Genomic DNA, 70,908 nt, shown 5'->3' on the forward strand with positions numbered 1-70,908 from the left:
GCTTCACCCCTCTTGAGCTGCTTTCCTTGCTTAAAACCTGCTCTTTAATGCTGAATAGTTACAAACAGCAATTTGGGTTTCCCATGGATTGCTGTTTGCTCTGATACAGCGGTAAAGAGCGGGTTTTTGAAAGAAAAGTTCCAGGGTTAGGTGGGTGGGTGGGGAAAGAAGGGCTTGGACCCGGCACTTTAAAACATGGTCCTGTGCCCAGAAGCACAGCACAAATGTAGTCTGGATGAGACCTTAGTTTAAGGAACCTTAGCAGAGGGGCTGGAAGCTTCCCTGATGTCCCCATCTGTGTTTGTGTGTGTGTGTTTTTAAGGGGGTCCTCAAAAACCATTGACGTTGCCAGTCCAGTCAGCCAGATATCTTCCAGCAGGGCTTCCTCTCCCCCGGGATACCTTTCTCAATATCACCCACCCTAAACAGACTCCCCAATGCCAGGCATTCCCAGTTCTTAAAATTGACGAGTGGGAAGGGACCCCAAGTAAGCCCTTCACCCCTCCAAGCAACCCCCAAACATACATAGCAGAGCTGCCCACTCACACTGGGCAGGCACAGTTGGCAGCAGAGCCCAGAGGATGAGCGAGGGACCCATCGCAAAGAAGAATCAGAACTTGGTGGACCTCATGCTGGGAGGCAGCTCTGAGTGGTGCTCAGGGCTGAGATCGGCAGCCATATATACTCCTCCCTCCTCCCTCTCCCCCTCCTCTCCTGGGTTGGGCTGGGACAGAAGCAAAGCAGATTTGAGTGTGTGGGTCCAGCTGGCTCCTGGTCCAGATAATTTCCCCATGACAGCCAATCAAAAAGAATTTAAGAAGCACCTGCTGGATCTAGCCAATGGCCGTCCAGTCCAGCATCCTCTTCTCAAAGAGATCCCCAACCGGGATCTGGGCAGAAGAGCAATACTCTCCATTCTGAAGGAAATCAGCCCTGAGTGCTCACTGGAAGGACAGATCCTGAAGCTCAGGCTCCAAGACTTTGGCCACCTCATGAGAAGAGAAGACTCCCTGGAAAAGACCCTGATGTTGGGAAAGATGGAGGGCACAAGGAGAAGGGGATGACAGAGGACGAGATGGTTGGACAGTGTTCTGGAAGCTGCCAGCATGAGTTTGACCAAACTGGGGGAGGCAGTGGAAGACAGGAGTGCCTGGTGTGCTCTGGTCCATCACTGTAACTTGTGATTGGGTCAGTCTATGAATACGTAGTGCCTTAAAGGTAAAGGTACCCCTGACCGTTAGGTCCAGTTGCAGATGACTCTGGGGTTGTGGCGTTCATCTCGCTCTATAGGCCGAGGGAGCCGGCATTAGACAGCTTCCGGGTCATGTGGACAGCATGACTAAGCTGCTTCTGGCAAACCAGAGCAGTGCACGGAAACGCAGTTTACCTGCCCACCAGTGCGGTACCTATTTATCTACTTGCACTAACATGCTTCTCAACTGCTAGGTGGGCAGGAGTTGGGACTGAGCAACGGGAGCTTCGAACTGCCAACCTTCCTATCAGCAAGCCCTAGGCTCTGTGGTGTAGACCACATCGCCACTCACGTTCCCCAATGTAGTGCCTTAAGAGATAACAATTATGTATATTGCTCTGTGCCTGTTTGGCTGGCTTGCAAAACAAAACCCTTTGTTTTCCTCATTTGCTGCATGAGTTTTCTTTCAGCCCCAACATTGATTTTTGCAACACTACCCTCCAGAGCAGGAGAAAACAAGCTTGCTCTATTCTTCATGTGACAGCCCTTGAAATATTTGAAGATGGGCGTCATATCTCCTCTCAGTCTCCTCTTCTCCATACCCAACTGTCCAGAGCTTGACACTGGACTCCAGGTGGTCTGACCAAAGCAGAGTAGAGCAGCACAATTACTTCTGTTCATCTGTTGATGCAGCCCAGAATATCATTAGTTTGTTTTGCTGCAGCATCACACTGTTGACCCAGGCTAAGAACCTTATGTACTTTTCAAATGTCAAGCCGGACTATTAATATTATTTTTAGAAAAACCTGTTTAGTAAGTAAGCATCTTGGAATTGTTTTATTTTAACTTCTAGCATCCTGTTTGCATCTTGATTTAGTTATGCAATTCATCAGTCAGATTGTGTTATATGTGGTTTGTTATTTGGGCCTAGAATTACTGATACGCTTGCCTCTAACTATGTATCCAGAAGGCGTTTCAGTTGCAGTGAATTGTTTATCATTGCGGTGTATTGTGCTGTCATTGTTGCAGAGTAGAGTTTTAAAAAACGAAACATAAATCCATCCATATTGTTTTTCAGGTTAGCGACAGTATCTTTCGCTTCCTCTTTGTATCTTCCTCTTCTTATACGGGTGCCTTAAGGAGTTGCAAATTCACTTCAGTTCCCACTGGCATGGATGTATTTGCAGATATTTGCTCTGTCTCAGTGACACCTGGATGTTGCAATTGTCTTGCAGTTTCAGATTCAGACGTTGCTGTTTTATTAGTATATTTGATGACTGTCTTTTAGCTAAGTTGGCAATAATCTGGGTGCTTCCTTGCCAGACTCAGACCATCACTGTCTCTCCGAATTGCTGTATTTTTCCAGCTAAAGCCTTTGGCACGTGTGAGATGTAAGTCGAGGTATGAGTTTGGAGAGGGGGTGGGAATGAGGAAGGGGCAACATATTGAGGTGTGTCGTGTGCTGATGGCTGAGGGTGATGCGTGGCACGTAGAACATCCACACCTCTTCACATACATATGTGGAGTTTTCAAGTCTTGGTTTACATATTTCAGTAGAGTCTATATACTGTTAGTGAGATATAATAAGGTAAGGAAAGGTTCATAAGATAGCTCTTATGTTAGTTGTTTCCTTCACTGTGTCAGGTTTCATAGGTAGTGTTTTGTTTTGTAATGTGAGGGGCTACAGATAGTTTAAGAAGGTAGAAGTTGTATTTTTCCTAGGAGTCAGAATGTTTTTCTGCTAGTGACAGAAGCATCTGGTAAAGACTGAGTTTTTTCTGCTGGTGAATTGCAGGTCTAGCAAGAAAAGGTTAGGATTTATTCTTGTAGAAGGAAGGTGTACATGCAATTTTTTTTACAGGTTTTTTTTACATATTGATGCTTCCTGCTCCTAATAAATGGGGGGGGGGGAGTGTCAGTTTGCATTTCTTAGTACAGAAAGTATTGATCTGATGTGTAGAGTTCTTTCCTATTCTACTTGGTTCAAGAGTGTTCTGGAAAGTTTTCTTTCCATGTGGGAGAAACAAGCAGAAGGTTCTTGTTTGGGTTATGTCTTCTGGGAAGCTGAGTACAGCTGGTTTAAGCCATTTCTGTTTAAAGCGTCATGCTGACAATTATAGTCCAGAAGGAGCCTGGGCTTCACTTACTTCCTCTTTCTGTCTCGCTGTTCTGGTGTGCTATAGTGTTCAGGTTTAGTCTTATTATAAATCATTGTAAGTTTTATTGTAAGTACTGCAACTGGATTTTTTTATGGACTGTGCCAGTCCTGAATGTATTGGATTTGTGACCATGATGCTCATTTGCCTTCAGAAGCAGTAAAGTAGTAGTAGTAGTAGTAATAGTAGTAACAACAACAACAACAACAACAACAACAACAACAACAACAATAATAATAATAATTTATTGTTTATACCCCGCCCATCTGGCTGGGTTTCCCCAGCCACTCTGGGCGGCTTACAACAGAATATTAAAATACAATAGTACAATTGTCTCTGGTCTATTTCCTGGGAACTCTGCATCATGTCTGAGTTTTCTCCTCCTCCACGCAGGTGCATCAATATGTAGGTTGTTATTTGGGCTTAGAATTACCGATACGCTTGCCTCTAATTATGTATCCAGAAGGCCTTTCAGTTGCAGTGAATGGTTTATCATTGAGGTGTATTGTAATGTCATTATTGCAGAGTAGAGTGTTAAAAAACGAACCCTAAATCCTTCCATATTGTTTTGCAGGTTGGTGATGGCATCTTTTGCTTCCTCTTCTTATACGGGTGCCTTAAGGAGTTGCATGGAAGTATTTGCAGATATTTGATCTGTCTCAGTGACACCTGGATGTTGTGACGAATGTAGAAATTGTCTTGCAGTTTCAGACGTTGCTGTTTTATCAGTATATTTGATGAATGTCTTTTAGCTAAATTGGCAATAATCTGGATGGTTTGTTGGCAGAGTCAAACCATCATTGTCTAGCTGAATTAGTGCATCGTTCCAGCTTTTCCAGCTGAAGCCATTGGTATTTTCTTTTTGTATAAGAACTAGTATGAAAGAGGCCTCCCAGCATTCTCACAGGCCCATATTAGATCAGCGTAAACAGTTGGGCCTGATGAACATTTACTGTTCTCAACCCTAATCCTGTGGAAAGCCATCTAATTAGATTTTAATTTGATCGTGACGTGTTTTTAGGAGGTCATTTAATTATTGTTTGATTTTATACCAACGTTATATATTTGATGTTAGCCACCCTGAGCCTGGCTTTGGCCGGGGAGGGCGGAATATAAATAAAAGTTATTATTATTATTATTATTATTATTATTATTATTATTAGTTAAGGCATGACTGCAGGGAGGGAGGGGTGAGGGAGGGGTGACATCATGGGGTGTGTCGTGTGCTGATTGGCTGAGGGTGAGGTGTGGCACCTAGAACATCCAAACCTCTTCACATACATTGTGCCTGTAATCTTGGCCATGGGGGTGGGACACCTGCAGCCCCCCTAATGCTGCCCCTCCCTCATGTTGACTGGGTCCTGCCTGGCAGATTTCTAAAAGATAGAACAAGAGAGGAAGAGAGCAGCGGAATAAATTTGCTCTTCTAACACAGTAGATTGTGTAGGCTACTTATTTAGACATTCATCAGAGTGCCCTTACCGAAAAGTCTGTGTGTGTCAACTTTGCATTTAGAAACCTGGCTCAAGCATTCTCTGTGTGCTAAGCTCAACGTCTGCTTATGTCACAAATTCCTAACTGCTTTCGCCACGATTATGTATTAATCTTGCAGATCTGTGTCCTCATAGTCTTGCGTTCCTCCTGGATTTCCCCTATATTTAATCAGAAGATGCTTTATTTGCTATGTGAATACGTGCATATTATTCTGGTCCTACAAGAGCTGCCGCCCATTGGGTCAATATCTTCATCAAACCAAGGTCTAGTTCCTGATCCTCCACCACCAGTTCAGACCCCATGAATTCATGTGTGACTCCTGGTCCTCTGAAGGTCAGGGAGGGGGGATTGGGGGCAGCATCTGCTTGGGTGACAAGGCCCATCTAAGGGTCTGGGCTTGTTTTGCAGTCTCCCCTTTTCCCCCACCCCAGTTAGGCAATTAAAAGAAACACGCTGAATAATAATAATAATAATAATAATAATAATTTATTTATACCCCACCCATCTGGCTGGGTTTCCCCAGCCACTCTGGGCAGCTTCCAGCAAAATATTAAAATACAATAATCCATCAAATATTAAAAGCTTTCCTAAACAGGGCTGCCTTCAGATGTCTTCTAAACGTCAGATAGTTGTTTGTTTCCTTGACATCTGGTGGGAGGGCTTTCCACAGCGCAGGAGCCACCATCGAGAAGGCCCTCTGCCTGGTCCCCTGTAACTTTGCTTCTTGCAATGAAGGAACTGCCAGAAGGCCCTCGGCTGAATTGATGGTTTCCATGGCTGGTTAGCAACCAACAGGCATCTGGGATGAGTGACCTGCATTGTTAAACTACGGCATTCATTCCCAGAAGAAGTAATGATGGCCACTAACTTGGATGGCTTTGGAAGAGGGTTAGACAAAGGATGCTGGACTAGATGGGCCACTGGCCTGCTCTAGAAGCTCTTAGGTTCTTCTGGGGCCTCCAGAGGCAGCCTGTCCAGAGGTTCTTGGGGACATCTGACTGCTTTGAGAATAGCATGCTGAACTAGATGGGTCACTGGTCTGATCCTGCTGCCAGGCTCTTCTGATGCTTTCTCTTCTGTCCTAGGGTAACTTGGACTCCAGAGTGGATGAGCCCCTCCGTGAGACTCCTCACCTTGAACAGGCACCGCAGCCAACTTCTCTCTGGCTTCCATGGGAGTAGAAGACTGTACAGTGGCCTGAAACCCTAGGCTCACCCAATAAAAATGATATGTGTTCCCCATGAACCTTGGTTTCCGCCATCAGGTTACTGGGGAGACAAAGGAGAGGTTACTGATCTGCTGTGAATGTATAGCAGTGTGTAAACGGGATGGCCTGTGGGTCTCTGGGGAAACTGGTTCAACTGGAAGGACTTACCTTTGGAGAAGAGGTAGAGCTGTTGCAACCCACTCTGGAGGCCACTCACCTACAAAGGGACAGAGTTCCTGCTAAGCAAGGAGCCTTTGGGTGCAATGAAGGAGAGGTGACTCATTTATCCTTGCAGGTTTATTAGCTTAACATCTGGTTTTAGGAAAAACTCTTTATCCTTGCAGGAGGAGATGCTCACTTGCTCCTACTCTGAGAATTGCATCCTGCACACCTCTGGGCAAATTTGGGGAGGGTGTGGGGTGCACACATAGGGGGGAGCAGTTCTGTTGCACAAGTGTAACTCTTATGCCATCCCGGTGATGAAAGCCAACTGTCACCTTTGTTGCTGAAGTTTCCTCTTGCCCAACCAAGGGCTGTGCTCACCTCTCTCTCTAACTGAGGGTATAAATCTGGGCCGAGATCAGCCACAGCACCCAGACTCTTCTGCTAGCTGCATCAGGAACAGCACCATGAAAGCCAGGCTCTTCCTCGTCTTCTTCCTCATGGGCCTCCTCACCATCTGTGTTGAGCTGCCGTCTGCAGCTGGACAACAAGGTAAGGGCAGAATCCCAGTTCCAGCCAGGCTTCCTCCTCCTCTGGCGGTGTTGCACAGCCTTCCTCTGAAGCTGCTCCAACCTGTCTCCACCCTTCTTAGGGGAAGTCTGTCCCATTGTTGAATAACTCTTACCATCAGAAAGCTCTTCCTATGCCTTGGCCAAAGGCCTGGTCGAACAACTCTGTCTTGCAGGCCCTGCAGAAAGATGTCAAGTCCCGCAGGGCCCTAGTCTCTTGTGACAGAGCGTTCCACCAGATCGGGGCCACAGATGAAAAAGCCCTGGCTCTGTTTGAGGCCACCCTAACCTGCCTGTGGCCCGGGACCTCCTAGATGTTTTTGTTTGAAGACCGTAAGGTCCTCCGTGGGACATACTAGAAAAGGTGGTCCCGTAGGTACGAGGGTCCTAGGCCGTGAAGGGTTTAAAGGTTAAAACCAGCACCTTAAACCTGACCCTGTACTCCACCGGGAGCCAGTGCAGCTGGTAGAGCACCGGGTGAATGCGATCCCGCATCGAAGACCCCGTAAGGAGTGAGAATCTCATTTCTTGTCATTTGAATCTGGAGCAGCAGCAGCAAACCAGCTTCCTTCAACTTCCATGTGACGGCCCTCCAGATATTTGACGATGGTCCACATGTCACCCCTCAGTCTTCTCTTCTCCAGGCGAAGCCTACCCAGCTCCCTCAACTGTTTCTCACAAGGCTTGGTTTCCAGCCCCTGGGTATGTTTAGCCTGGGGAAGAGAAGCCCCACAGTTGACCTGATAGCCATCTTCTGAAATCCAAAGAAGATGGAGCAAGCTTGTTTTCTGCTGCTCCAGAGGTGGGGACCTGAAGCAATGGGTTCAAATGGCCAGAAAGGAGATTCCGACTCAATATTAGGGAGAACTTTTTGGTGGTCAGAGCTGTTTGACATTTTAGGGGTGCCAGCACATCTCTTAGGCTGGCCACTGAGGACTGTGTTGGTGTCTTTGTGATAGATAGTTTCTTTTTTTTATATAAATATTTATTAAGGTTTTTTTTATAAAAGAAATGCACAGATAATAAACAACATTAGTTATATCATAACAAAATTTCATAACTTCTTTGGACTTCCTCACGTCTCCTGCTCCCACTTACATCGTTGAGAAGTTTTTTCAAGCAAATTATCATCTTGTTTACAATCTTATATCCACTCATTTAAATATAATCTAACAATTCTCCAAAAGGTTTATGTTTTCCTTAATCTCACTTATCATCAAATTCCAGTCTAATTTAGTGGTGGCCAATTATTTATGAGGGACGCAGGTGGCGCTGTGGGTAAAAGCCTCAGCGCCTAGGGCTTGCCGATCGAAAGGTCGGCGGTTCGAATCCCTGCGGCGGGGTGCGCTCCCGTCGTTTGGTCCCAGCGCCTGCCAACCTAGCAGTTCGAAAGCACCCCTGGGTGCAAGTAGATAAATAGGTACCGCTTACTAGCGGGAAGGTAAACGGCGTTTCCATGTGCGGCTCTGGCTCTTCTTAACATTCAACCAAATTACAATATTTTTGTAAATAAATCTTAAATTTCTTCCAATCTTCTTCAATCCTTTCTTCTCCCAGGTCTCGGATTCTGCCAGTCATCTCCGCCAATTGCATATAGTCCATCAGCTGCATCTGCCACTCTTCCAGTGTGGGTAGATCTTGAGTTTTCCAGTTCTTAGCGATGAGTATCCTTGCTGCCGTTGTTGCATACATAAAAAATGTTCGGTCCTTCTTTAACACCTTCTGGCCGACAATACCCAGGAGGAAGGCCTCTGGTTTCTTAGGGAAGGTATACTTAAATATATAGTTTAGTGATAGATAGTTTCATCTTCCCATAGGATCTGGTTGAGAAGAAGGTGGAAAGGCTCACAGCATTAGCCCTCCAGGAGATACTGAACCGTGGGGCGCAGGTGGCACTGTGGTCTAAACCACTGAGCCTAGGGCTTAGAATCATAGAACAGAATAGAATCATAGAGTTGGAAGAGACCACAAGGGCCATCGAGTCTAACCCCCTGCCAAGCAGGAAACACCATTGGCTTGCTGATCAAAAGGTCAGTGGTTTGAATCCCCGCGACGGGGTGAGCTCCCGTTGCTCAGTCCCTGCTCCTGCCAACCTAGCAGTTCGAAAGCACGTCAAAGTGCAAGTAGATAAATAGGTACCGCTCCGGCGGGAAGGTAAACAGTGTTTCCGTGTGCTGCTCTGGTTCACCAGAAGCGGCTTAGTCATGCTGGCCACATGACCCGGAAGCTGTACGCCGGCTCCCTCGGCCAATAAAGCGAGATGAGCGGTGCAACCCCAGAGTCATTTGCGACTGGACATGACTGTCAGGGGTCCTCTCTCTCTAGATGCTGAACCCCCATGAGGTCTTGGGATGGGGGTCTGAGTGGGGCTGCCCTGGATTCTCACAGAGGCTTGTGCTTGTTCTGGCCTGAGATCTGTATGGACTCTCAGCTCATGGGCTTCATTGCTTGTGGAAAAGAAAACTTCCACAGCATTGTGGTGTGGGAGTCATCTTTCTCTCCTGCAGTGCGTCCTGGACAGTGTCCTCCGATCAAAGGCCCTGGCACATGTGCAATTTCCTGTCAGAGTGATGAGTTTGCGGCCCTGGGAGCAAGTGTTGTAGTACTGGCTGTGGATTTGCATGCAAAAGAGTCGTTGAAGGTGAGAGAAGCCAGCAGCTGCCAAGCCCATTGCTCTCTCCAGGAGAGCAGTAGCAGGAAGACACTCAGACGCAGGAGCGTGGCCTGTTGGAAGGGAGCAGGGACTCCTCTCATTGGCCACGGGTGATGGAAGGCGGGAGGTTTCTTTCTCACAAAATGATTGGCTGGTATAGCAGCGGCGTATTTGGCCTCCTATCACGGGTTCTCCATGGTCTAGAAAGTTCCTTTTCAAAGAAAGCGTTACAGTAGAAGACACGCCCCAGCTGGCATTGTTAGAATCTGGATAAAATCCAGCCCACCGGGGAACAGAGCCCCCTGAGCAAAATGCAGGCCAGGCTTGTATTTCTGTCCACCACCACTTGCGTCGAGGCCCCCACCCCCCATACCACTCAATCTTCTTGCGGTTCCTGCATTGCTCATTTGGGGATTAGATGACCTTTGGAGTCCCCTGTAACTCTACAATTTTATCGTACCTTATTACACCAATAAATCATAGAAACATTCCGTTTCTCCACAAAGATTATCCGTTGTCTGCCCTCTTGAAAACATTTATTAGCTCAATCATGCATACAGTATTCCATACCTTTATATTTTAATCTTCCAAAGTCCAAATTCTCATTTCCACCCCATGGATGATGGCCCAGGGGTTGTACCCCTGTTCACTTCACTTACCAACTTGCCCCTACCCAACCCCCCATCCTCTTACCCAACTGCCCTCCCCTGATATTTCACCAAACCTTACACCTTGCGCCGTGACACCTCACCATTACCTGTCCAGAGCTCACTAGACCCCCCCCCCATACGTTCCTTAGGCCCCACTGCCCTATTCTTAGAAGCATTCCGGCAGGTCCTGCTTGCGCTGTTGGCCCAGCTGCATCTCTTTCCTCCAGCCCCTCCCATCTCGCTTGCCAGCACTGCTGTCATGGCCCAGCAGCTCTCAGAAGTTATCACACTGTAGTTCACAGCATTACCTGTTGGCAGCCAAGCAAAGTGCTACGTGATGACAACCTTGCCTTTTTATTCTATATCAAGATACAGCATCCTTTCAAAGTGCTGTGTGGAGTTTCCATTTTCATTCCACTGCTTGCTACCCGTTGAAAACCAAATCCCCTGTAGAGCATCCCAGTATGGGTGTCACCTTTTTCTCTTCCAGTGCATCCTGGACGGTGTCCCCGGCGCACTGGACCTGGGCTCTGCGCAGAATTCTGTCAGGGTGATGCCTCTTGCTCAGCTGGGGAGAAGTGTTGCAGCAATGGCTGTGGCCACCAATGCATGAGAGCCATTAAAGGTAAGAGAAGCCAGCGGGTGCCAAGCCCATCACTCACAGCAAGGCCCCCAGAAGAGCTGTGGCAGGAAGGGAGTTAGGCCAGGAGCTTGATGTGTTAGAAGGGAGAGGCAACTCCTCTCCTTGGGTAAGGAGGATGGAAGGTGGAAGTGATTATTCTCCTCCAAATGATTAGATCAGCGGTTCCCAAAGGTTTTGAGTCGTGGAGCACTTCTCAGGAGAGAAGTTTTTTATGGAGCACAGTTGCCTCCCTGATGCCAAAGGCACATATTTATTTATTTTTATTTCCAGTCTCTTTGCGGAGCCCTCGGAGATGCTTCACGGGGCACCAAGCGCTCCGTGGAGCCCAGTTTAGGAACCGCTGAGTTAGATGGTATAGCAGCTGCACACTTTGCCCCCTCTCTTGGCTTCCGCAAGGGCCAGCGGCTTGTTGTTTTATTTAAATTCTTTAAATGAAAGCTGGGGAGATGAGCTAATGGTGATGATGAGCACCAGGTGGCCTCCGAAGCACGGCTAATTAGAGTGCTGATAAAGCTCGTGTCTGTGTCCACAATTGCTTGGCTATAATCCGCCGCACAATACAGCACAATGATTTTGTGTTGTTGGTTTCCATGGCTGGTTAGGAACCAACAGACATCTGGGATGAGTGACCTGCATTGTTAAACAATGGCATTTGTTCCCAGAATAAGTAATGATGGCCACCAACTTGGATGGCTTTGGAAGAGGGTTTGGAAGCATGCTGGGCCAGATGGGTCACTGGTCTGATCCTGCTGTCAGGCTCTTCTGACGCTTTCTCTTCTGTCCTAGGGTAACTTGGACTCCAGAGTGGATGAGCCCCTCCGTGAGACTCCTCACCTTGAACAGGCACCGCAGCCGACTTCTCTCTGGCTTCCATGGGAGTAGAAGACTGTACAGTGGCCTGAAACCCTAGGCTCACCCAATAAAAATGATATGAGTTTCCCATGAACCTTGGTCTCCGCCATCAAGTTACTGGGGAGACAAAGGAGAGGTTACTGGTCTGCTGTGAATGTATAGCAGTGTGTAAACGGGATGGCCTGCTGGTCTCTGGGGAAACTGGTTCACCTGAACGGAGAAGCCATGCTGGTTCTGCTCCACCAAGCTTGTTCTTCTATAGGCTTATAGAATCATAGAATCATAGAGTTGGAAGAGACCACAAGGGCCATCGAGTCCAACCCCCTGCCAAGCAGGAAACGACATCAGAGCACTCCTGACATATGGTTGTCAAGCCTCTGCTTAAAGACCTCCAAAGAAGGAGACTCCACCACACTCCTTAGCAGCAAATTCCACTGTCGAACAGCTCTTACTGTCAGGAAGTTCTTCCTAATGTTTAGGCTTGTTCATTCTGTCTTTAATAATGCTCTAAAACACATGTTAAGGAAATCAACCCGTAATTTCCCGGATTCCCCTGGCTCTTTTTAAAAAATAAATAAATAACATGACATGTCCAGTTAAGGTCCAGAGGCTAATCTTAGGGACAAGTTACACACATATATAGTTATGACTTCACATTTGCATTCTTTAAGTACTGCAGTGCCGTGATTTGACAGGGGATGTACCAGGTATTATTTCCCAGGCAGTAAAGGAAGCCTCTGGGCTGAGCTTGCTGCTCGGGTAATTGGTCCTGCCCACCCTCCTTTTAAATCATATTTATTGATTTTCCAATAAAAAACATCCAATCATAATATTCCAAATAAATAAATAAATAAATAAATAAATAAATAAATAAATAAGATCAAGTTATAGTCCAATTTGTATTTATTAATTTCTTGGGGCTCCCCACGGTCTGGATCTCTGGAGCAGATGTCCACATCTTAGTCCTGCTTCTCCTTGTTAGGTGCTTGTTAGGACAGGATGAACTCCACCTCCCCCCTCCAGTGTGAGATTTAGTCTTTGCCTAACAAGCACATGGAAAACAATGGGTTTGATTTCCCTCTGTCTGCTTTTCCTGGACAAAGAAGGGTTTGCGGGAAACGGATGTGGGGCACGGACAACTGTCGGGGCCCTTTGGGAAGGCCCTGCTCCTGCAGGAGGGGGAGGGGCAACTGCGCCAAAGGCCTTGGCCGTCTCCCCCTCATGTGTGCTCAGGGCAGCTCCTTCACCAGTAAGAGCACCCACCCAGCCTCCCCACTGCATTCCTGCACACCACAAGAGGGAAAGGGCCTCCCTAGAGTCCTCCCAGAATCCAGAATGGAGACAAACGACAAAGAAGGAGTTTCCAACTAAAGATCAGAAAGAACTTGGCCCATTCATCCTTAGAATCACGGAACCATAAAAATCATGGAACTATTGAGTCGGAAGGGACCCCATTGCATCTAGTCCAACCCCCTGCAATGCAGGAATCCATGACAGAGGGCCACCCAACCTCTGCTGAGAAACCTCCAAGGAAGGAGAGTCCAGACCATTCCACTGTCGAATGGCTCTTGCCCGGTGTGGTGTTCGGTCAGAATCTGCTTTCTTGTATCTTGAAGCCATGGGTTCGAGTCCTACTGGTGCATATAGGGACCTCCAAGCCAGAAAAGGCTTCCAGGCCTATTGTCCCAAAGCTGCTTTATCTTGTGAAACCACATTCCAAAGTGTCTGCATAAGAAAGGGATGATTTCCAGTCCCCCCCTTTGTTCTTATTGTACTATGGATGGCCTTGCTGGGGGCCCTGTTCCCTCAGGCATTCCCATATATAGAAAGGAATGCAAAGAGATCACATGCAGAAAGGTGCTGCTTAGAAAGAGTTCTTTCTGCGCTTGCTCAATGAACAGGCAATAGGGAAAGACCACATGCTGCTGGAGGAGACTCTGGAGAGTCCCATGGACTGCAAGAAGATCCAACCTCTCCATTCTGAAGGAAATCAGCCCTGAGTGCTCACTGGAAGGACTGATCCTGAAGCTGAGGCTCCAAGACTTTGGCCACTGCATGAGAAGAGAAGACTCCCTGGAAAAGACCCTGATGTTGGGAAAGATGGAGGGCACAAGGAGAAGGGGACGACAGAGGACCTGTAAAACAAAAACATGTGTATGAATAGGGTGAGCCTGTGACCTGGCTCAGGAACTAAGTATTTGCCATTACTGTACAAAAGACTGGCCAGGCTCCCCAGGCTATCCAATCAAGTAAGCATTAACAGGTAACCGGCCAGACAGGAGATAAACAACACACTCAGAATTCTGTTGTAGACCACCCTTTCTGTGATGTAGGTATGATGTTTCTGGGGGTGGTCTTGGACTCCAAGGCGGGCAATTTAAAATGTCTTTATAAGGGCAGGTACACCTGGGTTTTGGGTCCTCCTCCTTTCCTGCGTGTGAGGGGAGCACCCTGTTGCAACAGTTCAATAAAGATCAGGCTTACGAGCTGCATTGCTTCTCAATATTCTCTGGTTGGCCTCTGTTTTTCCTCTGACCAATGGAGAACCTACAAAGGACTCTATAAGGGCTCTTGTGTCCCCCAGAAAGGAATAAGGGCAGATTTTTCGTTTAATACAGCTATGTGGCTTTCCCCGAGCTGAGCGTTGGAGATGTGGCAAGGACAATGCCTCTCTTAAGCATATGTTTGTACAGCGCCCCATGCCTTGACCCCCACCCTTGCGCCCCCCCTCTAAAGACCAGAAGTGGGCTTATGTGGGAAAGAAGCTGCAAGGGGGAGGTGTTTCAAAGGCCCCTCTAGATTCCTCCATTGCTCCTCCATCCCTTGTGGGACACAAGCCCTACAACCTCTGCCCATTGAATGAGGACGCAGCCACCGTGGCCTGGCCTGGGCAAAGTCCCAGGGTCCAGCGACAGAGGCCTGTGGGGCTGCCTTCTTTCCTCACGGCCCAGAGCTCCTGCCTGGCGGCATAATGGAGGTGAAAGAGGGTCATAGAAGAACAGAAGTGTATGTAGAGTTGGAAGGGACCCTGGGGGTCATCAAGTCCCACCCCCTTGCAATGCAGGAATATGCAACTGGGGATCAGTTGCCCCTCCACCGCCACTGCCGCCCACCCCTGCCGCTTGCAAGGCACAGGTAAGCAGTCACTGGGGCTCGTCCGGTGCTGTGGAGAAGGGAGGGGAGAGTTGGTGGGGTGGTGGTGGTTTTCTTCAAAAGATAGTCCAGCCCCACAAGATAAAAATGGTTGGAAGTGTAAGGAGAAGGAGGGGAATTTCCTCCATATGTGGTGGACGTGTCCTAGCATCACCTGTCCTTTACAGAGCCAGCTTCCTCCACCTTCGCCTCCTCATTGGCTTGTCGAATCTGCCGCCGTATCCCCTGCTGCAAGCGCCCTGCAAAGCCGTTGGCTCCATTGCCTGCAAGGAGGAACCCAGTCCAGGGTGAGGGTCGCGCTCTCCAGCCCACGCCTCCCTTCTTCCTCCACCGGGGCGTAACCACAAATCAAGTAAATAAAAATACTCAGCAAACTGACCAAACAAGTCACAGGTAGCTCGGTTCAGCCCCCCTAACAAAAGTCCTGCCCCCCCCAAATCCTGGCCATGCCCATATGCTCCACACCTCTATGATGGCATCCAGCTCCTCTTTGATGGGCACCTAGCCCAGCACCCTCATGATGGTGCCCAACTGCTTGGTGCTGATGTCTTCACTACCATCAGCATCAAATCATAATCATAATCATTTATTACTTATACCCCGCCCATCTGGCTGGGCTTCCCCAGCCACTCTGGGTGGCTTCCAACAGGAGATTAAAAATACATTAAAACACCAGTCATTAAAAGCTTCCTTCAGAGGTTCTTCCACCACCAACTGCAGCACCCTCCACCTTCCTTTGCTCAGAGATGGGTTGAGATTTGCAGGGGCTAGTTTGGTTTTCGCCGGAGCCCTGAGGTCCACCAGCTGGAGCCAGCTGCACAGCAGCAGCTCAGGGCAGGGGTGTCTACTTAGAATCCCGTCCGTGAAGAAGGCAGGGCATAAATACCCTAAACTGACTCCCCGACTCCATGCCTTCCTGAGTCTTTGCCCCTCCAAGCAATCCCCAAACTTACATAGTATGGATGGCAGCAGAGCCCAGAGGATGAGTGAGGGACCCATTGCGAAGAAGAAGGAGAACCTGGTGGACCTCACGCTGGAAGGCAGCTCTGAGTGGTGCTCAAGGCTCAGATCGGCAGCCATATATCCTCCCCCCTCCTCCCTCCCCCCTCCTCTCCTGGGTTGGGCTGGGACAGAAGCCAAGCGGATTTGAGTGTGTGGGTCCATCTGGCTCCTGGTCCAGATAATTTCCCCGTGATAATCAATCAAAAATAACACAAGAGGCACCTGCTGGATCAAGCCAATGGCCATCCGGTCCAGCATCCTCTTCTCAAAGTGTCCAACCAGGATCTGGGCGGAAGAGCCATACCCTCCCCTGCTGTGTTTTCCAGCCCCTGGTTTCTGAAACATTGCTGCCTCCAACTGTGGAGACAAAGCATAGATGTTGCGCCTGGTAGCCATTGGTCCAGCAACAGGAACCAGTAAGCAGCCCTTATAGAATCACAGAACCATGGAATGGTAGAGTTGGACGTGGTCCAAGGGTCATCTAATCCATGCAAGAACCTCACTTTAGGCATCCATGACAGATGACCATTCGGCCTCCGCTTAAAAACTGCCAACGAAGGAGAGTCCACCACAGAGGGAGTCTGTTCCACTGTCAAACAGCTCTTACTGTCAGAAAGTTCTTCTGGAGAAAGTTACCGTATTTTTTGCCCTATAGGACGCACTTTTCCCCCTCCAAAAATGAAGGGGAAATGCGTGTGCGTCCTATGGGGCGAATGCAGGCTTTCGCTGAAGAGAGAGGCTTCAGGAGAGACGCAGCTCCAGTCCCACAAGGTCGGGGGACAGCGGGGAGGCGGAACGCCGCCATCCCGCTGTCTCCCGATGTGGTTTGGAGGCTGAAGTCGGGGAGATACGTGGTTCTCCCGGCCGCCAGCCCCGCAAGCTCCGGGGACAGCTGGGAGGCATAGCGCGTCCTCCCGCTGCCCCCGGACATGGTCTGCAGGCGGGTGGCGGGGAGAAGAGCTCTTCTCCCCGCTGCCGGCCCCACAAGTGCCTGGGGAAAAAAAAATATACCCCCCCCTTTATTGGTGCGTCCTATGGGCCGGTGCATCCTATGGGGCGAAAAATACGGTACCTCCTGGAACAGGAGAAAAGAAGCTTCCTCCATCTTCCATGTGAACAGCCTATAAGATATTTGAAGATGGCCATCATATCTCCCCTCAGTCTCCTCTTTTTCAAACTAAACAAACCCAGCTCCTTCAACCGTTCCTCATCACGCTTGGTTTCCAGACCAGTGATCGTCTTGGTTGGCCTCCTCTGTATCCATTCCTTCTTAAATTGTGGTGTCCAGAATTGGACACAGTATTCCAGGTGTGGTCTGACCAAGGCAGACTAGAGCAGGACTATGACTTCTTCCCATGATCATGATCCCATGATCTGGACTCTGGACTTCTGTTGGTGCAGCCTAGAATAGCATTAGCTTTTTCTCCTGCTGCATCACACTGTGGACTCATGTTCAGCTTATAGTCCACCAAGACCCCTGGATCCTTTTCACATGTGCTGCTAGTAAGTCAGGAGTCTCCCATCCTATCTTTGTGCATCTGGTTCTTCCTGCCTAAGTGCAGAACCTGACATTTCTGCCTGGTGAAATGCATTGTGTTAGCTTGCACCCAGTTCTCCAATCTGTTAAGGCAATATTGAATTCTGATTCTGTCTTCTGCAGCATTCGCTACCCCTCCCAGTTTGGTGTCATCTGCAAATTGGATGAGCATCTCCTCAATTCCTTCATCCAAGTCATTTATAAAGACGTTTAAACAACAACGGGCCCAGGACAGAACCCTGCAGCTTCTCACTTTTTCCAGGATGACAAGAAACCATTAATGAGTACTCTTTGGGTTCGGACACTTAAAAAATAAAATGTATTATGTACATTGATGGGCCACCCTGGACTGGATGGATAGATTTAAGACTTCAGGACTTTACAAAGAAGCCCAATCCACGTTTTAGTTCTTGAATGGCCTTTCTGAGCAAACTTCAATGCACTCAGGGAAAAGCTTTCTCCAGTTTCTTTTTTTAAAAAATATATTTATTTGTTTTTACAGAAAAAGAAGAAACATCACAAAAATACAGAACAACAAAAACAATCACAAATACACATAAAACAGATGAAAAGAGCAAAATACAGAAAGAGGAAAATTCCATCCATTAAAAAAATAAAAAATAAAAAATAAAAAACTCAAATTTTTAAATTCATGTTTACAAAACTTTCTTTCTTGGATTCCTCGCGCCTCCCTTTTTTGTGTTCCTCTTTGTCCAATCAGATACAACAAATCCTTACCCTCTTTAGAAACTCATTTCTAATTATTAAAATCAATTCTATTATGTCTCTGATCTTTCCTCCTTATGTTTAAACACCTTTAGCATATTATTTACTTTTGACATAATATGACTTTAGTCTTTCACCCTTTTTCTATTACACTTTTGCATACTTTTTAACACTGTATCACTAATGCCATATTATTTTTATATCCAACATCATTTTAGCATTCATAAACTTTGCAGTATTTCTGCAGATAGTCCTTAAACTTCTTCCAGTCCTCTTCCACCGCTTCTTCTCCCAGGTCTCGGAAGCTTTCTCCAGTTTCAAAGCAAGACAAATGGCTGCCTTGCTGAATTGGTTTGTTTTTACTCATTTCTAGGCAATCTGCTGTTTTTGTTTTTATTTTTAAAAAAGATCTGTTTGAAGTTGATGGATTTTTATTTTTTGGTCTTGGTGTATGGATTTTGGAATTTTTGTATCTTACCTTTTAGCAAGAATAGACGTCAAACTCTTCTGATTTAATTCTGAAATTTGTAAGAATGGATTGTTATTTGGGTTTAGAATGACTGTTAGGCTGACAGAAGGCATTTCAGTTGCAGGGAGTGGTTTATCCCTGTGGCATAATTGTGGTGTTGTTGTCGCAGAGTTTGAAACAGGGAGCCATAAATCCATCCTTTTTCAAATTTGGTGATGTTATCTTTTGCTGTTAAGGTGCTACACTCAATATGCCAGCAAGTTTGGAAAACTCAGCAGTGGCCAGAAGATTGGAGAAGATCAGTCTACATCCCAATTCCAAAGAAGGGCAGTGCCAAAGAATGCTCCAACTACCGCACAATTGCACTCATTTCACACGCTAGCAAGGTTATGCTTAAAATTCTACAAGGAAGGCTCAAGCAGTATGTGGACCGAGAACTCCCAGAAGTGCAAGCTGGATTTAGAAGAGGCAGAGGAACCAGAGACCAAATTGCAAGCTTGTGCTGGATTATGGAGAAAGCTAGAGAGTTCCAGAAAGACATCTACTTCTGCTTCATTGACTATGCAAAAGCCTTTGACTGTGTCGACCACGGCAGACTATGGCAAGTTCTTAAAGAAATGGGAGTGCCAGATCACCTCATCTGTCTCCTGAGAAATCTCTATGTGGGACAAGAAGCTACAGTTAGAACTGGATATGGAACAACTGATTGGTTCAAAATTGGGAAAGGAGTACGACAAGTCTGTATTTTGTCTCCCTGCTTATTTAACTTATATGCAGAATTCATCATGCGAAAGGCTGGGCTGGATGAATCCCTAGCCGGAATTAAGATTGCCGGAAGAAATATCAACAACCTCAGATATGCAGATGACACAACCTTGATGGCAGAAAGTGAGGAGGAATTAAAGAACCTTTTAATGAGGGTGAAAGAGGAGAGCGCAAAATATGGTCTGAAGCTCAACATCAAAAAAACGAAGATCATGGCCACTGGTCCCATCACCTCCTGGCAAATAGAAGGGGAAGAAATGGAGGTAGTGAGAGATTTTACTTTCTTGGGCTCAATGATCACTGCAGATGGTGACAGCAGCCACGAAATTAAAAGACGCCTGCTTCTTGGGAGAAGGGCAATGACAGGCCTAGACAGCATCTTGAGAAGTAGAGACATCACCTTGCCAACAAAGGTTCGTATAGTTAAAGCTATGGTTTTCCCAGTAGTGATGTATGGAAGTGAGAGCTGGACCATAAAGAAGGCTGATCGCCAAAGAATTGATGCTTTTGAATTATGGTGCTGGAGGAGACTCTTGAGAGTCCCATGGACTGCAAGAAGATCAAACCTCTCCATACTGAAGGAAATCAGCCCTGAGTGCTCACTGGCCACCTCATGAGAAGAGAAGACTCCCTGGAGAAGACGCTGATGTTGGGAAAGATGGAGGGCACAAGGAGAAGGGGACGGCAGAGGACGAGATGGTTGGATAGTGTTTTCGAGGTTACCAGCATGAGTTTGACCAAACTGCGGGAGGCAGTGGAGGACAGAGGTGCCTGGCGTTCTCTGGTCCATGGGGTCACGAAGAGTCGGACACGACTAAACGACTAAACAACAACAACAACAATCTTTTGCTTGCTCTTCTTATATAGGTGCCTGAAGGAGTTGTAAATTCTCTTCGGTTACTTTTGGCGTGGATGTATTTGTGACGGTGGGATGTTATATTTAAAAAACAAACAAGAAAAAAGAGAAATAAAAAATAAAATAAAAAGTATAGAAATTTTAAAATAGATTTTTTTAAAAAGGGAAAAAAGTAGTAGCAATGAAAGGAAAATAAAATAAAAGGGGGGGATTCACTATTGAAAGTGGATGAAGTGATCTATGTATATAGGTTTGTATTGTTCATTCTTTTGTTTTTGGGGAAGGAGAAAAAAGAAAAAGAGAAGAAGGAGGGTGGTGGGGTGAAAAGAGTAGGGCCATTAAGAGTCTCTCTCTCTGTGTATTTTCCTTTAAAAACAAAAAACAAACAAAAAAGCAAAAAAGAAAAGAAAAATAACACTAGCCATAGCGATAGCAATACCAGTAAGGTGATGTTAGAAGTAAAAAATAGTGATGATAATGATGGGAGGGCAGGGGAAGGGAAACAATGGGAGTTTTTTCCATCCTCATCCTCATCATCATGCTCATCATCATGAGGAAGTCAGGGCTGAAGTGGCGGTCCCAGGAAGTGGCCTGTGTTGGTTCAGGAATCCTTCATCATTCGTGAGAGTTTAAATACTAATAGTAAAGTTAGGAAAAGAGAAGTTTTGGGAAGACCCACCCAGTGCCTGTCTTCTCCTGGGGTGACGGCTGTTGGCTATTTGCAGTATGGTAGCGCTGCAGAGAGCTTGCTGGGGAGACCATGCATTCAAAAGGGACTCAAAAATAACTTAAACAAGGTTTTAATAAGAAAAACAAAAACTCCTTATACACTAAATGCATCAACAACAAACCAGACCCAACCACCAACCCCTCCCCCAGGGTAACGGGGGAGGAGCTAGGTGCTGCTCCTTATATACTACACCCAATTGCTGACACAGCCTAGCAACACAACTCAGCAGCACCTGCCATGTTTCACAGCTGTAAGACTGGGTCTTGTTATTTTGCTCTGGCCCCTTAAAGACATACACATCGGGTGGAACAATGATGAACCTTTACATTTCAAGAAACCATTCACCATTGGCGTGGCTCCCAGTTGGGCCTCTGCCCGCCTCCCTTGTGCCCATCGCCAGATGCGACAGTTAGATGTTGTGATGGGCAGAGATCTGGATAGCCAAGTGGAATTTGCCTTGCAGTTTAAGATGCGGATGTTGCTGTTTGATCTGGGTGCTTTGTTGCCAGAATCAGGCCATCATTGTCTAACTGAATTAGTGCATCGTTCCAGCTTTTCTAGCTGAAGGCATTGGGGCATGTGAGATGCAAGTCAAGGCCCGAGTGCGGAGAGGGGGAAATGTCATGCGGGTGTCATGTTGTGGCCGAGGGTGGGGTGTGGCACGTCGGACATTCAAACCATGCCACCTACGTTGCGCCTGCAATCTTGGCTACATGCGGCAGGAGTGCGGGGAGTGGGAAAGGAGATGTCAGGGTAGGTGCCTGGAGCAGGTCAGGAAGAAGTCACAGTGTCCGTGATGTTATCTCTTTATTCCAAGAAGCAAACGACTCAGAAGCCCAGGCCTAGGGAGCACATCTTCCCAATACAGTCCGACCTCGGGTTACAGCCTCTTCAGGTTGTGCTTTTTCAGGTTACGGACCGCCGAAACCCAGAAGTACTGGAACAGGTTAATTCTGGGTTTTGGCGGTCGCACATGTGCAGAAATGAGCGGTAAATTGTGCTTTGCGCATGTGCAGAAGAGCTGAATCGCAACTCGCGCATGCACAGATGTGCAGACAAGGGTTGCGAACGCTGCGGGTTGTGAAGGTGCATCCCGCACGGATCAGGTTCTCAACCTGAGCATCCACTGTAGGTCTTGCCTCAAGGAGGAGGTTCTGAGGACTGAAGGTCCTCAACTTCCTACAGTTGCCTAAGCATAGCTGTCAACGTTTCCCCCTTTTAAGGGAAATTCCCTTATTCCAAATAGGATTCCTTGCAAGAAAAGGGAAAAGCTGACAGCTATGTGCCTAAGCTTGAATGTGGAGATCAGAAAACGCACAGCGCGCCTTGCTGGGGGAGCCAGCGCCTTGTCACAGAAACCACGTCCCCACAGCCAGAGCTTTCTCTGAGACGGTGCGTGCCGGTGCGCCGTACCGCCCCCTCACTTGCCTGACCCGGGCTCCCCTCCCCCCGCATCCCCGCCCCTTTGCCTCTTCCTCTGCTGCCACACTGAAGAAACCGCTATGGCTGCCTGTCACTGGGCAACTTCCAGAAAGGCGATTTGTTGTTGTTGTTGAGTCGTTTAGTCGTGTGCGACTCTTTGTGACCCCCTGGACAAGAGCATGCCAGGCCCTCCTGTCTTCCACTGCCTCCCTTATGTTGGGAGCCTCAAGAACATTGTCCCACCATCTCGTCCTGTGTCGTCCCCTTTTCCTTGTGCCCTCCATCTTTCCCAGCATCAGGGTCTTCTCCAAGGAGTCTTCTCTTCTCATGAGGTGGCCAGAGTCTTGGAGCCTCAGCTTCAGGATCTGTCCTTCCAGTGAGCACTCAGGGCTGATTTCCTTCAGAATGGATAGGTTGGATCTTCTTGCAGTCCATGGGACTCTCCAGAGTCTCCTCCAGCACCAGAATTCAAAAGCATCCATTCTTCGGCGATCAGTCTTCTTTATGGTCCAGCTCTCACTTCCATATATGACAGTCCTTCTAGATGCCTGCATTTCATGCTTTCTGTAAGGCTTCTCATCTACTTGGTAGAATGGAGTGGTACTTTTACTTCCCTTGGTCTGGACACTCTACTTCTATTGATGTAGCCTAGAATAGCGTTGGCTTTTTTTGCTGCCGCGTCACACTGTGGACTCATGCTAAGCTTGTGGTCCACCAAGACCACTGCATCCTTTTCACACGTACTGCTTGCAAGCCAGGTGTCCCCCATCTTATATTCGTGCATCTGTTTCTTCTTGCCTAACTGCAGAACCTGGCATTGGTCCCTACTCAAGTACATTTGGGCCCCGTTCTCTAATCTGATGGAATCATCTTGCAGCCGGGAGAAAGGGAATGCTATTCTAAGCTGCACCAAGAGACATCTAGTGTCCTGATAAGGGGAAGTCATAGTCTTGCTCTGTTCTGCCTTGGGGATTCCTTCCCCTTGCTCTCTACTGTGATGGCCTGGGAATCCGATTCAGAGGCTGAACCGGAGGAATCCCAGCCTGCACAGGAGTCCGCGCCTCCAGGGCTGGCTTAACTGGGGCAGGGCCTTGATTCTGAAGTGCCTGCACCTGTGCCGGATCCTCAGGAGCAGGCACCAGGTGAATCCACTCTGGCTCCGGAGGTGGTTGAGGACTCAGTGCCTACAGGTGAGTCTCCCCCTGGACCCAGTAACCCTTCAGCCTCTCCTGAACTGCAGAGGCTCAGGGCAGAGAGGCGAAGGGAACTGGTTTCTACCAGGAGGAGTGCTCGCCTTAAGGCCAGGAGAGGCGGGTCTCCTGGGGGCCGGGACCGCCCCTGGCCTCAGAGAAAATAAAGGCCAGTCAGCCCGGTCCCAGGTTGCGGGAGCAACGTCGTTGATGAGCTGTTTCGGCCCACACCCAGTCCTGTTTCCCCCAGAGTTCCTGTCCTTGCCCGGCTTCCTGCTGTGGACCCCACTTCGCCCGAGGAGGACTGTCTGCCGACCCTCAACTCAGGTCCTGGACCTCGCCCCATGGTAACCTCCCCCCTGAACCAGCACATCTACTTTTTAACCAAAAAGCACTTCTAACGTCTTTCAACCCCTATCAAGAAGAGAGGACCGCTGCTTGTGGGCAGGGTTTTCAGTGAACTTTGCCTTAGGAGTTTCGGATTCATGTCTCATCTTGAAAGTCCAATTGGGGGAATAGCTGAGCAAATTTCCACTATGATCAGCACAACAGTTCACCTTCTGATGATTTAGCTGGGCGATACTTTCTTTTCTTTTCATCATCATGACATATCAGCAGAGAGATGGGGATAGCTCAGTCGGTAGAGCATGTGACCCATGTTGGGCAAAATATTCTTGGGCTGCAAGGGGTTGGACTCCATCATCCTTGTGGCCCATTCCAACTCTGCAGTTCTAGAATTTATCTCGGCTGCTTCTTCTGAGATTCATGGCCCAGCCCAAGCCGAGGAGCATCAAGGCTTTGCTGAACTGCTTAGCTGGTGGGTGGAAGAGACCTCCTGCCCCCCAGCTGAACAGCTCTGATGCCTCAGAAGGCCTCCTGGCCCCCAGCAGAGGGAGCCTCGATGCTTATCTGGCTTCTACATGAGCAGGAAGAGCATCAGAGCACCATATAGCTGGGGGGCGGGGAGCACTTTAACTGAGTCCGGGTTCAGTAAAACTGTTCAGCTGGGGCACAGGCAGCCGTGTGCTCCTCAGTGTGCCGGTGTCTGTTGGCATCGGTCGCTGTGATGTTCGGGCTGAAGAAAGCTAACAAAGCTCCTGAATGAAGGAGCGGCAGGGAGAGAACATGCCAATTGGGCATGTGTCTCTACCAGGGTCCTATTTGAGTGTAGGATGAGCTCCAGACAGTCCTAACTGTCCCAGTATCAATTGCATTTAACATTGGGAGAGAATGCATCCATGAATGATTCCCTGCATTTTGTGACTCTTCTGCCTCCCTCCTAGGCTGTATTGCACATCTCCTGTCTGAGCTTGAAAGTGGTGCAAATGGTCAGCCAGAATGTTTTGCTATGTCTGCTTTGAGTTAGCACTGGGGTGTTAATCCAGCGCCTCTCCTGGAAGCTCTTTGACATGTTTTGTGAACAGGGAAGTAAAATATGGGATTGGAAAGTCAATAGTTGAGACCAAATCAACCCCAAGGAAGTTGATACCAGGACGGAGCTATGTATGTTGACATCCCATGACCTGCAACCTTTCTCGGTGGATATAGAAGGATGTTTTTATGTTTCATGACTACTTGTGTGCTGTGTAGAAGTACACTATATAAGCTTTGTTCTGATGTGCCTCATGGTAGACATTTCCTTGACTTGGCAGGGCGGGGCCTCGGCGTCTCATCTTCATCCCCATGTTTGGTGCAGGAGGGGGAAATAAGGAACATTTCAGGAACAAATCCGAATCTGGGATGGTTTTTGTAATTCTGGGCCTGTCACCGGAAAAACAGGACACTTGGGTAGCGCTGGATCTGGGACAGGACCGGAAGGCAGGAGAAGACTTGAAGGTGGGGCATCATTTGACCAGGTGTCTGATTAGGTATGTTGTAAACAACACTGTATCTCTGGAATGAATGCGCTCTGAGGTATAAAATACTGTGATTTCTTTCTGTACTTTCACAGACTTCCAAGTCAGGAGCCTGTTTCTCTCTCTTTTATGCAGCTGAATAAACCTGAGTTCTGCCTCTCAGAAGTTCTGACTCCCTTTCCTTTGTTTGGGGGGTGGGATCAGGAAAACATATCCGGGGAAGAACAGCGTAGATTTATGCAATATGTGCTCCGACACGGCCTAGATCTAGCACAAATAAACCTCAGTAAGGTGGCTGACTCCCCTTGCTTAGAGGTCTTTAAACAGGGGTGGGGGGCATATGTTGGAGATTCCTGCATTGCAGGGGGTGGGACTAGACCCTTGGGGGTGCCTCCAAGCCCTACAATTCTATGCTTCTAAGGTACTACTTAGTGAATACACATTCAGCTCAAGATTCTGCCCACAACCCTCCTACACAAATACTTATTCCTGCTTCCCAACCCCTTTCCCCAAATTTCTCTTAGGGTGCACCCACACTTTGCCCCACACTTTATAGGCACAGGTCTGTATTATAAGAGTCAGTGTCTGAATGCTTCACCCCTCTTGAGCTGCTTTCCTTGCTTAAAACCCGCTCTTTAATGCTGAATAGTTACAAACAGCAATTTGGGTTTCCCGTGGATTGCTGTTTGCTCTGATACAGCGGTAAAGAGCGGGTTTTTGAAAGAAAAGTTCCAGGGTTAGGTGGGTGGGTGGGGAAAGAAGGGCTTGGACCCGGCACTTTAAAACATGGTCCTGTGCCCAGAAGCACAGCACAAATGTAGTCTGGATGAGACCTTAGTTTAAGGAACCTTAGCAGAGGGGCTGGAAGCTTCCCTGATGTCCCCATCTGTGTTTGTGTGTGTGTGTTTTTAAGGGGGTCCTCAAAAACCATTGACGTTGCCAGTCCAGTCAGCCAGATATCTTCCAGCAGGGCTTCCTCCCCCCCGGGATACCTTTCTCAATATCACCCACCCTAAACAGACTCCCCAATGCCAGGCATTCCCAGTTCTTAAAATTGACGAGTGGGAAGGGACCCCAAGTAAGCCCTTCACCCCTCCAAGCAACCCCCAAACATACATAGCAGAGCTGCCCACTCACACTGGGCAGGCACAGTTGGCAGCAGAGCCCAGAGGATGAGCGAGGGACCCATCGCAAAGAAGAATCAGAACTTGGTGGACCTCATGCTGGGAGGCACCTCAGGGCTGAGATCGGCAGCCATATATACTCCTCCCTCCTCCCTCTCCCCCTCCTCTCCTGGGTTGGGCTGGGACAGAAGCAAAGCAGATTTGAGTGTGTGGGTCCAGCTGGCTCCTGGTCCAGATAATTTCCCCATGACAGCCAATCAAAAAGAATTTAAGAAGCACCTGCTGGATCTAGCCAATGGCCGTCCAGTCCAGCATCCTCTTCTCAAAGAGATCCCCAACCGGGATCTGGGCAGAAGAGCAATACTCTCCATTCTGAAGGAAATCAGCCCTGAGTGCTCACTGGAAGGACAGATCCTGAAGCTCAGGCTCCAAGACTTTGGCCACCTCATGAGAAGAGAAGACTCCCTGGAAAAGACCCTGATGTTGGGAAAGATGGAGGGCACAAGGAGAAGGGGATGACAGAGGACGAGATGGTTGGACGGTGTTCTGGAAGCTGCCAGCATGAGTTTGACCAAACTGGGGGAGGCAGTGGAAGACAGGAGTGCCTGGTGTGCTCTGGTCCATCACTGTAACTTGTGATTGGGTCAGTCTATGAATACGTAGTGCCTTAAAGGTAAAGGTACCCCTGACCGTTAGGTCCAGTTGCAGATGACTCTGGGGTTGTGGCGTTCATCTCGCTCTATAGGCCGAGGGAGCCGGCATTAGACAGCTTCCGGGTCATGTGGACAGCATGACTAAGCTGCTTCTGGCAAACCAGAGCAGTGCACGGAAACGCAGTTTACCTGCCCACCAGTGCGGTACCTATTTATCTACTTGCACTAACATGCTTCTCAACTGCTAGGTGGGCAGGAGTTGGGACTGAGCAACGGGAGCTTCGAACTGCCAACCTTCCTATCAGCAAGCCCTAGGCTCTGTGGTGTAGACCACATCGCCACTCACGTTCCCCAATGTAGTGCCTTAAGAGATAACAATTATGTATATTGCTCTGTGCCTGTTTGGCTGGCTTGCAAAACAAAACCCTTTGTTTTCCTCATTTGCTGCATGAGTTTTCTTTCAGCCCCAACATTGATTTTTGCAACACTACCCTCCAGAGCAGGAGAAAACAAGCTTGCTCTATTCTTCATGCGACAGCCCTTGAAATATTTGAAGATGGGCGTCATATCTCTTCTCAGTCTCCTCTTCTCCATACCCAACTGTCCAGAGCTTGACACTGGACTCCAGGTGGTCTGACCAAAGCAGAGTAGAGCAGCACAATTACTTCTGTTCATCTGTTGATGCAGCCCAGAATATCATTAGTTTGTTTTGCTGCAGCATCACACTGTTGACCCAGGCTAAGAACCTTATGTACTTTTCAAATGTCAAGCCGGACTATTAATATTATTTTTAGAAAAACCTGTTTAGTAAGTAAGCATCTTGGAATTGTTTTATTTTAACTTCTAGCATCCTGTTTGCATCTTGATTTAGTTATGCAATTCATCAGTCAGATTGTGTTATATGTGGTTTGTTATTTGGGCCTAGAATTACTGATACGCTTGCCTCTAACTATGTATCCAGAAGGCGTTTCAGTTGCAGTGAATTGTTTATCATTGCGGTGTATTGTGCTGTCATTGTTGCAGAGTAGAGTTTTAAAAAACGAAACATAAATCCATCCATATTGTTTTTCAGGTTAGCGACAGTATCTTTCGCTTCCTCTTTGTATCTTCCTCTTCTTATACGGGTGCCTTAAGGAGTTGCAAATTCACTTCAGTTCCCACTGGCATGGATGTATTTGCAGATATTTGCTCTGTCTCAGTGACACCTGGATGTTGCAATTGTCTTGCAGTTTCAGATTCAGACGTTGCTGTTTTATTAGTATATTTGATGACTGTCTTTTAGCTAAGTTGGCAATAATCTGGGTGCTTCCTTGCCAGACTCAGACCATCATTGTCTCTCCGAATTGCTGTATTTTTCCAGCTAAAGCCTTTGGCACATGTGAGATGTAAGTCGAGGTATGAGTTTGGAGAGGGGGTGGGAATGAGGAAGGGGCAACATATTGAGGTGTGTCGTGTGCTGATGGCTGAGGGTGATGCGTGGCACGTAGAACATCCACACCTCTTCACATACATATGTGGAGTTTTCAAGTCTTGGTTTACATATTTCAGTAGAGTCTATATACTGTTAGTGAGATATAATAAGGTAAGGAAAGGTTCATAAGATAGCTCTTATGTTAGTTGTTTCCTTCACTGTGTCAGGTTTCATAGGTAGTGTTTTGTTTTGTAATGTGAGGGGCTACAGATAGTTTAAGAAGGTAGAAGTTGTATTTTTCCTAGGAGTCAGAATGTTTTTCTGCTAGTGACAGAAGCATCTGGTAAAGACTGAGTTTTTTCTGCTGGTGAATTGCAGGTCTAGCAAGAAAAGGTTAGGATTTATTCTTGTAGAAGGAAGGTGTACATGCAATTTTTTTACAGGTTTTTTTTACATATTGATGCTTCCTGCTCCTAATAAATGGGGGGGGGGAGTGTCAGTTTGCATTTCTTAGTACAGAAAGTATTGATCTGATGTGTAGAGTTCTTTCCTATTCTACTTGGTTCAAGAGTGTTCTGGAAAGTTTTCTTTCCATGTGGGAGAAACAAGCAGAAGGTTCTTGTTTGGGTTATGTCTTCTGGGAAGCTGAGTACAGCTGGTTTAAGCCATTTCTGTTTAAAGCGTCATGCTGACAATTATAGTCCAGAAGGAGCCTGGGCTTCACTTACTTCCTCTTTCTGTCTCGCTGTTCTGGTGTGCTATAGTGTTCAGGTTTAGTCTTATTATAAATCATTGTAAGTTTTATTGTAAGTACTGCAACTGGATTTTTTTATGGACTGTGCCAGTCCTGAATGTATTGGATTTGTGACCATGATGCTCATTTGCCTTCAGAAGCAGTAAAGTAGTAGTAGTAGTAGTAATAGTAGTAACAACAACAACAACAACAACAACAACAACAACAACAACAACAACAACAACAACAACAATAATAATAATAATAATAATAATAATTTATTGTTTATACCCCGCCCATCTGGCTGGGTTTCCCCAGCCACTCTGGGCGGCTTACAACAGAATATTAAAATACAATAGTACAATTGTCTCTGGTCTATTTCCTGGGAACTCTGCATCATGTCTGAGTTTTCTCCTCCTCCACGCAGGTGCATCAATATGTAGGTTGTTATTTGGGCTTAGAATTACCGATACGCTTGCCTCTAATTATGTATCCAGAAGGCCTTTCAGTTGCAGTGAATGGTTTATCATTGAGGTGTATTGTAATGTCATTATTGCAGAGTAGAGTGTTAAAAAACGAACCCTAAATCCTTCCATATTGTTTTGCAGGTTGGTGATGGCATCTTTCGCTTCCTCTTCTTATACGGGTGCCTTAAGGAGTTGCATGGAAGTATTTGCAGATATTTGATCTGTCTCAGTGACACCTGGATGTTGTGACGAATGTAGAAATTGTCTTGCAGTTTCAGACGTTGCTGTTTTATCAGTATATTTGATGAATGTCTTTTAGCTAAATTGGCAATAATCTGGATGGTTTGTTGGCAGAGTCAAACCATCATTGTCTAGCTGAATTAGTGCATCGTTCCAGCTTTTCCAGCTGAAGCCATTGGTATTTTCTTTTTGTATAAGAACTAGTATGAAAGAGGCCTCCCAGCATTCTCACAGGCCCATATTAGATCAGCGTAAACAGTTGGGCCTGATGAACATTTACTGTTCTCAACCCTAATCCTGTGGAAAGCCATCTAATTAGATTTTAATTTGATCGTGACGTGTTTTTAGGAGGTCATTTAATTATTGTTTGATTTTATACCAACGTTATATATTTGATGTTAGCCACCCTGAGCCTGGCTTTGGCCGGGGAGGGCGGAATATAAATAAAAGTTATTATTATTATTATTATTATTATTATTATTATTATTATTAGTTAAGGCATGACTGCAGGGAGGGAGGGGTGAGGGAGGGGTGACATCATGGGGTGTGTCGTGTGCTGATTGGCTGAGGGTGAGGTGTGGCACCTAGAACATCCAAACCTCTTCACATACATTGTGCCTGTAATCTTGGCCATGGGGGTGGGACACCTGCAGCCCCCCTAATGCTGCCCCTCCCTCATGTTGACTGGGTCCTGCCTGGCAGATTTCTAAAAGATAGAACAAGAGAGGAAGAGAGCAGCGGAATAAATTTGCTCTTCTAACACAGTAGATTGTGTAGGCTACTTATTTAGACATTCATCAGAGTGCCCTTACCGAAAAGTCTGTGTGTGTCAACTTTGCATTTAAAAACCTGGCTCAAGCATTCTCTGTGTGCTAAGCTCAACGTCTGCTTATGTCGCAAATTCCTAACTGCTTTCGCCACGATTATGTATTAATCTTGCAGATCTGTGTCCTCATAGTCTTGCGTTCCTCCTGTTTCCCCCTATATTTAATCAGAAGATGCTTTATTTGCTATGTGAATACGTGCATATTATTCTGGTCCTACAAGAGCTGCCGCCCATTGGGTCAATATCTTCATCAAACCAAGGTCTAGTTCCTGATCCTCCACCACCAGTTCAGACCCCATGAATTCATGTGTGACTCCTGGTCCTCTGAAGGTCAGGGAGGGGGGATTGGGGGCAGCATCTGCTTGGGTGACAAGGCCCATCTAAGGGTCTGGGCTTGTTTTGCAGTCTCCCCTTTTCCCCCACCCCAGTTAGGCAATTAAAAGAAACACGCTGAATAATAATAATAATAATAATAATAATAATAATAATAATAATAATTTATTTATACCCCACCCATCTGGCTGGGTTTCCCCAGCCACTCTGGGCAGCTTCCAGCAAAATATTAAAATACAATAATCCATCAAATATTAAAAGCTTTCCTAAACAGGGCTGCCTTCAGATGTCTTCTAAACGTCAGATAGTTGTTTGTTTCCTTGACATCTGGTGGGAGGGCTTTCCACAGCGCAGGAGCCACCATCGAGAAGGCCCTCTGCCTGGTACCCTGTAACTTTGCTTCTTGCAATGAAGGAACTGCCAGAAGGCCCTCGGCTGAATTGATGGTTTCCATGGCTGGTTAGCAACCAACAGGCATCTGGGATGAGTGACCTGCATTGTTAAACTACGGCATTCATTCCCAGAAGAAGTAATGATGGCCACTAACTTGGATGGCTTTGGAAGAGGGTTAGACAAAGGATGCTGGACTAGATAGGCCACTGGCCTGCTCTAGAAGCTCTTAGGTTCTTCTGGGGCCTCCAGAGGCAGCCTGTCCAGAGGTTCTTGGGGACATCTGACTGCTTTGAGAATAGCATGCTGAACTAGATGGGTCACTGGTCTGATCCTGCTGCCAGGCTCTTCTGATGCTTTCTCTTCTGTCCTAGGGTAACTTGGACTCCAGAGTGGATGAGCCCCTCCGTGAGACTCCTCACCTTGAACAGGCACCGCAGCCAACTTCTCTCTGGCTTCCATGGGAGTAGAAGACTGTACAGTGGTCTGAAACCCTAGGCTCACCCAATAAAAATGATATGAGTTCCCCATGAACCTTGGTTTCTGCCATCAGGTTACTGGGGAGACAAAGGAGAGGTTACTGATCTGCTGTGAATGTATAGCAGTGTGTAAACGGGATGGCCTGTGGGTCTCTGGGGAAACTGGTTCAACTGGAAGGACTTACCTTTGGAGAAGAGGTAGAGCTGTTGCAACCCACTCTGGAGGCCACTCACCTACAAAGGGACAGAGTTCCTGCTAAGCAAGGAGCCTTTGGGTGCAATGAAGGAGAGGTGACTCATTTATCCTTGCAGGTTTATTAGCTTAACATCTGGTTTTAGGAAAAACTCTTTATCCTTGCAGGAGGAGATGCTCACTTGCTCCTACTCTGAGAATTGCATCCTGCACACCTCTGGGCAAATTTGGGGAGGGTGTGGGGTGCACACATAGGGGGGAGCAGTTCTGTTGCACAAGTGTAACTCTTATGCCATCCCGGTGATGAAAGCCAACTGTCACCTTTGTTGCTGAAGTTTCCTCTTGCCCAACCAAGGGCTGTGCTCACCTCTCTCTCTAACTGAGGGTATAAATCTGGGCCGAGATCAGCCACAGCACCCAGACTCTTCTGCTAGCTGCATCAGGAACAGCACCATGAAAGCCAGGCTCTTCCTCGTCTTCTTCCTCATGGGCCTCCTCACCATCTGTGTTGAGCTGCCGTCTGCAGCTGGACAACAAGGTAAGGGCAGAATCCCAGTTCCAGCCAGGCTTCCTCCTCCTCTGGCGGTGTTGCACAGCCTTCCTCTGAAGCTGCTCCAACCTGTCTCCACCCTTCTTAGGGGAAGTCTGTCCCATTGTTGAATAACTCTTACCATCAGAAAGCTCTTCCTATGCCTTGGCCAAAGGCCTGGTCGAACAACTCTGTCTTGCAGGCCCTGCAGAAAGATGTCAAGTCCCGCAGGGCCCTAGTCTCTTGTGACAGAGCGTTCCACCAGATCGGGGCCACAGATGAAAAAGCCCTGGCTCTGTTTGAGGCCACCCTAACCTGCCTGTGGCCCGGGACCTCCTAGATGTTTTTGTTTGAAGACCGTAAGGTCCTCCGTGGGACATACTAGAAAAGGTGGTCCCGTAGGTACGAGGGTCCTAGGCCGTGAAGGGTTTAAAGGTTAAAACCAGCACCTTAAACCTGACCCTGTACTCCACCGGGAGCCAGTGCAGCTGGTAGAGCACCGGGTGAATGCGATCCCGCATCGAAGACCCCGTAAGGAGTGAGAATCTCATTTCTTGTCATTTGAATCTGGAGCAGCAGCAGCAAACCAGCTTCCTTCAACTTCCATGTGACGGCCCTCCAGATATTTGACGATGGTCCACATGTCACCCCTCAGTCTTCTCTTCTCCAGGCGAAGCCTACCCAGCTCCCTCAACTGTTTCTCACAAGGCTTGGTTTCCAGCCCCTGGGTATGTTTAGCCTGGGGAAGAGAAGCCCCACAGTTGACCTGATAGCCATCTTCTGAAATCCAAAGAAGATGGAGCAAGCTTGTTTTCTGCTGCTCCAGAGGTGGGGACCTGAAGCAATGGGTTCAAATGGCCAGAAAGGAGATTCCGACTCAATATTAGGGAGAACTTTTTGGTGGTCAGAGCTGTTTGACATTTTAGGGGTGCCAGCACATCTCTTAGGCTGGCCACTGAGGACTGTGTTGGTGTCTTTGTGATAGATAGTTTCTTTTTTTTATATAAATATTTATTAAGGTTTTTTTTATAAAAGAAATGCACAGATAATAAACAACATTAGTTATATCATAACAAAATTTCATAACTTCTTTGGACTTCCTCACGTCTCCTGCTCCCACTTACATCGTTGAGAAGTTTTTTCAAGCAAATTATCATCTTGTTTACAATCTTATATCCACTCATTTAAATATAATCTAACAATTCTCCAAAAGGTTTATGTTTTCCTTAATCTCACTTATCATCAAATTCCAGTCTAATTTAGTGGTGGCCAATTATTTATGAGGGACGCAGGTGGCGCTGTGGGTAAAAGCCTCAGCGCCTAGGGCTTGCCGATCGAAAGGTCGGCGGTTCGAATCCCTGCGGCGGGGTGCGCTCCCGTCGTTTGGTCCCAGCGCCTGCCAACCTAGCAGTTCGAAAGCACCCCTGGGTGCAAGTAGATAAATAGGTACCGCTTACTAGCGGGAAGGTAAACGGCGTTTCCATGTGCGGCTCTGGCTCTTCTTAACATTCAACCAAATTACAATATTTTTGTAAATAAATCTTAAATTTCTTCCAATCTTCTTCAATCCTTTCTTCTCCCAGGTCTCGGATTCTGCCAGTCATCTCCGCCAATTGCATATAGTCCATCAGCTGCATCTGCCACTCTTCCAGTGTGGGTAGATCTTGAGTTTTCCAGTTCTTAGCGATGAGTATCCTTGCTGCCGTTGTTGCATACATAAAAAATGTTCGGTCCTTCTTTAACACCTTCTGGCCGACAATACCCAGGAGGAAGGCCTCTGGTTTCTTAGGGAAGGTATACTTAAATATATAGTTTAGTGATAGATAGTTTCATCTTCCCGTAGGATCTGGTTGAGAAGAAGGTGGAAAGGCTCACAGCATTAGCCCTCCAGGAGATACTGAACCGTGGGGCGCAGGTGGCACTGTGGTCTAAACCACTGAGCCTAGGGCTTAGAATCATAGAACAGAATAGAATCATAGAGTTGGAAGAGACCACAAGGGCCATCGAGTCTAACCCCCTGCCAAGCAGGAAACACCATTGGCTTGCTGATCAAAAGGTCAGTGGTTTGAATCCCCGCGACGGGGTGAGCTCCCGTTGCTCAGTCCCTGCTCCTGCCCACCTAGCAGTTCGAAAGCACGTCAAAGTGCAAGTAGATAAATAGGTACCACTCCGGCGGGAAGGTAAACAGTGTTTCCGTGTGCTGCTCTGGTTCACCAGAAGCGGCTTAGTCATGCTGGCCACATGACCCGGAAGCTGTACGCCGGCTCCCTCGGCCAATAAAGCGAGATGAGCGGCGCAACCCCAGAGTCATTTGCGACTGGACATGACTGTCAGGGGTCCTCTCTCTCTAGATGCTGAACCCCCATGAGGTCTTGGGATGGGGGTCTGAGTGGGGCTGCTCTGGATTCTCACAGAGGCTTGTGCTTGTTCTGGCCTGAGATCTGTATGGACTCTCAGCTCATGGGCTTCATTGCTTGTGGAAAAGAAAACTTCCACAGCATTGTGGTGTGGGAGTCATCTTTCTCTCCTGCAGTGCGTCCTGGACAGTGTCCTCCGATCAAAGGCCCTGGCACATGTGCAATTTCCTGTCAGAGTGATGAGTTTGCGGCCCTGGGAGCAAGTGTTGTAGTACAGGCTGTGGATTTGCATGCAAAAGAGTCGTTGAAGGTGAGAGAAGCCAGCAGCTGCCAAGCCCATTGCTCTCTCCAGGAGAGCAGTAGCAGGAAGACACTCAGACGCAGGAGCGTGGCCTGTTGGAAGGGAGCAGGGACTCCTCTCATTGGCCACGGGTGATGGAAGGAGGGAGGTTTCTTTCTCACAAAATGATTGGCTGGTATAGCAGCGGCGTATTTGGCCTCCTATCACGGGTTCTCCATGGTCTAGAAAGTTCCTTTTCAAAGAAAGCGTTACAGTAGAAGACAGGCCCCAGCTGGCATTGTTAGAATCTGGATAAAATCCAGCCCACTGGGGAACAGAGCCCCCTGAGCAAAATGCAGGCCAGGCTTGTATTTCTGTCCACCACCACTTGCGTCGAGGCCCCCACCCCCCATACCACTCAATCTTCTTGCGGTTCCTGCATTGCTCATTTGGGGATTAGATGACCTTTGGAGTCCCCTGTAACTCTACAATTTTATCGTACCTTATTACACCAATAAATCATAGAAACATTCCGTTTCTCCACAAAGATTATCCGTTGTCTGCCCTCTTGAAAACATTTATTAGCTCAATCATGCATACAGTATTCCATACCTTTATATTTTAATCTTCCAAAGTCCAAATTCTCATTTCCACCCCATGGATGATGGCCCAGGGGTTGTACCCCTGTTCACTTCACTTACCAACTTGCCCCTACCCAACCCCCCATCCTCTTACCCAACTGCCCTCCCCTGATATTTCACCAAACCTTACACCTTGCGCCGTGACACCTCACCATTACCTGTCCAGAGCTCACTAGACCCCCCCCCCATACGTTCCTTAGGCCCCACTGCCCTATTCTTAGAAGCATTCCGGCAGGTCCTGCTTGCGCTGTTGGCCCAGCTGCATCTCTTTCCTCCAGCCCCTCCCATCTCGCTTGCCAGCACTGCTGTCATGGCCCAGCAGCTCTCAGAAGTTATCACACTGTAGTTCACAGCATTACCTGTTGGCAGCCAAGCAAAGTGCTACGTGATGACAACCTTGCCTTTTTATTCTATATCAAGATACAGCATCCTTTCAAAGTGCTGTGTGGAGTTTCCATTTTCATTCCACTGCTTGCTACCCGTTGAAAACCAAATCCCCTGTAGAGCATCCCAGTATGGGTGTCACCTTTTTCTCTTCCAGTGCATCCTGGACGGTGTCCCCGGCGCACTGGACCTGGGCTCTGCGCAGAATTCTGTCAGGGTGATGCCTCTTGCTCAGCTGGGGAGAAGTGTTGCAGCAATGGCTGTGGCCACCAATGCATGAGAGCCATTAAAGGTAAGAGAAGCCAGCGGGTGCCAAGCCCATCACTCACAGCAAGGCCCCCAGAAGAGCTGTGGCAGGAAGGGAGTTAGGCCAGGAGCTTGATGTGTTAGAAGGGAGAGGCAACTCCTCTCCTTGGGTAAGGAGGATGGAAGGTGGAAGTGATTATTCTCCTCCAAATGATTAGATCAGCGGTTCCCAAAGGTTTTGAGTCGTGGAGCACTTCTCAGGAGAGAAGTTTTTTATGGAGCACAGTTGCCTCCCTGATGCCAAAGGCACATATTTATTTATTTTTATTTCCAGTCTCTTTGCGGAGCCCTCGGAGATGCTTCACGGGGCACCAAGCGCTCCGTGGAGCCCAGTTTAGGAACCGCTGAGTTAGATGGTATAGCAGCTGCACACTTTGCCCCCTCTCTTGGCTTCCGCAAGGGCCAGCGGCTTGTTGTTTTATTTAAATTCTTTAAATGAAAGCTGGGGAGATGAGCTAATGGTGATGATGAGCACCAGGTGGCCTCCGAAGCACGGCTAATTAGAGTGCTGATAAAGCTCCTGTCTGTGTCCACAATTGCTTGGCTATAATCCGCCGCACAATACAGCACAATGATTTTGTGTTGTTGGTTTCCATGGCTGGTTAGGAACCAACAGACATCTGGGATGAGTGACCTGCATTGTTAAACAATGGCATTTGTTCCCAGAATAAGTAATGATGGCCACCAACTTGGATGGCTTTGGAAGAGGGTTTGGAAGCATGCTGGGCCAGATGGGTCACTGGTCTGATCCTGCTGTCAGGCTCTTCTGACGCTTTCTCTTCTGTCCTAGGGTAACTTGGACTCCAGAGTGGATGAGCCCCTCCGTGAGACTCCTCACCTTGAACAGGCACCGCAGCCGACTTCTCTCTGGCTTCCATGGGAGTAGAAGACTGTACAGTGGCCTGAAACCCTAGGCTCACCCAATAAAAATGATATGAGTTTCCCATGAACCTTGGTCTCCGCCATCAAGTTACTGGGGAGACAAAGGAGAGGTTACTGGTCTGCTGTGAATGTATAGCAGTGTGTAAACGGGATGGCCTGCTGGTCTCTGGGGAAACTGGTTCACCTGAACGGAGAAGCCATGCTGGTTCTGCTCCACCAAGCTTGTTCTTCTATAGGCTTATAGAATCATAGAATCATAGAGTTGGAAGAGACCACAGGGGCCATCGAGTCCAACCCCCTGCCAAGCAGGAAACGACATCAGAGCACTCCTGACATATGGTTGTCAAGCCTCTGCTTAAAGACCTCCAAAGAAGGAGACTCCACCACACTCCTTAGCAGCAAATTCCACTGTCGAACAGCTCTTACTGTCAGGAAGTTCTTCCTAATGTTTAGGCTTGTTCATTCTGTCTTTAATAATGCTCTAAAACACATGTTAAGGAAATCAACCCGTAATTTCCCGGATTCCCCTGGCTCTTTTTAAAAAATAAATAAATAACATGACATGTCCAGTTAAGGTCCAGAGGCTAATCTTAGGGACAAGTTACACACATATATAGTTATGACTTCACATTTGCATTCTTTAAGTACTGCAGTGCCGTGATTTGACAGGGGATGTACCAGGTATTATTTCCCAGGCAGTAAAGGAAGCCTCTGGGCTGAGCTTGCTGCTCGGGTAATTGGTCCCGCCCACCCTCCTTTTAAATCATATTTATTGATTTTCCAATAAAAAACATCCAATCATAATATTCCAAGTAAATAAATAAATAAATAAATAAATAAATAAATAAATAAGATCAAGTTATAGTCCAATTTGTATTTATTAATTTCTTGGGGCTCCCCACGGTCTGGATCTCTGGAGCAGATGTCCACATCTTAGTCCTGCTTCTCCTTGTTAGGTGCTTGTTAGGACAGGATGAACTCCACCTCCCCCCTCCAGTGTGAGATTTAGTCTTTGCCTAACAAGCACATGGAAAACAATGGGTTTGATTTCCCTCTGTCTGCTTTTCCTGGACAAAGAAGGGTTTGCGGGAAACGGATGTGGGGCACGGACAACTGTCGGGGCCCTTTGGGAAGGCCCTGCTCCTGCAGGAGGGGGAGGGGCAACTGCGCCAAAGGCCTTGGCCGTCTCCCCCTCATGTGTGCTCAGGGCAGCTCCTTCACCAGTAAGAGCACCCACCCAGCCTCCCCATTGCATTCCTGCACACCACAAGAGGGAAAGGGCCTCCCTAGAGTCCTCCCAGAATCCAGAATGGAGACAAACGACAAAGAAGGAGTTTCCAACTAAAGATCAGAAAGAACTTGGCCCATTCATCCTTAGAATCACGGAACCATAAAAATCATGGAACTATTGAGTCGGAAGGGACCCCATTGCATCTAGTCCAACCCCCTGCAATGCAGGAATCCATGACAGAGGGCCACCCAACCTCTGCTGAGAAACCTCCAAGGAAGGAGAGTCCAGACCATTCCACTGTCGAATGGCTCTTGCCCGGTGTGGTGTTCGGTCAGAATCTGCTTTCTTGTATCTTGAAGCCATGGGTTCGAGTCCTACTGGTGCATATAGGGACCTCCAAGCCAGAAAAGGCTTCCAGGCCTATTGTCCCAAAGCTGCTTTATCTTGTGAAACCACATTCCAAAGTGTCTGCATAAGAAAGGGATGATTTCCAGTCCCCCCCTTTGTTCTTATTGTACTATGGATGGCCTTGCTGGGGGCCCTGTTCCCTCAGGCATTCCCATATATAGAAAGGAATGCAAAGAGATCACATGCAGAAAGGTGCTGCTTAGAAAGAGTTCTTTCTGCGCTTGCTCAATGAACAGGCAATAGGGAAAGACCACATGCTGCTGGAGGAGACTCTGGAGACTCTTCACATCTTAGTCCTGCTTCTCCTTTTTTCCATATTTTCCACATCTCGATATTAACGCTTGGTAATTTTTTCCCCCTGGGTCCGGGATTTTCATTCATGTCAAACACCCTATACTTTCATCCACCAAATACAGCTTTGTTAATATATAATATTTTTTCCAACTGCCTTTTTATCAGCTCAGCTTTGTCTGATTTCGTTCTAATTCCGGGATGTTGTCCAAATCTGTTATCTTTGATGGCATAGCAACTTAATTGTCCAACCTTCCTTTTGAACTTCGTTAAACCAAATTAAATGATTCGGCAAAACTGTTTGCAGTATTAAACTGTGTTCCACAATATCAGTTATTTGGGGACCGATCGGCCTTTGGAAACCACACTCTCCCCCCTCCGGGCCCTAGAGGGTCCCGCCCACTCACCTAATCAGCGAATTGTGAGCAGGCGTGTGCCCCCAGGGGTGGGCTCACCCTACCCTTCCGGTATATAACAAAGGGCCCTGGCTTGCACTCCAGCCATGTTTCGTTGGCTCTCCCACCCTCCCTCCCTTGATATATTGCTGTCACTTCTTGTTCTGCTAGACCTTGCTATTGGCGGTTTGGGCATTTCATAGCTGTTTGAACTCAGGGGGGGGGGAGGGGGTTGTTTCTGCAAGACAAGCTGCTGATCCAGTGTCCAGTGCACAGCGGAATGATGAAAAGTACGTGCCAACATGCTCTATATTACTTTATTTACACTTCAAAGCTGGTAATTTACAGAAAAACATCTTCCCTCTGCCGGAGCAGAGAAAGGCATCCTCTCTCCTCTAAAGCACGGAGAGAATCACACTGAACTGCAAAGAACAGTGAAAAACAGGAAACCAGTGTACGTCACATCCAGTCTCCTTTCCCGTGAGAAAACCCAACAGCATTTGACTGTGGAATGTAAACATTGTCTTGTTACAAGCATTTCGCTGCTCAGTGAAGGAAGCAGAAACCAACATCCTCCCCCTTTCTGTGAACATCACTGGGCAGCGTGTTCGTACAATATCAGTACAAACCCAACTTCTGCACATAGGTACAGTGTTGATCCCTTGATACAGTCTTGGACAATACATCAGCAGGAATTTCATTACCTGGCATATAGGACACCGTTACGAGTCCCTTTTGAATACGTTCCCTAGCATGTTGCAACTTCAATTGCAAGTGCTTCGTGCTTTGCTTACAACCTTCAGAATTCAGCAAAGCCAAACATGCTTTGTTGTCCTGGTAAACCTGGATTGGACATTTGACAGGAATTTTTATGTCTTTGCACAATTGTAACAACCATTCACAATCCTTAAGTGAATAAGACAGTGCATTCAGTTCAGCTTCACAAGTACTTAAGCTAACTGTTGTTTGCTTCTTGCATGACCAATCAAATAGACCCTGATTGTACTTATAGCAAACTCCAGACGTACTTTTCCTGTCTGTAGTGTCACTTCCAAAACTTGCATCTGCAAATATCTCAAGACCACCAGACTTCTGATTGTTAAATCTCAGTCTGTAATGCATAGTGCCTTTCAAATACCGCGCTATGCGTTTCAGAGCTTTCCAATCCTTAACAGTAGGATTGTTGACTTGTCTGCTTAGCAAATTACAGCTAACAGCAATGTCAGGTCTTGAACATCTGGCAATGAAGTTTAGCTTGCCTAGCACACTTCTGTACAGTGTAGTATCAGAAAATGCTTCTCCAGTGTCATCTACCTGATAACCTGTTGTCATCGGTGTGTCTACAGGGTTAGCATCCATCAGGTTTAGTTTGCTTAACACATCAGCAATTTTACGTGACTGGTGTACTAGAATGTTACCATCTTGATCTCTCTCTATTTCCAGAGATAGGTAGTTGTTTACCTCACCAAGATCTTTCATGTCAAAGTGCTCTTTCAATTGAGCTAGGGCATTATTGTACATTGTGATATCCTTCCAAAAGAATAAAAGATCATCAACATAAAACAAACAATACAGTTTCTTTTGCCCCTCCTCTTTGACAAATACACATGGATCAGCTTTCCCTTGCTTAAAACCTAGAGAAAACAATACTTCAGTGAGTTTTGTGTGCCAACACCGTGCACTTTGTTTGAGACCATAAAGGGACTTCTTCAGAGCACAAACAAATCCCTGTTTTACCTGTACGCCATCAGGTGGAAGCATATAAAGTGATTCATCTAGAGATCCGTACAGAAAAGCTGTATTCACATCATGGTGACTAATGTGTAGATTCTCTTCTGCAGCTAGCTTGAGCATAAGCCTAATGCTCTCATACCTCACGGTGGGTGAGTAGGTCTCGTGATAGTCTTCACCTGGTACCTGTGCAAAACCTCTGGCTACCAATCTGGCTTTGTGTCTGACTATCTTGCCATTTTGATCTGTCTTCGCTTTGAAGACCCATTTGCTTCCAAGCAGTTTCATTCCTGGAACTACTGGAACAAGGTCCCATGTTTTGTTCCTTTCCAAGGAATCAAGCTCAGCCTTCATGGCATTTAACCATGGCTCAGCTTCCTTTGAATCCAAATCCTGGATTTCTTGGAAACTTGAAGGTTCAAATACCTTCTTGGAGCTTTTAACAGCTGTTACTGCTATCTTAGCAAACTCATCAGCAAATCTCTTTGGAGGTCTGCCTTTTGTTGCTCTCTGTGACCTACGAATTAGTCTTAAGTCTTCAATACTCTCCTCTTCCTTCTTAGGAGAAAAGTGACCTATTGTGAACAATGGTTCCTCCAATTCTTGATCAGAGCTTTCAGAGGGTCGCATAGAGGCTTTCGCACTCTTGAAATCCTCTGAATCACCCGATTCAGTTTCAGACTCAGAATCAGAACCTTCATCAGTGGGTGTGGGTTGTTGCGGTTGCTTTTGACTATCCTCAGTTTCATCACTGTCATCAGGATAACATTGGAAAATTCCCACATTCTCCCCCCACTTGGCATTGTACTCAACACTTCTTGTGAGCTTAATTGTCTTAGAGTCAGTCATCATTATTCTGTAAGACCCTTTCTGATAACCTAGAAAGATACCATGCAATCCACGCTTGTCTAACTTGGAGCTTTGTGGTGAGTGAACCCACATGTCAGAACCAAAAATTTTCATGTGTTTGATGTATGGCTTCTTGCCAAACATCTTCTCATAGGGGGTACAACCAATCGCTGAAGATAACCTGCGATTATAACTGTAAGTGAAACATGAGAGAGCTTCGGCCCAATAACTCTCTGGAAGATTGGCATCATGCAGCAAGGTTTTTAACCCTTGAAGCAATGTCTGATTTGCTCGTTCCGCAAGTCCATTCTGCCATGGCGAGCGAGGACTAGACAAATCGTGTTGAATTCCTTTCTCAGTCAGAAAAGCTTCAAACTGCTGAGAAGTGAATTCTCCCCCGCGATCACTGAAAAGAGTCTTTACCTTCTTACCATGCACATTTCCCAACCAAGCACAGAATTCCTTGAACCTTGGAAAAGCCTCTGATTTCTGCTTGAGATTGTACACATAAATATACCTGGAAAATGCATCAATGAGAACCATGAAGTACCTGTTTCCACCCAAAGAGGGCGCTAGTGGTCCAACCAAATCAGCATGAACAACCTGGTATGGTTCTGTAGCTTGCCTACTAGACACCTTACCTTTCGCAGCCATTTTTACTTTGTTTGCTGCGCATGCCTTGCACTTCATGTGGTACCTGCAGGGTTTAATAGTCATACCTTCAACCAAGGCAGGCATTTTAGATACTGCCTCAAAATGCAAATGACCAAATTTTCGATGAAAATCGTGAATACATTCTGCATGCAAACTTTTGTTAGAACCTGCAATGCAACAAGTGTCATCCTGCACAACATCATCAAAATACAAAACATACAAACGATCAACATATTCAGCATGCAATACATAATCATTTTTCTTTGTGATGATGCACCTTTTGTTCTTAAAGGAAACGTCAATTTTCCGCTCATTCAGCTGTCCAACGCTGAGCAGATTATGCTTGGCATCTGGCACATAAAGCACATCCTGTATCGATAAGTCCAAACTGTGAAGAACAACAGTTCCGTAGCCTTTACTGGGGATTGTGTGGTCATCCGCCTGGTGAATCGCACCTTCCTGCGGTGTAAAAGACACGAACAGTCGCTTATCGTTGCACATGTGATGCGTTGCAGCCGAATCAACAACGAAGAAAGATCTAGACGTCTTCTGGACCTCTGCAACCTTTGGAGTGAAGCGTGAGACCATTGCCTTGTGCTGCGTTGTCCTGGACACCGGACCTTTGCCTTTGCCTCGGCCTTTTCCACGCGATGAGCTTTCGCTGCGCTGCTCTGTCTTGGCCCTGGGATATTTGCATTCCCTCTTCATATGGCCTAGACGTCCACACGTGTAGCATTTCACTGCCTTCAAAGCTTTGGCGCCATCTGGTGGTTCCACTGCACTATGGGATGACGTCTGTGAAGACTCCCCCTTGCTGATGCAGCTATCACCCTGGCGGTCTGCTTCATTCTGAATCATGGCAGTATCACTGGCTACTGTGAGTTGAGCATTTGGCTGATTGGCATCAAATTCCCCACTTGCCTCATCCAGCCTTCTGCAGCTAGCCATCATGACTCTGGCATTAGCCTTCTGCGTCATCTCTGCTGCTTTAAATCAAGCTGCTTTATACAAGCTGCGTCTGTGTACAGCTGCTTCAATCCAAAAGCAAATTCAAAAACAGCCTCTGCTTTGTGAACCTGTGCCTTTCTGCTTAACTGCTTTGCTTATCTGCAGCTGCTTCAAACCGCATTCCAAAGGCAAGTTCAAAAGTGAAAGTTCTCTCTGCTGTCTTAAATTCATGCTGCGACACTGCTGCAGCTGCTTTACTTTCGATTTCCCCCAGCATAGGAAAAATTTATCCTTCTAGCCTTTTGCCTGTGCCACGGCAAAACCGGCTATAAAAGTTCAAAGTCCAGCCATAAAGCCATTAATTAGAAGCTGGCAGGCTGCCCGGAGCTGTAGCACATACCTCATCAAATCATCTTGACGTGCAGAGATATCGTCCGATCCGGCCCTCTGCATTCCGATCCTTTGCCGGCACTCCAATTCTTTGCTCCTTTGTTCCTTTGCCAGGAGCCCGACTTCTGGAGTCCATTCTCAAAACACTGCGTTGTTCTGGGCCCGGAACCAAATGTTGGAGATAAGCAGTGTCCAGTGCACAGCGGAATGATGAAAAGTACGTGCCAACATGCTCTATATTACTTTATTTACACTTCAAAGCTGGTAATTTACAGAAAAACATCTTCCCTCTGCCGGAGCAGAGAAAGGCATCCTCTCTCCTCTAAAGCACGGAGAGAATCACACTGAACTGCAAAGAACAGTGAAAAACAGGAAACCAGTGTACGTCACATCCAGTCTCCTTTCCCGTGAGAAAACCCAACAGCATTTGACTGTGGAATGTAAACATTGTCTTGTTACAAGCATTTCGCTGCTCAGTGAAGGAAGCAGAAACCAACACTGGTTCCCCCCAATGCCTCCAATGGACCCCCTTCCCACAATTCCCAGAGCTGCTTTACACTTAAAATAGAAAAAAAACTGTGTGTGTGATGGGGAACCTGCCATGATATGGGCAAGGGGGCAAGGGTCATGTCTGACCAGGCATTTGATTTGTGAATTTTTTAGTTTGTGAAGGAGGAAGTTGGGAGTTGGGGCCAAGGTCTTGTGAGTTTCTGTTTGCCACTGTGCGGTGCTTTGGAGTCACAAGACTGTTTTGCATTCCACACATTCCAGACTGTTGGAAGTCTCACAGAAGACAGATGTGATGTTTCCTGTTCCTTCGTTGTTCAGTTGCTCTTCTCTCACAGAGAGAGGATGTGTTTCTTTTCTGTCTGCGTAGCTTAGCAATAAAACTCTTTAGCCATGTAGCTCATAAATCTCATCCCTTTTGCTGCTTTGATTGTCTGCGTAATGGGAACGTGCTTGAGAGCCAGTGTGGTGTAGTGGTTAAGAGCGGTAGTCAAATCTAGGGAACAAATCTAGGGAACCGGGTTCGAGTCTCCGCTCCTCCACATGCAGCTGCTGGGTGACCTTGGGCTAGTCACACTTCTTTGAAGTCTCTCAGCCCCACTTACCTCACAGAGTGTTTGTTGTGGGGGAGGAAGGGAAAGGAGAATGTTAGCCGCTTTGAGACTCCTGAAGGGGAGTGAAAGGCGGGGTATCAAATCCAAACTCTTCTTCTTCATCATCATCAGAGGCTCAGGTCATTAATTATTGTCGGAGGCGATTGCAAAGGACTTGACCGGACGAGAAGGAGTAGCTTGGTCATAGGGGAGGCTCCGACAGTCTCCTCCCTCCTACCTCCCACTCCCTTTTAATCTTTGAAGCTGATTAGGAAATAAGTGTGAGTCAGATAGCTCCTGGGGCCACGTGAAATCCAGCCGTGGGCTGTGTGTTTCTGAGTGTTCCAGGCACATCACTTATGTTATCTGGGGAATCCTCTGCGCTGTTCGACTTTGGAGGAATTGCTGAGATAATTCAGGGCGTGGGGTGTGAGTCTTGTCCAAACAGACCTGTCTAGGGCAGTTTGAAGTGGAACAAGGGGCCCCATCCTGGGGCAGGGCTCCTTAACTTCTTGGCTGCTGTGCTACACAATATCAGTTTGCTCACAAGGAACCAGGGTGCTATAGGGGGGCTGTTATCTCCTGGCAGATGCAGCGCTTGTGCCAGGCTTTGGAGAAATGGCAGGGAGATTTCAAGGGAGGGAGGGTGAAATATTCTCTGCTGGGGGAGCATCCTGCAGGTCTCACAAGAGGGCAGATTCTGGCTACACTTTAGGAAGAACTTTCTGACAGTAAGAGCGGTCGGACAGGGGAACGGATGACCTCAGGAGATCGTAGACTCTCCTTCCTTGGAGGTTTGTAAGCAGGGGCCGGATGGCCATTTGTCAGGGGTCCTTTAGCTGTGATTCCTGCATTGCAGGGGGTTGGACTAGATGACTCGTGGGGTCCCTCCCGATTCAATGGTTCTGTATGCAAATGGTGGTTCACAAACAGTCAACAACAATAGCAACCCTACAATGGCACAGGCGGGTTCTTTTTATTAATTCCTCACACACATACAGAGCCCAAGAGGCACCTGGTTTCAGGGGGTCGCTGGTCAAAGGGAGCCAGAAGCATTTTAGGATTGTTTACTGGGTCTTCCTTTGCACGCCTGGAGAGGGGGGCTTGCTCTGAGCCCCCCTGCTAATGGACTGCGGAGGCCTCCATCTCTGTGGACAGGATGAACTCCACCCTCCCCCTCCAGTGTGAGATTTAGTCTTTGCCTGTGGAAGGGAGGTGTGAGCCGTCCCTCTCTGGCTGAGATCTTGCAACTCTGCAGCTGCACTGAGCTCTTGCTTAAAGTGCGGGTGGTGCTAGCTGGGTATTTTGCCCCGGGTGAAGCCTCCAGAGCATGGGTAGGGAAACTAAGGCCTGGGAGCCGGATCTTGCCCAATCGCCTTCTAAATCCGGCCCGCAGATTGTTCGGGAATCAGCTTGTTCTTTATATGAGTAGAATGTGCCCTTTTATTTAAAATGCATCTCTGGGTTATTTGTGGGGCATAGGAATTCGTACATCCCCCCCCCAAAAAAATAGTCCGGCCCCTCACAAGGTCTGAGTGACAGTGGACCGGCCCCCTTCTGAAAAAGTTTGTTGACCCCTGCTCCAGAGGAACGCCAATGAGGCTCCCAGCCTGTGTGTGTGTGTGCATGCGCAATTGTGCATGGGAGTGTGTGCCAAACTGGGTCTTTGACTGGGGTGAAACAAAGTCTGGTTTTGCCCCTGGTTAAAGCAAGCCTAGCTGGAAAGTCTGGGAAGGGAAAGGGCATGCCAGAAGCAGTGCCACAGGAGGCCAGAGGGCCAGAGGGTGGCAGGAGAGGGGAGCTCCCCATCTGGAAAACAATGCACCCCAAATGGCTGCACTGGATTTGGGGGGACCCTCCTGCAGAAGGCCCCCTCCCCAATGCTGTGTTCTGGACGGAAAGTCGTCAAGTCGACGGCCAGACCCAACAGTCCTTGGAGTCTTCCTTTAAGAGGTGCTGGATGTAGGGGACCCTAGAAGAGAAAGCTGAGTGGTCAGGGGGGGTGCTGTCCTTCACCCTACCAGGCCTCCCCACAAAAAGCACAGAGGCTGACACCCCCACGGGCCTTTGGAGCTCTGCCCCTTCCTCTTGTTTGTTTGTTTGTTTGTTGCATTTCTGTCCCACCTTCTCCTCCAAAGAGCTCAGGGTGGTCTGCATGGTTCTTGCCTTCTCCTTCAATCCGCACCACAACCTTGCAAGGTAGGCTAGGACAAAGGGCAATGAAGATCACACCTCATGAGCTTCATCCTAGCTGAGTGGGGGATTAGAACCCTGCCCTTTCCCGGGTCCTGGTCGGACACTGTAAACCCCTGCACCCCGTGTCTTCCCCCAGGGGTGCCTCAGCTAAAAGGAAGCAGCCAGCCCCACCAGCAGCCCTGGACGAGGAGCTGCTGGTCTGCCCTCCCCGTCCTTTCACTCTAATAATAATAATAATAATAATAATAATAATAATAATAATAATAATAATAATTTATTATTTGTACCCCGCCCATCTGGCTGGGTTTCCCCAGCCACTCTGGGCGGCTTCCATAAAAACCAGAAATACACTAAAATATCACAGATTAAAAACTTCCCTGAACAGGGCTGCCTTAAGATGTCTTCTGAATGTCAGGTAGTTATTTATCGCTTTGACATCTGATGGGAGGGCGTTCCACAAGGAGGGTGCCACTACCGAGAAGGCCCTCTGCCTGGTTCCCTGTAGCTTTGCTTCTCGTAATGAGGGAACCGCCAGAAGGCCCTCGGCGCTGGACCTCAGCGTCCGGGCAGAACGATGGGGATGGAGACGCTCCTTCAGGTATACTGGGCCGAGGCCGTTTAGGGCTTTAAAGGTCAACACCAGCACTTTGAATTGTGCTCGGAAACGTACTGGGAGCCAATGTAGGTCTTTCAAGACCGGTGTTATGTGGTCTCGGCGGCTGCCCCCAGTCACCAGTCTAGCTGCCGCATTCTGGATTAGTTGTAGTTTCCGAGTCACATTCAAAGGTAGCCCCACGTAGAGCGCATTGCAGTAGTCCAAGCGGGAGATAACTAGAGCATGCACCACTTTGGCGAGACAGTCCGCAGGCAGGTAGGGTCTCAGCCTGCGTACCAGGTGGAGTTGGTAGACAGCTGCCCTGGATACAGAATTGACCTGCGCCTCCATGGACAGCTGTGAGTCCAAAATGACTCCCAGGCTGCGCACCTGGTCCTTCAGGGGCACAGTTACCCCATTCAGGACCAGGAAGTCCTCCACACCAGCCCGCCCCCTGTCCCCCCAAAACAGTACTTCTGTCTTGTCAGGATTCAACCTCAATCCATTAGCCGCCATCCATCCTCCAACCGCTTCCAGACACTCACACAGGACCTTCACCGCCTTCACTGGTTCTGATTTGAAAGAGAGGTAGAGCTGGGTATCATCTGCATATTGATGGACACCCAGTCCAAACCCCCTGATGATCTCTCCCAGCGGCTTCATATAGATGTTAAAAAGCATGGGGGAGAGGACGGAACCCTGAGGTACCCCACAAGTGAGGGCCCAGGGGTCTGAACACTCACCCCCCACCACCACTTTCTGAACACGGCCCAGGAGGAAGGAGCGAAACCACTGTATGACAGTGCCCCCAGCTCCCAGCCCCTCTAGACGGTCCAGAAGGATGTTATGGTCGATTGTATCAAAGGGCGCTGAGAGATCCAGCAGAACTAGGAAACAACTCTCACCTTTGTCCCTAGCTCGCCGGAGATCATCAACCAGCGCGACCAAGGCAGTTTCAGTCCCATGATGAGGCCTGAATCCTGATTGGAAGGGATCCAAATGGTCCGCATCCTCCAGGCGTGCCTGGAGTTGTTCAGCAACCACGCGCTCAATCACCTTGCCCAAGAATGGAAGATTTGAGACTGGGCGATAGTTGGCCATACTGGCCGGGTCTAAAGATGTTTTTTTAAGAAGCGGTTTGATGACTGCCTCTTTCAGTGGAACTGGGAATGTTCCCTCACAGAGGGAAGCATTCACCACCCCGCAGAGCCCATCGCCCAGCCCTTCCCGGCTTGCTTTTATTAGCCAGGATGGGCAAGGATCCAGGAGACAGGTGGTTGGTTTCACGCGTCCAAGCAGCCTGTCCACATCCTCAGGGGTAATGGATTGAAATCGATTCCATGCAACTTGACCAGACAGAGCTCTAGCACTCTCCCGCCCCAGCCCTGCTCCCATGGTGGTGTCTAGCTCCTTCCGAATATGAGTGATTTTATCTGCAAAAAACTTTGCAAAATCGTTGCAGGAGATCTTGGAGTCTTTACAAAGCCCCGGTGGTAAAGGTGGTTCCGTTAAATTACGAACCACCTGAAAAAGTCTCCTGCTACTATTTTCTGCAGATGCAATAGAGGCGGTGAAGAAAGTCTTCTTCGCCGTCGCTATTGCCACTTGGTAGGCTCGACGATGAGCTCTAACCTGTGTCCGGTCAGATTCGGAGTGAGTTTTTTGCCACCGACGCTCTAGCCGTCTCAGCGATTGTTTCATCGCCCTCAGCTCCGAAGAAAACCACGGAGCTGTCCGGGCTCCATGCAATCGGAGAGGGCGCTTCGGAGCCAGACAGTCGATAGCCCTGGTTAACTCCGCATTCCAGCGGGCCACCAGGGAATCAGCTGAAAGGCCATCAACGTGGGATAAAGCATCCCCTACCACTCTCTGGAAACCATTTGGATTCATTAAGTGGCGGGGGCGGACCATCCGAATTGGTCCCACCTCCCTGCAGAGGGGAAGGGTCGCGGAGAAGTCCAGTTGCACCAGGAAGTGGTCTGACCATGGCACTTCTTTTGTTTCGCTTTTACTTAGTGTCAGATCACCAACATCGAGGTAAACACCAGGTCCAAGGCATGTCCGCTGCTATGGGTTGGGCCAGACTTATTCAGGGACAGCCCCATGGAGGCCATGCTTTCCACGAAGTCCCGAGCGGCCCCTTGTAAGGTCGTGTCGGCATGGATGTTAAAATCCCCTAGGACAACCAAACTAGGTGTCTCCAGGAGAAAATCTGCCATGACCTGAAGCAGCTCAGACAGGGAATCCTTGGTGCAGCGGGGAGGTCGGTACACCAGTAGGAATCCTGTACTGCCCCTATTGCCCAACTTCCAGAACATGCACTCAGAAAACTGGATCTTCCCAGTAGGACGCCTGGTGCAAACTAATGACTTCCTAAAAATCACTGCAACCCCCCCTCCCCGCCCACATGACCTGGGTTGCTGTGCGTAAGAGAAACCTGGTGGGCAAGCAGCGGCAAGGACAGGCCCATCTGCTTCCTCCAACCAAGTCTCTGTTACACATGCCAGGTCAAGTCCTCCATCCATGATCAAGTCATGGATGGCAGTGGTCTTATGAATCATTGACCTGGCATTGCACAGCAGCACCTTCAGGTCATGTGGGTATCCCTTGCTGATTCTACTATCCATCCGGTCAGGACCAGACCCGGAGGCAGGAATAGTCCTCAGACAACGACTAAACCTGCCCCCTCTGTAATGACATGGTCTAGTCTTAGCATAACTCCTCCTCCTACCCGTGATCACCGAGATCGGATGTCCCAGTGCTTCCCCCCCTGTGGAACTTGTCCCAGCCATCGTGTTGGCTGGGGCCCCACTCCCAGGCAGCCCTGATCTAGCCCCTTCAAAACAAAACACAAACTATACAGAACCACTAAAACAACAACAACAACAAAAAGGAACAGAACAATTATACTAAAATTAATCCCCAACCAAATATCCATCCCACCCACCCCCAACAATGGAAAAAAAGAAATAAAGAAATAAAAATTTAAATTGCCACCGACTGCTTGAGTACATTTTAAAGCACATTAACCACCTGGAACAGGGAAGCAATGGTAGAACACTTCCCACCCTTCCCCAAGAGTTTGTTCCAAAAATTTGTTCCTGGGCCACGCCCCCTGGGCCAGTTGGAAAAGGCCCTGGAAGGGAGCAGGCCCTGCAGTCCTCACCCAGCCGATGGTCCGAGGCCTCACCGCAGCAGGAGTCCCTTTATAGCCAGGAGAGAGGGCCTGGCCCCATTGGGGACCCTTCCTCTCTTATCAAACCCACCAGACTGTTTGAGGGAGGGATGTCCCAGCTGCTGGAGAAGAGTGCCGAGACCCCTGCCCCAAAGCCCACCCCTTATGCTCTTCCTAGGCCAATGGGGGCTTCGCGTGATGGATCCCCAGGGCAGCTGAGCCAAGTCCCTCAGCCCAAACAGAGGTGGAAAAGCAGGGATTTTAGCTGCATTCCCTGCATTGCAGAGCCCTGGGATCCCTTCCGACTCTATGAGCTTCCTGAGCTTCGCCAGCCAGGGTTGACCATCTTCCCATGGTGCCACCCCCGCCTCTGGCAGCTTCCTCACCTGGCCTGCCCCCTCCTGCCTTGGCAGCTTGGGGAACGTTGGTGCATTCCATGGAGAAGCCCGAGAAGCAGCACTTCTGGTCCCCCTTGCACTGCCAGTCGTGGGCACAGGTGTCGTTGCACGGCTCTCCTCCTCCCGAGGGCGTCTTCCGTTGCACCAGGGGGCATTTCCCAGGCTTCTCTAAAAGACACAGAGAGGCAGAGAGTGAGAGAGGGGGCGAGTCTTCTTGGCACTAGGCAGATGGAGTTTCAGGAAGGAACGGATTGTGCATGAGCCCAAAGTTTTTCCCAGGGCTGTGGCTGGATGAGAGACTTTGAGGAGCTGGGGTGGCAGAAGGGGATTGGCAGGAGAATAAGCAGCCAAGACGGCACGTTTCTTTCCTGTAAAGGGCGTGCCCTAATGGAAATTCTCTCACAGACACTTATGGATTCCATCTGGTAATGTATTTCTGAATCACGTCTGGCTAGTTGGGGATTTGGGGTGAACCTCTGTACTTGAACCCCCAAAAGGGAATTTTCTCCCACAGGTTTCCTTCCACCCAGGGCAGTCTTAACTATAGGCTCCAGGGGTGCAGGGCACCCAGGTGCCAGGCTCTCAGGGGTGCCAGGCTGAGAGTCCGGGGCCTGAGAGTTGAAGCCCAGGGAAGAGCTTGCCCGTCGATTGGAGCACCGCAGTGGGCTCTTCTGCTGCGAGCGGGTCTGCGCCGCGAGTTCAGGGGTGAGCAAGCTAGCGAGGTGCTGAGGCGGCCGGCCAGAGCTAGGTCTTTTAGGACCGGTGTTATGTGGTCTCGGTGGGCACATGCCTTAAAGAACCTAGGAATTGAGATAGACTACCCCTGGACCTGGAGGTTCCACCAGAAGATCAGAAGAGCCTGGCTGCTGGATCAGGCCAAAGGGAGCCCACCTAGTCCAGCCTCCTGTTCTCCCTGTGGCCAGCCAGATGCCACAGTGGCACAGAGTCCTGTGGGGGCCTTCAGCCTGGCACATGCACATGAAACGATCACGCCCCCACCTGACAGGAGCAGCCGAGTCTGGAGCTGATGCAGCCTTCAGGAGAGAGACCTGATGCCCTGGCAATGGGCACCCATTGCATCTCTTCCCCCGGGGCACAGCAGGGGAAGCGCCTATGTTTTAGAGACTGGCCAGTTTCCAGCTTTGCTACCATGCATGGTTTTCCCAGCAGTGATGTATGGAAGTGAGAGCTGGACCATAAAGAAGGCTGATCGCTGAAGAATTGATGCTTTTGAATTCTGGTGCTGGAAGAGACTCTTGAGAGTCCCATGGACTGCAAGAAGATCCAACCTCTCCATTCTGAAGGAAATCAGCCCTGAGTGCTCCCTGGAAGGACAGATCCTGAAGCTGAGGCTCCAAGACTTTGGCCCCCTCATGAGAAGAGAAGACTCCCTGGAAAAGACCCTGATGTTGGGAAAGATGGAGGGCACAAGGAGAAGGGGACGATGGAGGACGAGATGGTGGGGCAGTGTCCTCGAAGCTACCAGCGTGAGTCTGACCAAACTGCGGGAGGCAGTGGAAGACAGGAGGGCCTGGCGTGTTCTGGTCCAGGGGGTCATGAAGAGGCGGACATGACTAAACGACTCAACAACAACCACCCTGTAGGCACAGCTGAGCCATCCTAGATGGCCACTGATAGCCTTCATGGGCCACACCCTGTGGCAGAAACAACAACTGTCAGAGACATTGAGTCAACAGGGTGCAAGCAAAACAAAGCAGGGTGCTGGATCAGGCCAGTGGCCCATTTGGTCCAGCATCCTGTGGCCAACCAGATGCCTATCTAATCCTCTTGTAAAGACATCCAGGTTGGAGGTCCTTGCCGCTTCCTGTGGGAGAGAGTTCCATAGTTTAACTGCACTGCATGAATAAAATTGGTCCTGCCCCGAATAAGAGTGTAAGAAGAGCCTACTGGATCAGGCCAATGGCCCACGTAGTCCAATAATCCTCTCCCTTCTTGTAGCTTCCAGCAACTGGTACTCAGATGCATTGCTTCCTCTGACGGTGGAGGCAAAGCAAAGCTATCCTGGCTCGTAGCTACTGATGCCCCTCTCCTCCATTACCATATTTTTTGCTCCATAAGACACACTTTTTCCCTCCTAAAAAGGAAGGGGAAACATCTGTGCATCTTATGGAGCGAATGCATGGTCCCTGGAGCCAAATTCACCATCGGATCACATAGCATGTCCATGGCTATAGCCTGCACCAAAAAAAATCACGCATCCACTGTTTCGTGGTGCAAAAACGTGGTTACAAAGCACAGATCCACATGGATTCTCAGGATTTTTGCATTGAGCTACCCCAAACTCACCGTCAAATCACATATCATGTCTGTGGCCATAGCATGAACCACAAAAATCATACATCCACTGTTTCGTTCAGAATATTTATTTTCTTGTTTTCCTCCTCTAAAAACTAGGTGCGTCTTATGGTCAGGTGTGTCTTATGGAGCGAAAAATATGGTACTTTGTTAAAGCCATTCAGGTGGTTGGTCCTCACTGCCTCCGGTGGAAGGGAGTTCCATAGTTTAACTATGCACTGGATGAAGAAGGACTTTCTTTTCTCCATCCTGCCCCAGGTCAGGGCCGGTTTCCTCATTACCTTCAATGGGCATCCTGCACACTTGGCTCCCGCAGCCTGAGTCACAGCACTTCTGCGCCCCGGGACAGCTGGCGTCGTCCATGCAGGAAGAGTCGCACACCAAAGGCGCCTGGAGCTTCTTCAGCAGCGGTGGTGGGCAGCTGCCAGGCTTCTCTGGGAGCAGATAAAAAACAGAGAATGAGCAAGAGAGGGTCAATTCAAAGTGTTGGTGCTGACCTTTAAAGCCCTAAATGGCCTTGGTCCTGTATACCTGAAGGAGCGTCTCCACCCCCATCGTTCTACCTGGACACTGAGGTCCAGCTCCGAGGGCCTTCTGGCAGTTCCCTCGCTGCAAGAAGCCAAGTTACAGGGAACCAGGCAGAGGGCCTTCTCGGGGGTGGCGCCTGCCCTGTAGAATGCCCTTCCACCAGATGTCAAAGAGAAGAACAACTACCAGACTTTTAGAAGACATCTGAAGGCAGCCCTGATTAGGGAGGCTTTTAATGTTTAAGAGACTACTGTATACTTTGCTGGAAGCTGCCCAGAGTGGCTGGGGAAACCCAGCCAGATGGGCGTGGTATAAATTATTATTATTATTATTATTATTATTATTATTATTATTATTATTATTATTATGTCCAACCCCATGCAATGTGGGAATCACAGCACCTCGGCTACAGTGGAGCACTGCAGTATCGCCGGTCGCCCACAGCCTGCGCAGCACTGCCTTGTCTCTCTGTACCACCCAGTGCCCCTTCTTGAGGTTGGCAAGGTCTCGTGGTCCAATGGGCTGACTGCACAGCCCCTCTCTCTGTTCTTAATAGGACAGTGACTGAACCACAGGCCCGCTGCAATCTCTTCCCCAAGCCCAGAATTCGGGATCTGACTATGGCTGTTCAGCAGGGAAGGCACTCTGCCCATGCTCAGAAGCACACACAACTTCTTGGCACTTGGTCATGTTCCAAGGAAGGGCACTGTGCTCCAGAACTGTTTCTGGGGCTCAGGAACCACCCCCAGCTTAAATTCAACCCCATTTCTCTCCCTGGCCCAGGAACAAAAGGCCTACAGAAAACATGGGTAGATTTGCTCATGTCATCTGGGGTGCATTTGCACCCACCAACTTCGAGCTGAAGACCCTCCCCATGAGATTTTATTTATTTGTTATTTCATAAAATCTATACACCGCTTGTTTGTAAACAAACCAACAAAGCTCCAAGTGGAAAGAATCTGGAAGGAAACCATTAGAAGAATCAGCAGCAATAATTTAAGACATTCACAAGGTTAAAATGTCATTAGACTAGAAACAGATTAAAACTTGCATGAACTTTGTCAACAGCTGCCTGCGTAACAAAAATGCTTTTAGCAGCTTCCAGAAAGGGTATACTAGATGCATCTGCTTGATATCAACAGGCAGGGAGCTTCAAAGTTTGGCACTGCCACACCAAAATCCCAAGTTCTTACAAGTGCAGAGCGGGTACAATGTGGCACTCATAATGGTGCCAGTTCCACCAATCCAAGCAGCCCAAGGTGTGCATCTGGGCAAGGCGAAACGCTTCACCAGTGGCTGGCAAAGCACAGGTACCTTGGCTGGCAGGCAGGCAGACGTATTTGCAGGCAAATTCACAGCACTTCTTCCCCCCGGGGCACTCGCTGTCCGCTTCGCAGTCCACCTTGCAGGGGGGGTCATACAGCCCATTGGGGGAGGCGGGGCAGAATCCATCCTTCCCTGCAAGCAAGAGAGATGGGGAGAAAGGACCCAAGAGGCTGGGTGTGAGCACGATCCAGGCCCTCTCCTTGCCAGTCAGTCCTGGGCTCTGCATTTTGAGGGTGGGCAACCCCCCCTCCCAGGGAAGGTGCAAGGGGGCAGAGGACCATTTGTCCAATAATCCCAAATTCAGGGCCAGCCCAAGATATTTTGCCGCCCGAGACAAAGGAGAAGATGGCTGCCTCTCCCAGTTCCACATACAGAAACCTGTTTCCTGCACTGCAGGAGACTGGACAAGATCAGAGTTTCCCGTTAGCGAAGAACTGGAAAACACAGGAAGTACCAACAGTGGAAGATTGGCAGATGAAGATGATGGATTTTTCGGAGCTGGCCGAGCTGACTGGAAGAGTCCGTGACCAGAAGGAGGAGGAGTACCAGGAAGAATGGATGAAATTTAAAGACTATTTGGTTAAATATGTTAAGAGAACTTAATTGGAAAAGCTTGCAAACAATAGATAGGCTTAGGATTTAAATAGGTAAGGATAAGATTTAAGATGTTTAAAGTCAAATTAGAAAGAATGAAAGATGTTAAGTGACCAAGTTAATTTTTTGAGAAAACCGATTTTGGAAAACTGTTAAAATGACATATAATGAAATTCAACCAAGGGGATTTGAGGAAGTCACTCAATAATGTTACCAAGATTTAAACAGGATGTATATATGTATATTTGTTTGTTTGTTTTGAATTTGTGAAAACCAATAAAAAAAATTTGGGGAAAAAAAGATCAGCGCTTCCCAAACTTTTCATGTTCGTGACACACTTTTTAGACACACATCATTTCATGACGCAGTAATTCAGTTTTTCCAGCAAACTGGAGGTTAAACTAACCCCTTTCCGGCCCCAGGAGAAGCATGGGGAGCATTTGTGTGACACACCTACGACTGCAGCCAACACACTAATGTGTCATGATGCACAGTTTGGGAAGCTCTGGACTAGATAGACATAGCCTGCAGGATCAGGTCAGTGCCCCCTCTAGTCCAGCATCTTGTTCTTGCATGAGCTAACCAGATCTCCTGAGTTCTGGTTAGTTCAAGAACCCTCTCCCCTCCTGCGGTTTCCAGCAGCACCCCAAACACTTTGGGGTACAAACAGTTCAGATTGCAACTCTGCTAACCCGGAAGTAGTACCTCGGGTTGAGAACTTTGCCCCAGGATGAGAACGGAAATCGTGTGCCGGCAGCACGGCGGCAGCAGGAGGCCCCATTAGCGAAAGCGTGCTTCAGGTTAAGAATGGACCTCTGGAATGAATCAAGTTTGTAACCCCAGGTACCACTGTATTGCTGTGGGTGGCATATGCCAGCCCTGCCCTTCAGTGCCTTCTTGCCACCACTCCCTGACCTTCTCCACCAGCACCTGCCACCTGAGGCAGCCTCCTCACTCTGCCTAATAGCAGGGCTGCCCCCATCCATCTGCATCTGCAGAAAACAGCAGCAGGAGACTCTTTCAGGTGGTTCGCAATTTAGAGGAACCATCTGCTCCATTGGGGCCCAGTACGGGCCACATGATTTCCTGCAATGATTTTGCTAAGTTTTTTTTGCAGATAAAGTCGCTCAGATTGTTGCAGGGCCAGGGTGGGAGAGTGCTAGAGTCCTGTCTAGTCAAGTTGCGTGGGATCAATTCCAATCTGTTACCTCCGAGGATGTGGACAGGCTGCTTGGACGAGTGAAACTAAACACCTGTCTCCTTGATCCTTGGCTATCCTGGCTTATAAAAGCTAGCCGGGAAGGGCTGGGCAATGGGCTTAATTATTATTAAGGTGCGTCCTGAAGAATATCCCTCTCAACCACTCCCCCTCCCTCTCCCCCCACCTTGCTTTCCTGGTCCTGGTGGGGCCTCTCTGGCTCAGCCACCCCATGGTGGCCTGGAGCAGGGGACCCACCTAGCATTGCAGGCCCAGCTGGTGGGGAGCCAAGGAGCAAGTCCTTCCCCAAGGGGGAAAACAGGCTGGTTCTGCTCTGCTCCATGGGCTGCTCCAGCTGCTGTGACTCCAGCCCCCTCCCCAAACCCCCACCTTAAGAACACAAGGAGAGCCTGCTGGATTATGCCAAAAGGGGCCTCATCTAGGTGCCCCAAAGGGAAACATGCAATCAGTATTCGAACACAGGAGTCCTCCCCTGGCAGTTTTGCAGCAACTGGGATGCAGAAACCTTGCTGCCTCCAGAGCTATCCATGGCCCTCTCCTCCTGCATGATTTGTCTGACCCTCTTCTGAAGCCATCTCTGTTGGTGGCTGCTTCCTTCCTGCAGAAGGGAGTTCCAAAGTTTAACTCTGCACTGCACAAACAATTCCTTTCTTTCATCCATCCTGGAACTTCCAACAGGCAGCTTCGTTGGACATCCACAAGTTCTATTTTTTAGTTATTTATTTATTTTATTAAAGATTTTCTTGATTTACAAAAGTGTTTGCAATGTCTCTCTCATATTCCCCCCCCCCCCCCATGTAACATTTTTACAGATCAGTTTCATTTGTTGAGACATTAGGAAGAAAAGGGGGAAAGAGGTGGTGGTGGGGAAAGATGCATATAATAAGTAAAATAGAAACATCGTCACCCGTTCTAGTTCTAGGAGTTCTAGGAGAGTTCTAGGAGAGAGGGAGAAAGACCCCTCTCCACTTCCTCCATGGCAGGAGGAATCTTATAAATATCTATCATGTTGCTTCTTGCTCTCCTATGCTTCCTGCTTACCTTCTCTCTAAATGAAAACATCTCCCTCTGGTTCTGGACCTATTCTATGGGGAAGGAGGCTCCTCCTCAGCACCCAAGAGGGGATGGTTCAGCCCCCCTCCCTCCAGGGGGACCCGACTCCTCAAGTCAAGCTCTCACCTGTCCTCTCCTCTCCATAATCTGGGGACTGGACGGCAGCAGCAGCGCAACCCTGGAGCAAAAGGAGTCCTGTTAGGAGCCAGAGGACTCCTGCCTCCATGGTGCTCTGGGGAATATCCAGCCTGGAATATCCGGATCTGAGCCATGCAGAGGAGCATTAAATGCCTTCCAGGGCGGGGCTGGCTCCCAGTGACCTACCTGGCCAGCTGTGCCGGTTCTGCTGAGGGAGCAGCCAGCATTGGCCCAAAATAGCCCTCCTGCTCTGGGTTCTGGGAGAAGCATCGGCTGGGCTGCCTGGTGAGGCAGCACAAGAGCTCAGCCTTTCCTTGGCCTGTAGTGCCTGTTCCCTCTCCCTCCGGGCTGCCCTCCTCTGGGCACACCTGCCTCCGTTGCTCACCCCAGGAACCGAACCCAGCACCCCCCACAAAATGACCCTTTCCACATTCCTTGGCCAGGCCAAGGTGGAAGAAGAATTAGGAGCAGGGATGAAAACCAGGAGGGGAGCGGAGGGCTCTCTCTTGTGCTCAAATCTTGCTTGCCAATTTCCATTTGGAGCATTTGATTGGCCACTGTGAGAAGAGGATGCTGGACTGGCCTTTGGCTTGATCTAGCAGGCTCTTGTTATTTCCTTAATGTACCCATATTTTTTTTAAAAAAAATGATTTGGAGTGTAGAATCATAGAACGGTAGAGTTGGAAGCGACCCATAGGATCCCTTCCAACCTAGCAGTTCGAAAGCATGTCAAAGTGCAAGTAGATAAATAGGTACCGCTTTGGCGGGAAAGTAAACGGCACTGCTCTGGTTCGCCAGAAGTGGCTTAGTCATGCTGGCCAATAAAGTGAGATGAGCACCGCAACCCCAGAGTTGGCCACGACTGGACCTAATGGTCAAATGTCCCTTTACCTTTACCTATGGGTGCCCCAAAGGCTGGCAATTCTTAGTCCAGAGACCAGCCGCCCCCATGAGTGACTTTTGGCTGCCCAGGAAGCCTGCCTAGCTTGGCTGTGGGCATGAGAGGGGAGAGGAAAGCCATGACCCATAGGGCCATCTAGTCCACCCCCTGGATGATGCTCAGACAGAGGGGTTTGCACAGCAGGTCAGGAGCATCAACTGGCAAAGGGACCAATGCAATGTGTGGGGCATGAAGTGGGGGAGGGGGCAGAAGTCTGGGAAGGGAGGCAAGGAGGATCTTCACGTATCTGAAGGGATTCCCCATGGAGGGTGGTGCAAGCTTGCTTTCTGCTGCTCCAGAGGTCTTGAGCAAAATTGGGTAGAGTAGGCAAGGTTGCAGGTTCGATCCCTGTTATGGTACAGCTGCATATTCCTGCCTTGCAGTGGGCTGGACTAGATGATGCGCAGGGTCCCTTCCAGCTCTATGACTCTGACTCAAGAGTAGGAAGAACTTTCTGATGGGAGGAAGAGCCCTGGAGGTTTTGAAGCAGAGAGTGGGTGGCCATCTTCCAAGGAGGATTTAGCTGAGATTCCTGCACTGCAGAGGGCTGGGCTGGATGACCCAAAGGGGTACCTTCCAACTCTCTATTTCTTTGAACAAGGAAGGAGGAGGCGTCAAATGGCAGCTGGGTCAGGGGGGCCGAGAGAGTCAGGAAAGTGATGCAAGCAGAAAGTCAGAGGTGAAAAGGGAAGTGGCGAATCTTGTGATAGATTTCAGTAAAAAGAGAAGCTGTGTGGAGAGGTGAGTTGGCTGGTAAGAAAAGCCTCATTTTGCCTGGACAGCCAGGAATTCTCTGGGGAAGGTGAACCCTTTCTTGCTCTTTGTCTGGGAAATCCCCCCTCAGCCCAGCTAAGTTGTGCAAGAAGCTGCGACATGAAGGAATGCCATCCTTCTCTAAGCCATACCTAATGAATGGCCTGAATTATGTCGAAATCCAGGGGGAGAGTGAGCAAAGGGAGCCCAGGCAGTTGAGAGGTGCGGAAATCCAAAGGCTGGTGAGGACTCCTTCCCTCTTGGTGACATTTAAGCACCTGGCCTGGACACCCTGGTCTTGGCCAGGGTCCTGCAGTCAAGAGGGAGCGGCTCTGTCCTGTTTAGGCTCAGCTGGGCAACCAGTCTGACTTCTCCTTTCCCCCTCCCTCCCAAGTGCTTTCTTGTGAATAAGTGTTGAACAGCTATAATTTGGAAAGGTGACGTGTCATCACAGCAGGCGAGGAATGAAGTCTTCTAGCCTGCAGAAGAGAAGACTGGGAGGTGATGTAATGGCCCTCATCAAGTATCACACAGAAGACGGAGCAAACTTGTTTTCTGCTGCTCCAGATGGTAGGACTAAAACCAATGCGTTCAAATCACAGGGGATTGCATAGATGACCTTTGTTGGTCCCTTCCAGCTCCACGGGCCTATGATTCTGAGATGTTTGTGTCTGGCTTGCTCTCACCCCTGCCTGTCCAGATGTCCTACGCTGGGAATCGTGGGCTGAAGAAGCAGAGCAGATGTGTGCATGGCACCAAGAGCAGCTTGCACATAAGAGGTCTGCAAAAGAAAATGTCTGCCTCTCCCTTTGAAGTTCCTTCCCTTTCCAAATTAATGCTGCATAATGGAACAAGGGGGACGAAGGTGGCACTGTGGGTTAAACCACAGAACCTAGGACTTGCCGATCAGAAGGTCGGCAGTTCGAATCCCCGCGATGGGGTGAGCTCCCGTTGCTGGGTCCCGGCTCCTGCCAACCTAGCAGTTCGAAAGCACGTCAAAGTGCAAGTAGATCAATAGGTACCGCTCCGGCGGGAAGGTCAACGGCATTTCCGTGCGCTGCTCTGATTCGCCAGAAGCGGCTTAGTCATGCTGGCCACATACCCGGAAGCTGTATGCCTGCTCCCTCAGCCAATAAAGCGAGATGAGCGCTGCAACCCCAGAGTCGGTCACGACTGGACCTAATGGTCAGGGGTCCCTTTACCTTTACCTTTTTAATGGAACAAGGTGTCCCTTCAGAAGGGCCTTGGGTGAGCTGATGTCTCTGAGTGCCACATTCAGACATGGCAACCCTTCCAGCCTAAATCAGTGAAACTGGAGCATTTGGTTTCCTAATGACCTCATATCATTATTTCCATCGGGACAAGGCAACTTGCTGCATCACCTCAGCCAGAACCCACAATGCCTGTCACAGTTTCCTAGCAAAGGGGTTTTGGGAGGCTCAGACCTGATGTTTGCCTCCCACTGACTCAGTGTCTCCTCTCCCTGCTGTTGTTGTAGCTGTCACGGGGTGTGACTCAGGAACGCTCCCCCCAGAGCTTTCTATGGGACACTTTCCCTATGATGGGAATCCCTTTCCTATCGCTTCCTCTTGTGGCGACACCTGGATGCCAGCAAAGCCAGTTGTGCAATCTCTCCCCCCGCCCCCCTCACAGCAGCCCTCCCCCGGGATGCTCAGTTTCAGGGAACTGCTCCTCTTGCCATGCACTGACTCAGCCACTGACTCAACATTCCTGGTGCGAGGAAGTGGCAGGAGATAATTGCTCCCTGTGCCCTGTGGCACTTGCGCCCTTCCCAGACAAACAACCAAAGGAGGGGGCAGGCTGGCACATGCAGCCCCCACTCCTCTCTGCTTGGGTGAGTCATGCATTTGGCAAGCAGGAACCTTCTATTTTTATTTTGCAAAGTTTGTTGACAATTTTGGGAACCATTTCCAAGCGTGTGTTGTTGTCTTCCAAGACAAACACACCTACAGATGTTGAGTCCTCTATGCAGCCATCCACACAGCATCAAAACAAATGTGGGGCTCTGTTTGGTTCATGACTTCTAGGCATGGGTCCAAGAAGTGGGGGTTTTTGTTTTGTCCCACTGCTTCCCCCAGGAAAAGCTGAGGTTTGCTGATGAATCAGAGCAAACATCCATGGGGTTTTCCCCTGGGAAAGCAGTGACACAAAACTAAAGCCTCTTGGATGCATGGCTAGAAGTCATGGACCAAATGGAGGAAATTGTGGGACAAAGGGAAGTGTGGATTCGGCTCACACCCACAGGGTATGCTTCAATCTCAAGTGTTAAGCTAATTTCTCCACAGTGGCTGCTGTGACTGAGATAGATGGGGGAGCACTGTTCGGTTGTTAAAAAATGACATAATCATACAGTGTCAAACTCATCTTTCTTTGTCATTCCTCTTATCACCCTCCCACAGTGTGTTAAGCATTCCATAAGTGCTATATTCCACACATACTGTGTCCAAGTTTTGGGGGAGGGGAGGGTTTGGTAGAGACATCACCTTGCCAACAAAGGTCGGTATTTAAAGTTAAAGCTATGGTTTTCCCAGTAGTGATGTATAGAAGTGAGAGCTGGACCATAAAGAAGGCTGATTGCTGAAGAATGGATGCTTTTGAATTATGGTGCTGGAGGAGACTCTTGAGAGTCCCATGGACTGCAAGAAGATCAAACCTCTCCATTCTGAAGGAAATCAGCCCTGAGTGCTCACTGGAAGGACAGATCCTGAAGCTGAGGCTCCAATACTTTGGCCACTTCATGAGAAGAGAAGACTCCCTGGAAAAGACCCTGATATTGGGAAAGATGGAGGGCACAAGGAGAAGGGGACGACGGAGGACAAGATGGTGGGACAGTGTTCTCGAAGCTACAAACATGAGTTTGACCAAACTGCGGGAGGCAGGGGAAGACAGGAGTGCCTGGCGTGCTCTGGTCCAGGGGGTCACGAAGAGTTGGACACGACTAAACGACTTAACAACAACAACATGGGTTTGGTAACACCCCCACCCCATTGGAATCAACTATTTGTCTCGCTGCTATCATAAGAAAGGTTGATGAAGATGTTGACCCAGTGTGCAGTGACTGTGAAAAAGGCAATTCCGGTTTCTGGCTGATGTCATGATTGATGGCAGTAGCTCTCCATTGCCCTCTGGAGCAGTGGGGAGGCTCAGGTGGGAGAAAGCCAGGATTTAAGAGGTAAAATTCCTGGCAATGCTCCCCAGTGGGTTCTGTGGAGTTCACGGCATCCTGCTGTGCCACTTAAGCCTGTGTCTTCCAACTTGAAAGGCAGAGCAGGTCTGACCTGGGAGTGTGTCCCTGTCATGGACGAACCTCCATCTCCAGCATGATTTGTGATCGGTCCCTCATTAATTTGGAATATTGGCATTAATCATGAGGTGCACCTGAAGCTTTAAATTGTTTTTAATTTTTATCTGTGTTGTTTTAAACGAGACCACCTTGGCTGTGAGCCCTGGAAGACCTGCACCCTGCCTGGCTGGCCTTTTCCCATCTGGCCTGGGAGAGTGGAATGCGGACTGACTCCAGCTACAAAAACCGAGGCTGTTGAACAGATTCTTGGGCTGGAGTATTGTTTATGGGGGATTGAGAGTGCTGTCGCTGTTATTGATATTATTGTTGCATCCTTAGTCTTAGATCTTATGATTGATGTGGAAATTTTTTTCATTTGGTTGTGTACGTTTTGATGTGTTTTATTTATTGTTTTTGACTTCTGCTATGTTTGTAATTATGTAAATCTTGTTGTAAGCCGCCTTGAGCATTGTTTCAACTATGGGAAGACGGCATACAAATAAAACGATGATGATGAAGTGACATATGATAATGGGCAGCAGACAGTCAGCTGCCGACAAGACTGGGTTTGGCGCTTTGAAGAAATTTGAATGATTTTTCTGAAGCTTGAAAAGCCTTACAATAGCCGGGAAGGAACGACGTTCCTTCAAGTATACAGGACCAAGGCCGTTTAGGGCTTTAAAGGTCAGCACCAACATCTTGAATTGTGCTCAGAAACGTACTGGGAGCCAATGAAGGTTTTTCAGGACCAGTGTTATGTGGTCTCAACGGCTGCTCTCAGTCACCAGTCTAGCTGCCGCATTCTGGATTAATTGCAGTTTCCGGGTCACCTTCAAAGGTAGCCCCACGTAGAGTGCATGGCAGTAGTCCAAGCGGGAGATAACCAGAACATGCACCACTCTGGCGAGACAGCCTGCAGGCAGGGAGGGCCTCATCCTGTGTACCAGATGGAGCTGATAAACAGCTGCCCTGGACACAGAATTGAACTGCGCCTCCATGGACAGCTGTAAGTCCAAAATGACTCCCAGGCTGCACACCTGGTCCTTCAGGGGCACAGTTACCCCATTCAAGACCAGGGAGTTCTCCACACCTGCCCGCCTCCTGTCCCCCCAAAACAGTACTTCTGTCTTGTCAGGATTCAACCTCAATCTGTTAGCCGCCAAAAGAGGAGGGATGCTTTTGATTCAATAGTGAATTTAACAATCTTTCATTATGCCCTCCCCCCTCGACTGAAGTTGAATGGACTTTATTTATTCTTTGGACTGGACCAGGAGTGAGAGGGAGCAATGCAGAGTCAGAAGATGAAAGGCTGCGAATTAAGTCTGGCAAGAGGTTGCATTTGTGGAAAGGCTTTGTTTTTAGCTGTGTGCCGAGGAAGAACCCCAGAGTGGAATTTTAATGGAGGAGATTGGACATGTTATCTGGGAGTTATTTATAGCTGCAGCCTGAATGGAATGTGAATTGACCTTGTAAACACGGCAGTGAACAGAACAAAGGAAGATAGCAATTAACTCTCCCAACACACCAGACAGCGTCTCTGAAGGACTACACAGGTGAAATGGATTTCATATTTATGAGAAATAACAGAGGTGCTGCATGCAAGGAAAGAATAATGGTCAGTTGCAAGAATGGACTAACGTCAAGAGAAGGGTTAAGTGAATATTTAAGAAGAGATGAAGTGATGGACATATGTTTGCAGCAGGAGCAGGAAGCCTGGTTTTTACTAAGAAACTGTATTAAATTAGAGTAATTTGGTCTGATCTGTAATAATTTGGAAAACCAATAAAAATAATACAAAAAAGAAGTCAAATCCATGCCAGGGGGCCATTGAAAACAAAGCTGCCAATATCATAATGCCAATTATACAAATCCATGGTGCGACCGCATTTGGAGTGCTGTGTACAGTTCTGATTGCCTCACCTCAAACAGGATACTGTAGGACTGGAAAAGGTTCAGAAAAAGGGCACCCAAATGATCAGTGGGGATGGGGTGGGGGGTGGGGAGTGATGCCCCAACAATAGGGTGGCCATACACCCGAGCGGAAATTACTTACATGTCTGGGGATATCTGGACGTATGGCAGCCCATGTTGGGAGTGTAGATTTTGGCAAATTTCATAAGAAATTCCTTAGCCTCCCCTTTTTTGAGATTTTGAAAAAAAAGTAGTTTTCAACTTTGGCCAAACAACAACAACAACAAGCTCTAGATTTTCACTTTTTGAAATATAACAACGCTACCCTATGAAGAGTGGTTGCAGCGTTTGGGGACTTTTTATTCTAGAGAAAAGGCGAGGGAGAAAAGGCAGCATGACAGAAGATAAAACTATGCCTGGAATGGAGAAAGTGGATAAAGAAAAGTTTCGCTTCCTCTCTCACAGCAACTCATGGACATGCAATGAAGATGGATATTGGAAGATTCACAAGAGATAAAAGAAAGTCCTTCTCCAAGCAGCTCACACAGTTAACCTATGGAACTCCCTCCCCCAGGAGGCAGGGATGCCACCAGCCTAAAGGTAAAAAGGTAAAGGTACCCCTGCCCGTACGGGCCAGTCTTGACAGACTCTGGGGTTGTGCGCCCATCTCACTTAAGAGGCCAGGGGCCAGCGCTGTCTGGAGACACTTCCGGGTCACGTGGCCAGCGTGACATCGCTGCTCTGGCGAGCCAGAGCTGCACACGGAAACGCCGTTTACCTTCCCGCTGGTAAGCGGTCCCTATTTATCTACTTGCACCCGGAGGTGCTTTCGAACTGCTAGGTTGGCAGGCGCTGGGACCGAGCAGCGGGAGCGCACCCCGCTGCAGGGATTCGAACCGCCAACCTTTCGATCGGCAAGTCCTAGGCGCTGAGGCTTTAACCCACAGCGCCACCTGCTTCCCTGCCACCAGCCTAGATGGCTTTAAAAGAGGATTGGACAAATTCATGGAGGAGGAGAGGACAATTGATGGCTCCTAGCCAGAATGGCTCTGCTCTGCCTCCACATTCAGAGGCAGCAAGGCTTCCACACAGTGTCGGATTTACTTATAAGCTAAACAAGCTATAGCTTAGGGCTCCACTCTCTTGGCCCCCCCAAAAAAAAACTAAAGAAAAAAAACACCTGGATGTACATTTCCAAAATATCAGATAAAAAAAATGAAACCTACATACAGAAACAGTGTTTTGTGTTGTGTAGGCTCCAATGATGTAAGTCATGGGCCCCGCCTGCTCCCTAAAATATCACTGGTTTGCTCATTTCTATATATAAGGTGCCTACATTCTGCATTGACTGGGTGCATGACAACATGTGCAAATGGCCTGAGATACCTATTGTTGTTCTTGTTTAGTCATTTAGTCGTGTCCGCCTCTTTGTGACTCCTGGACCAGAGCACGCCAGGCACTGCTGTCTTCCACTGCCTCCCACGGGTTTTTTTTTGGGTTTTTTAATGAATATTTATTAGCATTTTTAAAAAGACAAAAACAAAAATAAACAAAAAATAACAAAAGTACAAAAATCCAAAGCTTACAAACAATTAAAAACACATACAATTTCAATTACTTATTTTCTTTTAACTTGTTTCTCAGACCTCCTCACACCTCCCCTTCTTGTGTTCCAATTTAAATTATTAGCTCAGCAAGTCCTTATTACTTATTTCTCAACTCTAACTTAATAATTTATTTAAAGTTGAGAAATAAGCCAAACTCATGCTGGTAGCCTTGAGAACACTGTCCCACCATCTCGTCCTCTGTCGTCCCCTTCTCCTTGTGCCCTCCATCTTTCAAAAGTTTCCTCCTATTAGCTCCATAAATTACCATATAGCATATATTCAACACAAAAAAACAGCGACAATTTGTTGTTGACTAAGGGCAGCTGGACATATAAAGGGCCCTGTTACCTTCAGGAGCTGAGGGCCTCATCGAACCTAAATCTGACCCTGCTTCCACATACCCGTTGCTGGAAACTGGGGGTAGCAAGAAGGCCCTCCTGATTGAATCCTGCTTGCTGGTTTCCCACAGGTTTGCTACTGTGAGAAGGGGGTGCCGGATTAGGTGAGCCACTGATCTTTTTTTTTATAATAATATTTTTTATTAGTTTTATGAAATACAGAAAAAAGAATAAAGAGCATATTATAAAAGTAGAAAAAGAAAGTTACAAATTTTTCTTACTCTTTTTTCCAAATCTATTGGACTTCCCCACGTCCTCCCAACCCTGCATTCTCTGTGATGCATAACGTCTGCAATTTGTTAACTTGTTTCAATACTTATTGTATCTTCCATTTTATCATGTTACCCAATTTCAAATATATTATGGCCCAAATCATGTACGTTTTCATTTTAACACAATAAAGTTGTTTCATTATTCTATCTCTGACTCCTTGTACCTTAATTTCCATTTCTTTAATTTAACATTACTGAAGCTAGAATTTCCTAAAAGGTGCGTTTTTTAACATTCATACAACTTATAATGTTTTTCCAAATAGTCTTTAAATTTTCTCCAGTCCTCCTCGAATGTTTCTTCTCCCAAGTCTCGGATTCTGCCAGTCATTTCGGCCAGTTCCATATAGTCCATCAACTGCGTGTGCCATTCCTCCAGTGTGGGTAAATCTTGTGTCTTCCAATGTTTTGCAATCAGGATCCTTGCTGCTGTAGTAGCATACATAAAAAAGGTTCTGTCCTTCTTAAGCACTCTCTGGTCCACCATGCCCAGGAGGAAGGCCTCTGGTTTCTTAGGTAAGGTAAATCTAAGTACCTTTTTTAGTTCATTATGAATCATTTCCCAAAAGGCCTTCACTTTCGGGCAGGTCCACCAGAGGTGAAAAAATGTCCCTTCCGCCTCTTTACATTTCCAGCATTTATTATCAGACAGGTGATATATCTCAGCAAGCTTGACTGGGGTCATGTACCACCGGTATATCATTTTCATAATGTTTTCCTTCAAGGCACTACATGCCGTAAATTTCATTCCGGTGTTCCATAACCTTTCCCAGTCTTCAAACATAATGTTATGCCCCAAATCCTGCGCCCACTTTATCATGGCGGATTTGACTGTCTCATCCTGAGTATTCCATTTAAGCAGCAGGTTATACATTCTCGAAAGTAATTTACTTTTTGGTTCTAACAGTTCTGTCTCTAGTTTCGATTTTTCCACCTGGAATCCAACCTTCTTGTCTACTTTAAAGACCTCTTGAATTTGTGCATAATGCAACCAATCTCGCACCTTGTTTTTTAGTTTTTCCAAGCTCTGCAACCTCCAATTGTCTCCAATCTTTTCAATAATTTCCTCATATTTAGGCCAATTGGCTTCCATATTAGGTCTCTTACGTGCCTTGGCCTCCACCGGTGAGAGCCACCTCGGAGTCTTACTCTCCAATAAGTCTTTATATTTTGTCCAGACCATTAAAATTGCTCTCCTGACAATGTGGTTTTTAAACAGTTTGTGCACTTTGACCTTGTCATACCACAAATATGCATGCCACCCAAAGGCGTTGTCAAACCCTTCCAGATCTAGGACATCAGTGTTTTCCAGTAAGATCCAATCTTTCAACCAGCAGAAGGCTGCAGATTCGTAATATAACCTCAAGTCTGGCAGGGCAAATCCCCCTCTTTCTTTCGCATCAGTTAATATCTTAAACTTTATTCGGGGCTTTTTGCCCTGCCAAACAAACTTAGAGATATCCTTCTGCCACCTTCCAAAGCATTCCACCTTGTCCACGATCTGTAGGGTCTGAAACAAAAATAACATTTTTGGCAATACATTCATCTTTATAGCTGCTATTCGGCCCAACAAGGAAAGTTTCAATCTTGACCATGTTTCCAAATCTCTTTTGATTTCTGACCAACATTTCTCGTAGTTGTCCTTAAACAGATTCAAATTTTTGGAGGTCAGATACACCCCTAGGTATTTTACTTTTTTAACCACATTTAATTCTGTTTCTTTCACAAACTCATCTGTTTCTGTACTTGTCAAATTTTTTGCTATAACCTTAGTTTTTTGCTTGTTCAGCTTAAATCCCGCCACCCGACCAAAGTCCGAAATTAATTCTAACACTCTTTTAGTACTAGAGACAGGCTCCTGCAATGTTAATACCAGGTCATCTGCAAATGCTTTCAATTTATATTGTTTCACTCTGACCTCAATTCCCTGTACCAACAGGTCCTTTCTAATCATGTTCAATAGCACCTCCAGAACTGAAATAAACAATAGGGGGGATAGGGGGCACCCCTGCCGTGTCCCTTTTTCAATTTTAAACTCCTCTGTCACCACATTGTTTACTATCAATTTCGCTTTTTGTTCTGAATATATTGCTTCTATTCCATTTTCAAACCCCCGCCCCACTCCCATCCCTTCCAAATTTTTCTTCATAAACATCCAGGAAATATTGTCAAAGGCTTTCTCCGCATCAATAAAGATTAGCACCGCTCTAGTGTTTAGCTTTGTTTGTAAAAGCTCCAAAATATCAATAATGTTTCTTGTGTTGCCAAACAAATGCCTACCAGGGAGAAAGCCAGCCTGGTCCTTATGGATCACTTCATTAAGCACTTTTTTAAACCTACTTGCCAAAATGTCTGCAAAAATTTTGTAATCCACATTTAGGAGTGAGATGGGGCGGTAGTTCTTAAGCTGAGTCTTTTCAGTTTCTAGTTTGGGTATCAATGTGATGAAGGCTTCTTTCCACGTTTCCGGTGCCTTCCTCCCCTCCATAATCTGGTTACAAACCTCCAACAAAGGTTGTATCAAATAATCCTTCAAAACCTTATAGTATTTGGAGGTAAGTCCGTCGGGGCCTGGAGATTTGCCTAATTGGAGGTTCTGAATGGCGCTTTCAATTTCTTGCTGTGTGATATTACTATTCAGGGTTGTTCTCATTTCCTGAGGTATTTTCTGTAATCCGT

General features: G+C 47.9%; 1 protein-coding gene and 2 pseudogenes across 3 annotated transcripts; 2 read left to right on the top strand and 1 right to left on the bottom strand.

The window, feature by feature from the left end:
• Window positions 1-6,628: 6,628 nt before the first annotated feature.
• Window positions 6,629-11,672, top strand: LOC310847207 (nigwaprin-b-like; annotated as a pseudogene). Its single transcript, XR_014568705.1, has 4 exons — window positions 6,629-6,763; window positions 9,288-9,421; window positions 10,574-10,708; window positions 11,513-11,672. The product of XR_014568705.1 is annotated as a nigwaprin-b-like (transcript).
• Window positions 11,673-32,536: 20,864 nt separating this feature from the next.
• Window positions 32,537-37,580, top strand: LOC310847211 (nigwaprin-b-like; annotated as a pseudogene). The gene is made up of 4 exons (XR_014568706.1): window positions 32,537-32,671; window positions 35,196-35,329; window positions 36,482-36,616; window positions 37,421-37,580. The product of XR_014568706.1 is annotated as a nigwaprin-b-like (transcript).
• Window positions 37,581-47,362: 9,782 nt separating this feature from the next.
• On the bottom strand, window positions 47,363-59,160 carry LOC310847176 (whey acidic protein-like). The gene is made up of 5 exons (XM_083744772.1): window positions 59,036-59,160; window positions 56,032-56,175; window positions 54,471-54,623; window positions 51,862-52,041; window positions 47,363-47,481 (listed from the first exon to the last, which is right to left on the bottom strand). The coding sequence occupies exons 1-5, from the start codon at window positions 59,133-59,135 to the stop codon at window positions 47,456-47,458; spliced, it is 603 nt and encodes a 200-aa protein (XP_083600898.1). The 5' UTR covers window positions 59,136-59,160; the 3' UTR covers window positions 47,363-47,455.
• Between the last annotated feature and the right edge of the window lie 11,748 nt (window positions 59,161-70,908).

The sequence above is a fragment of the Podarcis gaigeae genome, assembly GCF_964106915.1.
Source record: "Podarcis gaigeae genome assembly, chromosome: 6".
NCBI classification, from domain to species: domain Eukaryota; kingdom Metazoa; phylum Chordata; class Lepidosauria; order Squamata; family Lacertidae; genus Podarcis; species Podarcis gaigeae.

Excerpts from the sequence above, each read along its gene's own strand:
- LOC310847176 (XM_083744772.1), bottom strand. The coding sequence starts at position 59,135 with ATGGAGGCAGGAGTCCTCTGGCTCCTAACAGGACTCCTTTTGCTCCAG. Across the intron at positions 56,176-59,035 it reads TTATGGAGAGGAGAGGACAG|GGAAGGATGGATTCTGCCCC; the intron begins GTGAGAGCTTGA and ends TCTTGCTTGCAG. Across the intron at positions 52,042-54,470 it reads GTGCAGGATGCCCATTGAAG|AGAAGCCTGGGAAATGCCCC; the intron begins GTAATGAGGAAA and ends TGTGTCTTTTAG.